This window comes from Vanessa atalanta, chromosome 1 (genome assembly GCF_905147765.1).
Source record: "Vanessa atalanta chromosome 1, ilVanAtal1.2, whole genome shotgun sequence".
Lineage (NCBI taxonomy): Eukaryota > Metazoa > Arthropoda > Insecta > Lepidoptera > Nymphalidae > Vanessa > Vanessa atalanta.
This window is the reverse complement of record NC_061871.1, coordinates 13038186-13110274: the sequence shown is the minus strand read 5'-3', so window position 1 is coordinate 13110274 and position 72089 is coordinate 13038186. Positions and strand designations below refer to the sequence as shown.

The 72089-nt window shown below is 33.5% G+C and overlaps 4 protein-coding genes and 1 non-coding gene across 5 annotated transcripts; 2 read left to right on the top strand and 3 right to left on the bottom strand.

Annotated features, from left to right (window-relative positions):
- Positions 1-12291: 12291 nt before the first annotated feature.
- Positions 12292-44128, bottom strand: LOC125067902 (RING-box protein 2). The gene is made up of 2 exons (XM_047676800.1): positions 43921-44128; positions 12292-12594 (listed from the first exon to the last, which is right to left on the bottom strand). Exons 1-2 carry the CDS (start codon positions 44072-44074, stop codon positions 12413-12415), a joined length of 336 nt encoding a protein of 111 aa, XP_047532756.1. The 5' UTR covers positions 44075-44128; the 3' UTR covers positions 12292-12412.
- LOC125067883 (facilitated trehalose transporter Tret1-like) lies at positions 28098-34436 on the top strand. Its single transcript, XM_047676781.1, has 4 exons — positions 28098-28556; positions 31355-31813; positions 32338-32451; positions 32559-34436. Exons 1-4 carry the CDS (start codon positions 28482-28484, stop codon positions 33816-33818), a joined length of 1908 nt encoding a protein of 635 aa, XP_047532737.1. The 5' UTR covers positions 28098-28481; the 3' UTR covers positions 33819-34436.
- On the top strand, positions 37427-43589 carry LOC125067891 (facilitated trehalose transporter Tret1-like). The gene is made up of 3 exons (XM_047676790.1): positions 37427-37594; positions 40307-40426; positions 40800-43589. The coding sequence occupies exons 1-3, from the start codon at positions 37508-37510 to the stop codon at positions 42060-42062; spliced, it is 1470 nt and encodes a 489-aa protein (XP_047532746.1). The 5' UTR covers positions 37427-37507; the 3' UTR covers positions 42063-43589.
- Positions 44129-45691: 1563 nt separating the features above from the next.
- LOC125066622 lies at positions 45692-57384 on the bottom strand. The gene is made up of 13 exons (XM_047674770.1): positions 57212-57384; positions 53421-53665; positions 52938-53112; positions 52433-52593; positions 52051-52349; positions 51710-51966; positions 51056-51254; positions 50525-50794; positions 47956-48147; positions 47535-47690; positions 46940-47168; positions 46541-46734; positions 45692-46177 (listed from the first exon to the last, which is right to left on the bottom strand). Exons 2-13 carry the CDS (start codon positions 53654-53656, stop codon positions 46044-46046), a joined length of 2502 nt encoding a protein of 833 aa, XP_047530726.1. The 5' UTR covers positions 53657-53665; positions 57212-57384; the 3' UTR covers positions 45692-46043.
- A 985-nt stretch (positions 57385-58369) lies between these two features.
- Trnas-gcu lies at positions 58370-58451 on the bottom strand. Its single transcript has one exon. It is a non-coding gene; the product is annotated as a tRNA-Ser (tRNA).
- Positions 58452-72089: the final 13638 nt, after the last annotated feature.

Genomic DNA, 72089 nt, shown 5'->3' with positions numbered 1-72089 from the left:
CAACGCAAATAGCGAATTATTAAACATAGTGCCTATGTAATTCATTGCAGTATTCTAAAACATAGACTGATTTGATTGTATTCGAATCGTTAAAAACAATGATTAACTAACCATGAAGGTTGAATACAAAGCCTTTCAAAACAGAAATATCTTCTAACAAAAATTTACTAGACACACCTACAGTCTAGTTCAAACTCGAAACGTAAGTATGAAATAATTTAAAATTGATTTAAATATTGTGTCGATTATGAATTATCATACATAAAACATAAATAATAATAATATTATGAAGGAATGTAAGCATAATATTTAATGTCTATATGCTGACGTAACACAATTTCATTCCAAGGCTGACCGAAGTCTAATGCATTGAAAGTACAGACTGATTACAGGTTGTTGTGTAGGCCTCTGATTGGTCGATCGAGGAGGCCTGGCCGGGTGTGGCGAAACGAGTCAACGTTCATATTGCTCGAAATACCACTTGTGTTTCAAGGTATAAGGATACAAAAACTAAATACTAGGAAAACGAGCTCCGTTCAAATGCCAAACGTTTTAGGAGTCACGTTTGTGTGTATTTAGGAATTTACCCTTCAGGGGTTATTCATAAATTAATATACCTGAGTGTTTTTAAATTAACCGCTTTATTTAATGAAAATAATTAAAAGATAATATCGAATGAATCGCCAAGGCTGTTTGTTGAATTGCAGTTAATTAGCGACTTGTCCTTTTCTAAGTTAACTTGAAGAATAATTATACAATTAAATTAATTATAAAGATATTTACATAGTACAACTAATAAGATGAATACAATATTAGTAATTTATTTCATTTTTGTTGAAGAAAGTGTGTGTTTTTATACAATAGCAATTTTAATCGTAATTTCATCAAGATATTCGCATCAAAAATCATTCGGTATCCCTCGGTGATGAAGATACTAAAGTAACGATTTATTATAGATAAGAAAATATACGATGGATTTTTTGGGAGTCGTATAACGTGTACAACTTTATACTGTATACAAATAAGACGCGATTTGTATTGTAAATTAATAAGTTCAGTACCATCATAGTTTACATCAACATTAAATAGGGAAATGCTGTTAGAATTCCTGCAGCTTGAAGCCTTGAACAGCAATACACTTTTCATTCCGTCTTATCTTTCGTAAATTATTTATATCAGTATAGAATAAATATAATATACGTTGAAACAAAAATCAATATTACTAATATAGAAAACTAATGTAATGTTACTAACACTTATGACTGGAAAATTATAATTTCGGCGAATAAATGATTAAATCATTAATTTATCTGAAACAAATAAGGATAACTGTATCTATAACGAGCAACTAATAATCTCAAACTTTTATTTTCGTAAAAATGATTCACACAGATAAGATTGTAACTGTGTTATTGACTTACCTCCTTATTAGTAAATGATGTATGACACAATGATTTGTCTTCTTCTTTCGAATATAAAGTTACTGGTGACAGAAAGAGAGAAATGATGTATCTATACCTTCGCCGTTTAGCCTATAATTAATTAGGCTCGTAGTTTATTTGAGTCATATATTTATTTATTGCAAAATGATATCTGCGAAACAGAATGTTATCGCTTGGAGGTGTGGACTTTCGTTACACAATATTGCGTCAGTTAAACAATGCGTTATTGCGTTGAAATTATTTGAAATAATCACAGTATTAAAACTGAAAATAATGTCTTAATATTACATATTGCTATTTGAACATAAAACTATCTTTCAAATTGTCTAAGTCTATATGCAATTTAAGGTAAGGTGTATGATTCTAATAAGATAGGAGTAGAGAAGCTTTCGTCACAAAGACTGGCACATCTATACGAGTTACATATTTTATGGCCTGATCTGAAACGATAAATAGTCACGATAGATACAAATATCAAAAGACTAAAATTGGGAAATATTTTATATTTACAGTAAGTATAGTCTAGTAATGGTTATTTTTTAGTAATTAAAATAACCAATTGTCTCCGTTTAGCATGACATAATCGAACTCAATAAAAAAAATTTAATAAGAAACAAACAAATAGTAAATCGTTACACAATTCAGTTATGACGTTGGCATAATTAGATCTATAACTGCTCTTATTTTATGCGCAGTATATTTACACTACCGTGTGCACTATTTAGGTAGTAACACATTGTATCATGCTACTTTGTCGTTCTTGTAAATTAATGAAGTGAAAAATATGCAGGTCAATCTTGTGTGTCGTATAAAACAATATTTGTTATCATTTTAAAAATTATGTTGCTATTAATCAGAATTTATTTTATTTCAGGTATAACCTCTCACTCTATGGCTTTTATTGAATGTATAATAATAATAATATCTAATTTATAAAATGTCTATTTAATTATACTTAGTGATGGAATATGCGTAATAAACATTGAAATTGAATCTATAGTTTTCAAACTGTCTATAACAAATGGGTAGAAATATTTGATGTATAGAAAGATTGATGAAAAATAAATACATAAAATTTCTTACAGCGTCTTCTCAAAATATTAATCATTTCTTACATCTTCAATTTTCCATCGTTCCTGGGAAATTAAATTTTGTCTTCCTTGTGCGGTGTGCCTGTAGTAACTTGTAATACTGGCTCAATCATCCTTCACATCGGACCACATCAAAACTAAGTACTGCTGATCGGCAGTACCCAGACGGTTTGCACAAAGCCCTGCAATGTTAAATTCTTCATTGATAGCCACCGTGATCGAAATTGATATCCTCGTCATTATGTATAAAACGCATTGTTTTGAATATTTAAATGCACGATTAAAAGAACTTTCTTTACCGATATTTATCGTCGCCACGAAATCAGCGCTGTGTTTTATTAGCCATGTCTCCTCACATCCTACGTGACTTGCTAATTACGTCAATGTTTTAATTAGAATTATAATTCCTATGTTAAACTTGCCTACACAATTCACCATATCTGTTAATGTGTGTAAATTAATATCTAATACAGTAGTGACGATTTTGTATTTGTTATTTTATTGTGATGATGAGAATCACGTTGAAATGTTAGTTAAATGTGCATATTATACTAAGTTCTCTTTTAATATGTTAATATTGTAAACCTACGCACTTGTTGGACAGCAATTTGTTTTTAGTTTAACGTTCGTGTCAATTAATAAATTCCGAGAATATTTTTTTCTTTTATTTCAACTGCAATTTTTTTTTCTTTTATTCTCGCCGAATGTCGACGATTCTTCGAAACTCTGCAGCTGTTTTATTTTGGTTAATCGCATTGCGTTGTTATAACTCTATTTTAGGTATTCGAACACGAGGTTCGCTTACCTAGTTACATACATTTGAATATTTAGAGAGATAAATTTTAGGCATGTGTTACATACAGATGTCAGAACAGATGCCCGATATTCTAATATAATGTAAAAGTTTGAAGCTAGCTTGCTAGCCGTGGTGTTCTCTCAGTGGTCGAAATTCAATCATCGGATATCAATTATTGAAATAGATTAATGATATGTGTATAAATTATTCTTATTTAAATATACATATATATAAAAGTCCCAACAAATTATCGGAAATGTCTTGTAGCAGAGAAAATGCCACTGAACTGTTTTGACTCCTCCTGTTTATTTTATTATTACATTTTCTATTTGAATATTATATGAACTTTAAAGCGAAGCCGTCAAAATCGATACGTGTCAGTGTTTACATTTCAGTTTGTATGTTGTCGTTTTCATCGCTCTGTATAAATTGCATTCATTCCAGTCGATTTCAGTCGATTAACTGATGAATTGACAACGTTCTGAAAGTCAAAAGCTAACTTGAAAAAATTGACTCATTTCCAATTTTTGTTCACTTTCAATATTTTATGGATCAAATATTGCTGATTTGTGTTCGTTTGACTGATGAATGTGTTTATCAAATTTCGTACAATCGTAATAGAAAATAATCTTTTGTTCGCTTCGAAATGAATTCATTTTTGACCTGATCTCATTTCATACTTTTACATAAGGATGCAACTAGAGATGACATCAGTATGTAACTTATAGAAGTTACTTGACACACTTTAAATTAGAATGATTTGACTTTGAAACTTATTTCAGCGTTACCTTTTTAGTGATAATTAATTAAATATTAGTCGTTATTAATCCTAATTAAATACATATGTATTCACGTGCCGTGTATGACGATGGCGCATGTTAGCTAGGATGTGCGTAGTTTGTCTAGAAAAGTAGAGCCATGATTGATGGCTATGTATACAAATACGATCATGATAGATTCATGCACATTTCAAGTTTATAATTAATACATTGTGTGCTTTGTTGGGAACGCCAATAAATAAATTATGCGTTATTTACAATATATAGGACTGTTACGGTCTTGTTATATCTTCAAACAATTTTGATGTTTTGTTACAACGTTCAACAAATAGTGCGTGAATGACGCTATTGATTGATATTTTATGTATTCAATTTCATTTTAATGATAAATACATTAATTTAAGTGTTTTTAATAATGGTGTTTTTACATGTGATGTTTTCAAGACATAAGGTAATAAAATGTACGTACTCTTATGATTTCTTTACGAATACAATGGGACTTCAAATCCGAAACTGAACCGACTTGAGAACCGAATGAAAATAAGCTAGCCACTAGACCACCAATCCCGTGTTTTGGACTGGCATAAAAAAAAAACGAAATACCAATAATAAAGTAAGGTAATAAGAAGTATCAAAGTGTAACATGATTCAGTCGCGTTATTTCTGTCGATCAATATCTATATCACAACTGTCAATCTCAAAACAACATTCGATACATGTATAGAAAAACATATTACACTTGCGAAACCACGCGAATTCGCTCCTACGTAACACATATTTTTTAAATTTGACTTCTGATATAAGAACTTTCAATCAAACGATAAAACTTTTAACCTTAACACAACTGTATAGATTAATATTATGTCATAATTATATTATCAGAGAATCAATCTTTGATTATTATCTGCTCTCCAGTTCATCTTATCAAATCGAATCAAAATATACTTCATTCAAGTGGGTTTTCCGTTTGCGTTGCATTAAATTAAATTTAAAGCTACCACCATATCGGAATTTTAGACCGAAAGGACTCAAACTTCAGGACTGAGCCTAGTACTCGCCCGATTGCCCGGTGACGCTGTAAAGGCCAGTACAGAACACCACTACTTTACTTAGGAAAAAAAGAAACCGTGTCGGAATAGATCCCATCGAGAAGAACCGGTAAGAAATCGCATGGAAATCAACGAATACTAACTTCACACATTTTTTTAATATCTACTTAATCCTTTATCGATAAATACGTCTTATTATTCAAAGTGTTTTCGACATCTGATTGAAATGTATTTATTGACAAAGCTAAATGTATTTGAGGATTTTTATTATAGAAGCGAGTACCTTGCCCAAGGAAAGATGAATCGACTTCGCGGAGACGGAAACCAGGTGTTACAAGTTTTTCTTGCGTTTATATAATTTTTGTCACCGCTTCGAACAAAACAATCAATATTATTGTGATTAAATTGTTTGTGCCCTACTTAAACCGCCTCGAACTTAGTTATTTATTTAGTATTCCCCCTATTCTTGCCACCTCACACATACCTATTAGTGTGTACAATATATTATATCAATAATGTTAAAACCCAAGGATTATTATTAATGTATTGTTTGCCAACACGGCCCAATCTTGGTTTGAGGAAAACAAATTAAATATTTCAACCATTTTGACCGAATATTGTAACGTCTTCTTATAACGTCTTCATTAGCTCGACCTGTGTTTATCTAACGGAATATTTCAACGTGATATTCACCATCTTCAAGAACTTGAAATTTGACACGGGTAATAACCGATAGAGATACCGTAAATTAATAATTTTATCCTAGCGTCTTGACCAGGATCGCCAGGAGAATAAAATAAAAATGACTTTTATTATAGATTGACTTTTGCGTGTTTTTTAAACTACCTACTATATAATAAATATTTACATTTTGATAGAATCAACTAAATAAAAGTATGCCATGAATATTTTATGTATAAAATGGTGTGCGTGTTTTTGTAATTATTTTCTTATTGTATATAGTCACCGGCCGGGCCCGGTACGTGGCGTTGTATGCGTCATCCAGATTTTTATTTGATCCAAAATTTTCAACCTTCAATATTTATATTGATTTTTTAATCACTTATGTAAATTTTATTTTACATTTAAATTAATTTTACTCGAACGAAATTTTACATTAAATTTTACTTGAAAGAAGTCGGTGTTGTTTATATATATATAACATGTTAAATGAAAAAAAAAACCAAAACATTTGCTACTCCGGGAATATGTTATAGATTAATTTATGTCTACTACGGCATAGCCTATTCCGATAACAGAAGTAGAAGTAACTAAACAACCTTGAATTATGGGTCAGCATCTAGAAATAAATGTAGTAATCAATATGAATTTGTGAAGAAATGGTTTTTTTGAACTTTGGAAGTAAAATGTAATCAAATCACATGGAATATGTTAAAAAAAATACGTTTATTCAAAATTAAAGACCTGGGCTAGTACATCATATTAATTAAAAAAGATCATCAATTCAAGCGACAGACACCTAAGTCTAGTAAATCCGGTGAGAAGCAGTACTCAGAGTCGCCGAGGCTGTACTCTCTCTGATCGAGCAGAGAGCAGGGCCCGCTGGATTGCAGTAATTAGTTACTCTGTGTACACACAACAATTTCTACATTACACAGATAACACAACTTATACTAATTGTCATGGCTGTAAAATTTGTGTGTTGCATCTATCTATATTTTTTAAGTGGTAGTGCCACACTGCATACCTTCGGGTTGCAGCCGAATGGGCCGGCACGCCCGGGGAAGTACCACTCTCTCACTTAAAATCGGCGTGAAGTGGTAGCTATGTTACCGCGTTTCGTCTGGTATGTGAGAGTCCCGGAGGCCCGATACCCCCCCCCCTTAAACATGATGGTTGTGCAGAATTTGGTTACATTACCCCAGGAGGGTACCATCAGCGACTGCGGTGGAGAATCCCTCTCTGGGCATCCATGCTCAGGACATACACCACCTGAGCAGGGATGCCCAGGCTGCCCTCCGAATTCTGGGGGGGGCAATTTTGCGCTCGCCACTGTTCGGGGCAAGCGGAGCAGGCATCATAAGGCAACCCCTACCACCCTCACTGTGGACTTCTGCAACATAAGGGGACTCAACTCGAACTTGAACGCCGTCCACTTTCACCTTGAGACGGCGAAGCCGGCCTTGCTCTTTCTTACCGAGACTCAGATATCTTCTCCTGCCGATACGACTTTTCTTTCCTACCCCGGGTATAAATTGGAACATTCCTTTGTACCACGAGCTGGGGTGTGCGTTTACGTCAGAGATGATATCTGCTCTCGACGCCTCGGCAGCCTTGAAGGACAGGACCTATCAATTATCTGGCTGCGTGTAGATTGTGACGACCATCCGCGAATCTACGCTTGCCTTTATAGGTCCCATAGCGGTAATGCCGAAACCGACCGACTGGTTGAGCACGTCCAAATGGCTACAGATTCCGTACTGCAGCAGATCCCATCCGCAGAGATCGTTATTCTTGGCGATTTTAATGCCCACCATGCCGAATGGCTTGGATCGCGCACTACCGATCATGCGGGTAGATCTGTTCTCGACTTCGCTTTAGCATATGATTTGACACAACTAGTCCCCTCGCCAACGCGAATACCAGACGTGGAGGATCATACACCTTCCCTGTTGGACCTTCTGCTGACTTCCCATCCGGATGGCTACCAGGTTATCGTCGAACCCCCTCTGGGCTCGTCGGACCACTGTCTCGTCCGAAGTACAGTGCCGGTTGCGCGTTACTCACGACCTCGTTTCGTGGGCTGCCGCCGAGTGTGGCACTACAGGTCAGCAGATTGGGATGGGATGCGGTCCTTCTTTGCATCCTACCCATGGGGGCAGGTTTGTTTCTCGCCGGATGATCCGAGTGTTGTTGCTGACTCTGTTGCCGATGTGGTACTGCAGGGTATGGAACTATTCATTCCGTATTCTGCGGTCCCCATCGGTGGCAAGTCCCAGCCCTGGTTTGGTCGTTTCTGCAAAACGGCTTCACGCAGAAAATGGGAACGCTACCAAGACTGGGCTAACGCATCAGCGTCTCGTGATGTAAATACCAGCGCAATCAGAAAGGAATATAACTCTGCCTCTAGGTCCTTCAAAAACGTGATTGCTAAGGCGAAGACGGAGTACATTGGCAGAATTGGCGAGAGACTGGTGCGCCTCCCTTCAGGAACACGTGCGTTCTGGTCTCTCGCCAAGGCTGTCTTAGGGAATTTCTGTCAGCCTTCCTTACCATCTCTGCACAAGGACGGTGAGTCATTGGCCCATACAGCGAAGGAGAAGGCTGATCTTTTAGGCTCTCTCTTCGCAGCGAACTCGACTCTGGATGACCGAGGAAAGTCACCACCAACAATCCCGCGGTGTGATACCACGATGCCGGAGGTTAAATTCCGGCAAAGTGCAGTTCGTAAAGCACTTCTTTCCTTGGATATTCATAAGTCGAGTGGACCCGATGGCATCCCTCCAATCGTGCTACGGACTTGTGCTCCCGAGTTGGCGCCGGTCTTAACGCGTCTTTTCCGGCAATCCTATGCATTCGGCGTCGTCCCGAACTCCTGGAAGACTGCTTTGGTGCATCCGATCCCTAAAAAGGGCAACCGCTCAGACCCGTCCAATTATAGGCCTATAGCCATCACCTCCTTGTTCTCCAAGGTAATGGAGTCCATTATAAACTGCCAGCTCCTGCGGTACCTAGAGGAGTACCAGCTGATTAGCGACCGCCAGTACGGTTTCCGTCGGGGTCGCTCAGCCGGTGATCTTCTAGTTTACCTTACTCATAGATGGGCGGAAGCAGTTGAGAGCAAAGGGGAGGCATTAGCAGCCAGTCTGGACATAGCGAAGGCCTTCGATCGCGTGTGGCACAAAGCGCTTCTTTCGAAGCTTCCTTCCTATGGGCTTCCCGGGAAATTATGCAATTGGATTACCAGTTTTTTGGCAGATCGGAGCATCAAGGTCGTTGTCGACGGTGCATGCTCTGACTTAAAATTCGTCAATGCTGGTGTTCCACAAGGCTGCGTTCTATCACCCACTCTGTTTCTTCTGCATATCAATGACTTGTTGCAAATCAGTAACATTCATTGCTATGCAGACGACAGCACCGTAGACACCTCATACACCGGCCGTGCTAATATTTCTCGGGAAAACGTCGAAGAAAACCGGAACAAACTTGTATCTGAAATCGAGTCTTCGTTAAACAAAGTCTCGAACTGGGGTCGGCTAAACCTAGTTCACTTCAACCCCAAAAAGACGCAAGTTTGCGCGTTAACTGCTAAAAAAACACCATTTGTCGTATCTCCACGATTCGAGAACATTCCGTTAGCCGCTACAGCTAGTATCGGAATACTTGGCGTTGATGTTTCGAGTCTCGTTCAGTTCCGCGGTCAATTGGAAGGCAAAGCCAAATTGGCATCAAAAAAGCTTGGTGTGCTCAGCAAGGCAAGACAGTATTTCACGTCGGCCCATCGTCTAAGACTATACAAGGCGCAAATTCGGCCTCACATGGAATACTGCTCTCACCTCTGGGCGGGTGCTCCCCAGTACCAGCTCCTTCCATTTGACCGTATCCAACGTAGAGCGGCTCGAATTATCGACGATCAAGCCCTTTCCGATCTGCTTGATCCTTTGGCTTTGCGTAGAGATGTTGGATCGCTCTGCATCTTCTACAGAATTTATCACGGGGAATGTTCCGAGGAATTGTTCGAATTAATCCCGGCTGCTGAATTTCACCTTCGGACATCTCGTCAAAATTCCAAATATCACCCGCACCACCTAGATGTCCGAAAATCCACAACAGCGCGATTTTTAAGACATTTTCTGCCTCGCATAACCACTCTGTGGAACCAGCTTTCGCCGGCGGTTTTTCCGAACCGATACGACTTGGGAACCTTCAAGAAAAGAGCGTACTCTTTCCTGAAAGGCCGGCAACGCACCTGCAAGCCCCCCGGTGTTGCAGATGTCCATGGGCGGTGGTAGTCACTTTCCATCAGGTGAGCCTCCTGCTCGTTTGCCACCTTATGACATAAAAAAAAAAAAAAATCTATCGGCAAAACAATTTAAGTGCGCCACGCTTCCAAGTAAATTGCCACACTAATTTAGGAGACAGAGGTTCCTTATCGGACTGAATATCATAATCGGTCAATGAGTGTCGAAGTGTATTAAACTCAAAATTAATCACGCAAAATTCACAAGCAAAAATCTGAAATGAAATTCTGCTTGTCGACAAATTTTTTTCATCAATATTTTTAACCTATAGGTATCGTTTAATACTCAAACTTCAATTACTCTTTATTATGCAAAATCAAGAGGAACTCCGATCTCGCTGATTTTACGCTCCTTTGTCGACACGTTTGCCATGTATTCAATTATGTGAATATAAACATTGTAGACGAGCAATATTTATCCCACAGCAATCATGATGTATTGCTGTTTGTGAACTTCCGTTATCAATAAGTCATAACTTATAAGCATTCTGCGACTTAATGCAGTGAAACCTGCAGTACTGGTTAGTCCAGTGGCAAGCTTATTAGGACACAGATCTCAAGGTCCGAGGTTTTACCCATAAAGTTATAAGATTTTTACATCAGAAATTTATCAGTAACTGTTGGAAGTCTACAAGCTGACAGTGTTTACAATCCCGTAGTCTCCATAGAGAAATGCCGCCATCACTAAAATCTACTGGATCTCATCGTTGATTTGCTAAAAAATGACTGACTTGACTTCAATTTTAAAACAGCTTACCACTTCCTATTCAGTTTCTGAACACACAGACTTATAAAAGCAGTTGCCCCATTTAACAAATGATTTGACTAAGGTAATGTTCCGTTGCTGGCCTAAAACCTCCTCTCCTTTTAAGAATGTTTGGAAAACTCCAAACTACAGCGTGGAGACAGAAACATTCCACAACGCTGCTCCAATACGGACTGGAAGGTTTATTCACCAGAGTGGCCGAAATTCTTCATATTCATTTATGTAATTTTATTCTGATTATAAATTTAAAATTACACAACAACTTACCGTATAAAATCTGTTAATCTATTTCGTATTTTAATGTTACTAGCCATAAGGTTACTTTTTAAATATTGTAAATCTTATCAAATGTTCTTGAATGGCCAATATTTGACATTTCCAAATAGTCTTTCACCGCGTCACAATCTGTCGCTATTTTTAAAGAAATGGATGGCATGCAAAACAATGTTATCTTCAGATCAGAACACTTTAAAAAATGACAAATTATTATTAATTGTCTTAAATATTTTTAAAATAAACGACCGGTACAACCAGATTAAAAATCTCAAAGTAGCAGTCTTAGTTCTTAGATAAGGAGTATAATAAACTTATTCCAAAGAGAAGAGGTATTGGTGGTAGGGCTTTGTACAAGCTCGCTTGGGTAGGTAAGCTAATCTATCGCCAAACAGCAGTACTTAGTTTTGTTGTGTTTCGGTTTAAACGGTGAGCTCGTGAAACTACAGGCACAAGGAACATTACATCTTACTTTTCAAGGGTGGTGGCGCATTAATTATTGTTGGTGATTTACCATTAGATGGTACGTTTGTCCGCTCGCTTACCTTTATCATAAAAAAGATCCAAAAAATGAATCTGTTTGAAATTCAACACCAAAAATGTAGGTCATAAAACAATTTTTTTACCCAAAATGTAGATGACCCGTAGCTCGACATAGAAAGTTATTCAAAGACTACTTTAACTGGTGTATATTTTTTTAAAATATTTCCATCCAATATGATTTTGAACTTATATATACACCTTACTCGTGTTTTTAGTAAATTATCCTATAATCATAAATAGCTTTACATGTTTGCCAGTATGTTACATGTATAATAAGCTGGGTACATAAAGTCAATCATAATTTGTTTAATTTATCGTGATCTAATAGGAATGTATGTCTTGTAGTCATTATATTGTTATCGAGTAACATAGTTTAACAAACCGTCGTCAGCAGATTGATGATGTACGTACCACGTGTAATGCAGAACCCTGCTATTTTTAGTTCCACATAAGTGAGTAACCTCGGTCCTCATCTACAAGCAAGGTTTTTCTAGACTTCGCGAGTGTAAATACTTGTCTATTTTAAACATTAAGTCATTCTACTGCCTTAATAAAAAAACATTACTTTTAAATATAGTGGTTTATTGATCAGTTAATTTGTAATACAAAAAAAATATTTACAATGTACGAGACAAATTAATATGGAGCATGCTTATAATTGGAGATTATTTGTTTTTCACAATGGACAATTTTTATTTGCCCATCCGTTGAATGGACCACTCCTGCTGACACAATGGACAACGGTTATTTTGTTTTACCCAGAGCGACATGCAGCAAAAGTGGAAGCTGTGGTTACACTCGCCCCAGACAACCACGCAATCTTGCTTGCCGTACGAGTCCTTTTTGCTCTCGCCTTGGCATCTTAGACAGGCGTCTGTGAACAAAATAATATAAATAGTAAAATTTATATTAAACATAGGAATGCACTTTTTTTTAGAATTTATACATATTATATGGGTATAATAAATATGAGACATTTTTAAATTTTGAGCAAATTGTTATAAATAGTGGATCAAACCAATACTTATAAAATACTTGTAATAATATGTAATATAATGATTGTGATCTGACTATTACGTAATTTCACGAGAACTTCAGGTGAAATTTCAGATGAACAAATTTATTCAGGTATTGAAAAATTATCAAAAGGAAATTTAGAAGCAAGCCGAGACAAAGAAAATGTTCATTGGTCTTTCATATTGCTTGTAATCCAACGAAATGTCTGCCATGCGTCTTTATGTATTTTCTAAATCATAAACTAATTAAACGACCTCAAAAAGACAAGGAAAAAATCTTCAAAAAGAAAATATTTGAAATTGATTATTTTTTATTTAAATTTTATATTATAATTTTTACTACAAAGTCAGAGGATTCGATGTCTTTTTTTTCTTAGTTTTAATACGGATTCATAAGGACGCGCTACACTCAAGATCTACCAGTCTAAATTGAGAAGAATATCATGCATTCTATAAACCAATCCTGTGATCATATATTTAATATGAATATTATTTAATTATTAAACAGAAACATAGATAATGGAGCAAATATTCATACAGGCTTTATTTGTTTGCATTTAGAATACAATAATTGAAGCCACTATATATTTGTTATATATGAATACATAAAATGCAAATATGACATTTGCGTCGAATTATTCTGAAATATACAATGCGATATCAGTCACGAAAGACAAGACAGCGTTGCGTTATAAAAATTCCACTTTAATAGTTAACTACGCGAGAACTAACACTCATATTATATTCTACTGCGTATTATTTAAACAATAATTTAATTCCTAATTAAAAACTTTACTTAAGATTGCTGTAAACATCGTTAAGTTGTTTAAATGTGCATTATGCATTTCGTAAACAATATTGTTGATGCAGAAATGCAATACGAACATGTCGATATGACAATTATGTGTATTCTACAATTATATGTGTATATTATAAAGTGTTTAAATATATACATAATTATATATCACGCGAAACTAATTTGAAATTATTATCATATTAAAAACATAAATTATCATTATTGTAAGACAAATAATATAAGTAATTTTATTATTTTATATATTTTTTCGTCGATAAGTAACTTTCACATAAACAAGCTGTAAGAAACGAAAGGAAGCTTGCGATATATTTATAGGCGTGCCGTTTATTTTGCGACTAAAACTGTAATATGGGGAAGAAAGATTTGTACAAGAGATTTCTATAATCTGTCTACCCCATGTTACAGTTACATCTATGATCTATGATCTTAAAAATGTATGGTACAGTGAAATTGGTGCCGGTATACATTAAGCAACTTCTTCATTACACGGCTAATTCTTATCAAACTAAATTTAGTAATGCTATACATTTACTGTTATTAAACATTTCGTTTATATATTATATTTGGGGCAGTCGTGTGCCTCGATAATGGTAGTACCTACTAATGAAATTATAATTATCCATAAGTAAATCCTCTAACTTTTATATATGTGAAAACGGGCAAGCTTTTATAATATCACGGTATTTTTTTAATTGTAATAATAATTATTAAGTGATCTATACTGAATATCTATCTATATTTTTATATATCTTATTATTATTTGGTTATAAGGGAACGAATAAGTAACGTTTCTTTAAGTTTATCTTAAGTCTGAAAGTAAAAACTAAAACCGGTAATAAGCGGTTTAAATTAACGCCCGTGACCCAGAGACAGTACTTATGTACAACAACTAAGGGCGACGACCTTCAAAAGCCGCGGTAATTACTATCGCCTGCATCAATTCTACAATTATTTTTGCAATAGGGGTATGAATTAAAAATATCTTCGAGTCGAGGAAAAACAGGTGATTTAAATAACACATTAATTTTATTTATAGATTCACAGCGATATTGAATTACTTACGAGATGTTCTATGCAAGTTTTCGAATGGCTAACGCTGGATTAACCTTAGGAGTCTTAAAAAATATTCAAACCTATATGTTATTTGCAAAACATTTTCTTCAATTAATAATTAATCCTTATTTAGGCAATTATGTTAGTTCTCTTAAACTGTATCAATAAAATGTTAACGTTGGCAGTTACAATTTTATCTATGTATCACAATAAAATTTGTATTCATGTTTCTCATTTATAACATATCTATTTAAAATAATAAATAAAACTTATAAAATAAATAAATACTTTTTGCCAGTGACAGACCAGACCAATGATCGTGTGGAGCTGCCATTAAATATTTCCTTGCTAAGAGCACTTCTCATTTTCTTTATTAATAAATTACACTCGTGCGAAGCCGGGGCGGATCGCTTGTTTTGTATATTTTTCATCATAATATAATTATTCTCTGTTCAACTGGTATTATGTCTTTGCATAAATTGTGCAAGTAAATAATAATACATATAGCCTATTCCAATGGAAGGAAAAAAGATAAATAATAAATAAAGATAAAGATAAATAAAGATAAAGATAAATAATATTTATGTATTTCATGCGATTCGCTAATAACTCAGCTATATTGTGCTATGAGTTTATGATTAAAATATCTTTATTTTTAATACAACACTATTACACTTAACTGCTTATTTTCACTTTAATTTTACTTCCAAAATTCTGATAACAGTTTCGTCGAAGTTCAAAACGTCATTTTTTCGCAAATCCATAGTGAATATCATAGATTAATCAAGCTCTCGACCAATGGTATCGCGTCAATTTGCTGTCAAATGTTTATTTGGATTTTATATATATATATAATGTATCTGAATAAGCCAAATATAGAGTTATAATTGAAAAAAAAAAATGAATTAAAACTAATACTGATTCTGAAAAAACTAAATTTAATTTTTACAATTATTGTTCACTAATAATATTATTTGAAACGGTCTGAAAATACGTTCCATTTTATGATGATGATTTTATTATCTATAAATGTTCTTTAAGATTTTTTTGCCCATTTTAAACATTTTCAACGCTTATTTGAGTTCAGGTGCAGGAGTTGTATTATATAGCGTACAGTTAGTAAACATAAATAACAATTTTATGTTTTTTCCTGCAATAAATGCGTACGACACTTTACTCGAATAATTTTAAATTGATACACAGATATAGCTATATAATGTTAAGAAGCGACAATTCTTAATTATATTTCCTTAAATCGACACCTTAATAAAAGGTTAGGTCGAAGGTTATAAGCTCTTTTATGCAAAACAAAGATCGTATCGATATCTGTTGCATTATACTCAACTGTACAATACCAAACGACATTGTACTGAGGAAGTAAATAAAATATACCAAGTGAGCCCGGTCCAAGTCGGTTAATATTATTATTTTCTTAACCGCAAATGCTACAGTCTTATGACAAATACATACTAAGGAAAATTAAATAGTAGACTATACCATTTTAATTACCTAAAATATAAGCCAAGTCATTTATAAAAATGAGGAACAGAAATGGCCCAAGATTTAACCCTGAGCGACTCCTAATTTACAGGAGACTTGGAATATCTTACTTCATACATTAACATTCTGAATTGAACTACTGATTCCTAATAACAAACACAAAATATTTCAGGAACTTTACTTCCATGCCTACTGTCGTATCCTGACATAATAAAACGAAATATCATTTCGACAGTAAGATTTTTTTCTGTTTATTGTACGTTCGTTTGGTTTGTTAATCAACATCTTTTAGAAAAAATATACAATAATTGTAAAAAATGTCAATAAATTTTTTATAAAAATATATAGCAACAAAGAATAGCATACGTGTCACAATGTCACATACATACGTACGTCACCCACAAGGGAGTGGTGGCATAAGAGAATCTTACGGCATATGCTGTGACGGCATAAATGTTTTACATCAATAATATTGAAAGTAGAAGATAAAAAGACAGTTATTTAAGCATATTACTAACATTGTACACATCGCTAAATGAACCAATACATCGTCATACCGCATACGTTTATTTTGAGGTATCCGAAAACACCGTCCGGTGTTTTATGATTGGCGCAAAACATTCGTCAAACATTTTTTGTTTGTTTTTGAACGCAGGAAATAGTCTAGAAATATCATACATTAATTTTTTTATGTATCAAATGTGTATTTATTTTAAATAAACTATTGCAAGAGAAAATGCGAAAAATAACAGAGAATCAAACACTATATTCAAGTAGGCATTTACAAGCACTTTTGAATCGTCATTTAACAAACTATATTAAGTGAAGCTACCACCGGTTCGGAATGTAGATTCTACCGAGAAAAACCGGCATGAAACTTAGTAGTTACTTTTTTGAACATCTAAAAATACAATTATGTAAGTTAAATAAAATTATATATGTATGTAATATATCCTACTTAGAAGTCAATAAGCATTAACTCTACACTTTTTAAAAAGCACCTTCATAATAGAAAAATATATGAAATAAATATCGTATCAACTGCATTTGATATTTGTAAATCTAAATCGAAAAATCTAAATAAACTTATAGAAAACCTTATAGACATATAATATGTCAATAGATATTTTTACATATGTCAACAAAGTGCTTTTTACGCCTAGAAAGCGAAAGTAAACCACAAGGTATGTTTTTATAAATCTTGAAGATTACGTATTGTAAAAAATGTCATACATAGGTAGTTTTCTATTTCTAATGATTGTACATAATATGAACACCAGTAGTTTCAATATTTAATATTCTACAATTCATGTACAGATTAAATAATTAAACAAACACTAATATATATTTCATTGAAGTTACGTATTCTTCTTTCGGCGTGTTATGAAAATGACATAAAAACTACACGATGAAGTTGAACTACCAATTAATTTGTCTACATACACAACTTCACAACTTATATTATTTCACAATGTATATTATATACAAATTGAAATTATAAATGTATGTAATATCCATTATAATTTTAATTCAATTTATTATTTGCATTAAAACCTATTTTTATTACGCCGAAGATGTACACACCTCTTTTTTGTTTATACAGAACACTTTAAAAAATACAATGTATTTATCAAAGCCAAGGAAAATTAAAAAAAAGAAAGGCAGTAACAACAAATGCCTGCTTTAAAGCTATTACTAATATTATCTTCCGTTGAAGTTTGTGTAGGAGTAGAGACGACAATCGCCCAAGGGGTCAGGAATCAGGACCGACATTACTTTCACATCGCTAGTGTCTTTGAATTTCTGATTCTGAATATATATAGAGCCAACGAGGATGCACGTTTTAACAAATATGTTGACACGAAAAATTAGCCGTATCAGAGTTTTTTTCGTTTCGTTTTTACGAAATGTATGGAACCTTCTAAGTGTATTTCCAAATATTTACGCACAATACCAATACCTATAGCAATAACGAGTATATTTTAAGTAATTGACGTCATTCTAAAACTACAATTTGCTCTTTAAACAACATTAGATTGTTTTATTATATTGATACCGATATGAAATGTAAGTGTGTATGTACGATGTTGTGTGTATGTGTGAAGGTGAGTTTATGGGTGTGTGATTTTAACTATGTACTTAAATAATTTCCGGACTGTTAATACCATCAAAAAAATGATGTAGCCGTGACTAGACGCCCGTCTGTTGTGTAATATCGAAATTTATGATTATTGTAAGAATTACTTTATTCAATCTAATAAATAAATACGGATTAATAATAAATAACAAAACAGATTTTTCGTAAATAGAATAAATATATATTACATGGAAATGAGTGGCGAAGGCAATGAAGGGAGGGAGGGGGGTCATAACAGCATAAGAGTGTCATGCCGTTTACCGTCAAGGCATACGAGTCATGCCCCCAATACCCAATAATAAAGGAAATATCACATGAATAAACAAACACATTGTATTTTTATGGTTTAAAAGGGAATATAACAAACTATGTATATCACAGTCAAACAATGCAGGCGATGATGAAAATAATTTCGTAAATGTGAAATATTTGAATTAGTTAAGCCTTACAGTTTTGCTGAAGCATCCGTCGGCCGCACGTCGGCAAATATTTAACTAAATACGGACGGTAAAGTGCGAGGAAGACAGAACGATCCTGCGGTCAGTGATTGTCTATTTCTAGACTTATGATTTTATCCACGTGACAGGCTTTCGTCTTGGGTCACTATAGAACGGTAGCTTTGTCTCTTTCTAGAAAATGTTTGATTTTGTAAGGCCACGGCTGAGTCCAATCTTTATGTCTATGGCCCGTCTTGAATGCAAGCACAAGGTGATTGATCTAGAACGTTTATTAATAGAATAAAATATTATACCGCGCCGTCACCATGTATTTATTTTTATAGCGAGTGAATGCACCAGAACATTGTGTAGAATATGTCAAAAATGTTACTTGTATTTTATAGCTCATTTTTTTTTAATTTTCCATTTATAAATGCAATTTTATCATCTTGAGATAGGACATTTTAGGCATGTATCAAAAAAATGTTCTACAAAAATGAATAAGCTGGTTGAATTGCTCTAGATTTAAACGACGTCATTATGCAAATGGATGTCATAGTAAGCTTGTTTGGATTAAATTATTAATGTCACAAATGAAATTGTTTTTGCCTTGTACACGCATTGAGACAATTTGGTTCGAGTAAATTAAATATCGAAGGAACCACAATTTATACTTTCACACAAGAACATGCACCTAAATACATATACACGCAACATGTGTGTGTGTGCACTGTACACACTGTAAAATGTTGTAATTGTGTGAGGAATACATGTTTGTGTTTGAGAATTATTCAGGCTCGTCAGTTGTATCAAACCTTACTGAAAACATAAACAATGATAGTCAATTATTTTTACAGATACCTATGATTACATCAACTCCTAAATTTGTATTAACCACACACTATTGTTAACAAACGTTGAAATCATTTGAATAAATTTCAGCTAATAAGGAGTAGGAACAATATTTTCCAATAATATGTTTTGTTTGGGTTATTAATTCTCATGGAAACAATATTGATTTTAAAACTTAGAGAGAGTAAATTGGAAAAAAATGTTTTCAATCGGTTATACATTTAATAATACCAGAAAATGTTGGTGACACCTGCAGCTTTGCCACACCGTTGGCTTGTGCACATTTCAACCAGTACTTTTCCATTTAAACCTTGGCGCATCCATAATTCTAAGCTTATGAATCGAATTAAAGGGGCAAGCATGTACGTCTCTTGCGTGTACACCAAAATGTTTTATGGACGAATAAGATTCTTTTTTTAAATTGCTCTTAAATAAAAAAAATGCCTTTGTTTGTGTGCGTGTCTTCTCTGCATTGTGGTGTTTACAAATAAAGATCTATTCTAAATAATTTAAAGAAACGAACTCCTTAATCTATTTCCATGTTAAAAGTTTATAAGAAGGATAAAGCGTTGTAGTATTAAATTAAAAAAATAATTTATTCTTGTAATTGCACGTCCTATATTGTGCACGATTGTGGGGCATGTTGTATGTGTGTGTGTGCGACAGAATTTTCAATAAGGTATTTCATGTCGCCCGTATATAGCATTTGTAATTTGAAGAATGCCATTAAGCTGATGTATTGAAAATTGATCATGTAATGTTTAATTTATATTAAGAAATATAATGGGATGAATGTAAAAACAAAACAAATAAAACTAACGACCTTACTTATAAATTATTATTTGGCTCTTTCTGACATCACTGATTTGTCATTCGAAAGAAAAAAAACAGCGTTGCTTGTGACTTAAACCGAATTTATAGGCGAACCGTATAGATATCAGATCACGAAAGCATCACTTTTAATCATCGGTGTTCTTAGACAAATATAATATTCATCTCACGAACATATATCTAATATATAAGAATTGCTGAAATTAAAAATATGACGAATATATGTATATTTAGGGTAATTAGGAAAGCATTACAATACAGTAGACGTAGGTTTGAATATAAATTATTTAAAAACGAGCTACTTTACTTATAATACGTGATTAGTAAAGTAATGCTGTGTCCCACTTTCCAATGTAATATCAAATAATGTCAGAAAGAGATAAAACAGTTTTTAACTAAACACCAGATATGCATCGATTATAAGTCAGGCCGAAAGTTCTTAAGCAAAACGTAAAAAAAAAAAGATGAAATAATTACCCATACATCCTGTTAAAATAGTTGAATGATTTTAGTATTATATTTTACTAATATTATAAATTCGAATGTAACTCTGTCTGTTACCACTTCACGCTTAAATCGCTGAATCGATTTAGATGAAATTTGGTATGAAGCAGAGTCCCGGGGAAAGACATTTTTTATTTTTTTATTTTATAGGTGCCAAATGAGCCAAATGAGGAGGTTCGCCTGATGTAAAGTGACTATCGCCGCCCATAGATATCTGCAACACCGGGGAGCTTGCGGGTGGTACATAGTTTACTTTTTCAATTCACCCCACGAGGGCGCACAATGGGGGTGATGGCTTGTGTTCTATAGGTAAAGATTTATAAATTACGCGCGGAAAAAGCCGCAGATCAGCTAATTTAATATAAGTCTCAGATATAAAAACAGCGTCATAGTAGAATTACTAAATATAAAATGTTTCAGAAATAACTTAACCGCTTCCATGTCATATTACCGGTTACAGCAAAGCGCATCGCGTCAATATCATTTGAAGGCCTTAAATTTTTTAATTAACATCAAATTCGTGTTTAATTTTATTAACTGATAATGATAACAGTTTGCATTTCATTACGTCAAGCAATAACAAAATCGGTCAATAAATATTTACGATCGTAAAAAACGCTATCACAAGAATAATTCGACAATATTGATTCAACTTATCGTGTTTATCGATAATTTTAAAAAGAGCATTCAGACCTAATTTCATACAAGCGAATATGTAAAAAGTTGAGAAATAATGGAATGATAAACAAATAAATTTAACTATACTTTCATTTCTTACTAGTTCCCCGGCGCGAATTTACCCGCGTGTAAAGGGAGGGGGCGGCTTGTGACAGATGTTAAGTACCCTATGTCTTTCTCTGCACCTAAGACATGCTCTGTGTAAATAATTTCATGCTGATCCGTTGAGGAGTTAAGACATGAAGCAAACAAACTAACGTTCGCAATTATAATATCAGTTAGGATTTATGAACGGATAATATAAAAATGTACCGTTAAGCAGTTAGCAAATAAACATTCGAAAGCTGGAGGCCTCGTTTTAAGATCGTTTGAAGCTTATAGATGTGACATGTGTCAGAATTTAATTTGAAACATGCAGGTTTCCTAACGACATTAACTTCGATCACGATATTAATTGTAAGCAAATTCACCGCTAATTTGTTATTGCGCGTTATTAAATCCGCGATATTCGTTTAGGATTCACGAATTGAAGTCACAGGCCACATCGGTTCTAGAGAATTAACATTTAAAAAACGCGTTATAATTTCATGGTCAAACTGACTGTGCAATACCAATTACGAGTTTTGTTAAATGATGCTGTTTGACCTTCCAGCTTATGTAAGCGTACCTAAGAATATGTAAGGACGGACATTGACACCTGAGAATCTACAGCCAACTCTACCTGACGTCATATACCTACACTATGGACGTTACCGAACTATTTAAATGATAGAAAATTATTCTGCTACTCAGTGATTGCTGTAAAAAATCGATATTAATATTCATGTCTGTCTTGTGGTGCTTTAGAAGGGCTCTTAGAAATCTCTTTTGTGGCGAGGGAAGATCGAAAACTGGCGCTTGAAATACTTAAGACGGCCGATATTGCAGTTACCTATAAATGTTGTTTATAATGGTTTAAAAAAATCTGTTTTCTAATTCCGACGCCCAAAACAGTGCTTAGAGATAAATCAGTGTACAAATAAACACCGCTTGAACACTTTTATAAGAAAGACCATATGTGACTTGCCTTCCAGAAATGTTATGGTCAGGAATAAAATTTGGGATGTATATAAGTACTAGTACTAGTTTCCACCCGCGGCTTCGATCGCTAATTTCATTCAGATCAGCCTTTCATCCGTTCTGGCGTGATTGAGTAACAAACATCCGGTTCATCCAAACTATCGGATATTTAATTTTGTTAGTAAGATGACGTTTAAAATACAACATTCTGCGGTGAAGTTTGAAATGCAAATCAATATATACCTACTCTCACACATCAATCGTCATTTTAATAATTGCGGCACCTTCAGCGCCGGCGAGCTCCACATACCCCTCCTAACCTTTATAACATTTCATATACCTCACACTTAATTTTATTTGTTTAATTTCTTTGTTTTCCCTGCCCGTGTCCCAATCTATCTGGTGTCGGTGCAGCATGCCTTTACCTTCCAGTCTCCTCTAATATTCGTCATCTTATCGTTCACATCAATCCATCTCATATCCCTCCACACACACTCAGGTGTAAATATATATAATAAAATTACTAATGATATACTTTCCGGTTTTAAACAGATGATTTCAAATACAAAGTACTAGTTATTTTTCAATGACTGTTTACATTTGTAACTATGTATAACTAAACATTTACCTAGGTGTTATTTATATACGAAATCAATTTAATACAAAAATGCCTTGACCGACTCTCGGGCCATACATCGTCTTGGCTAGTTTGAGACGTACAAATTAACGTTCTATGTGTCATAAATATGAGGACCATCGAGACTTTTTGATCCACTGGTTAGAACCTTAACAGAATCTTGCAGGTTCAAATCAAACTTATATATTTTTACAGGGTCAAAATGTACGCATAATTTTCATGACAGACACTTAGAAATCTGCTAAGTGGTGTTCAGTGGAGTATCATTTTAATTCGTCAGAAATTGAGGTTCAATCATAAAATTGGGTAGTTCACCATGAGACTATCGCTGTAAACAGTTTTTAGAAAATTCAATACCCAATGGAGGTCACCTTCATTGGGCTTTGAATTTGAGTTTTGGATGGATTGAGGATAGTAAAATTATTCTCTATTAATCTTACAGAAACGATTCTACAGATGCAGGTGTAAGCTTGCTGACACAAAAGATAATAAATTCTAAAACTGGCGGACGCGATCTAAAAAAATAAAAATAAACCCTATAACCAACCATAAAAATTTAATACAATATTTGGATTTTGGTTTTGATATTGAGTGTTCTTTTTAACTTAATTTTGAACGTTACATTGCAAAAACATTTGGATTTTTGAAATATTATATAATATAGGAAAAATAAAACTATTATACTAATATTATTAATGTTTTAACCTAGAAAAAAAATATGTTCTTTTAAAAATCAAAAACCCAAATAATTTGAAACAAATAATAACTTTTTACTTTACATTTCTTTTCACAATCAGGTGTTTATTTATTGTACGATTTCTTAAATTCAATAGCACTGTTTTTGATATTTTTTTTCACCAGCTTTATATTTCATTTATACTTACGTATATATTTTTGGTCTTTTTTTTAAAGCTGTTATTGCATTCTCTAGCCACAAAGTGAATAACCAAGCAAAAACCGTACTTATACATTGTTCATAGAGTACGTAACGGTAGTGTGGTGTGTTGTAATTTTTATTTCCTCTCAAGTGGAAATTTTTAATCAGTATTTTATCTGTATTCATTGATAAGATAAGACACTCCTGTTTAAGTGAGACGCGTGACACATAAGCATCTGCACATTAATATGATAATAAATTATCTTTTATCGCAGCGTCTCGGAAATAAACCAAAACTGTGACGTTATTATTTACGAAATTATAAATTATATGCAAAAATATTCCCCTATAAAAGCGTAATAAAAGATTTTAAAATTAGCTATCCGCCCGCGTGTAGGAAGGGGTGGGGAGCTCGTGTAGGATTATTTACATTTTTCCGGGTTAAAGTTGTTCTGTTCTGTTCCAAACTATAATCTATTCCTATGCCAAACTTCAATTAGATCCGTTTAGCTGTTTCAAACTTTCGTATTAATAATATTAAGTAAGATATAAATGAATATGTCGTAAAAATAGCTAGTAACCAACGTTGTACAGCTGGTGTTTAATTAAACAATGATTTATCTCTTTCTATCTCATTGATTTAACGTTATGATAGAAGAAGAAACAACATTGTTTGACCAATCACCCCCTTAACAATAATTAGAAAAGGCGTATTTGTCTCAAATAAACTAAAGTAATACCCTTCTAATCATTTTGCCGAAAACATATATGAAAAATTCTGTAAAAAGAAATTAACGTTTGTCAAAAACGATAATGAATCGTTAAAACAAATCTCAAGACAGATCAGTTTATGGATAGCATCGAAGATAATACAATAATAATGATTTATGTTACAGATATGATCATTTAACAATGCAGCGGCTTATTACGGCGGCGACACACGAGGAACTGCACATTTCGTCAAAGAACTTTCGAGAACTCCGTCGGGACTCGCCTACTGGCGATAGTAATATTCCACTGGTTTTTTACTTTTGGAGTTTAAGCATGTGTGAGTCAGTGAATGTATGTTTGTAAGATTCAGTTTAAGTATGTTGTGTCGACGTCTTTACCAGCACCGAGCATTAATGACGTATCATAACTTTTGAAACAAAACCATTGTCTTGGGAGAAAAAATAAAATAACTGAATATGAAAATAGTCTACCTTCCATTTTTTCGTGTAGCTAAGCTAAATGTAGAGCTGGCCGTTTCTTATCAGAATTTAAACCGTTATTATTCTTTTAATTGTGAAATAGGTCCAAAAATTTGTTAAACGACGCTTACATAAGGATAGATAATTATAATAAATAGAAGTGATGTAATTGTAACAGCTAAAGCATCCTCTTCTATAATTTAATGTTATATACAAATGCAGGAACAGGACAATAGTACAGGAAAAACAGAAATTATATTTCAAAGTTTTGAGTCGATTTGAGTCGTCTATGACGCACTAACGTTTGACGTGACCAACGCAATGTTCCTTGTTTCAATGTGTGCATTACGAGTTCGGAGGCGGGGCAGGCGAACGGAGCTTTTGGCATGGCACGTCTCTATTTCCAACGTGTCGTGCGCGCGTGACGATGAACACGCAGTACACGCGCATCAGCCTTGCACTCGACACGCAGAATTCTCGGTACATACAAAACAAAACCACATTTACTTAATCAAGATCAACAACGTGGTCAACAATTTTCAATAAGTTCTAAACCCACGACATGAAACGACATTGACACAAAGAATTTCATGATTTCCGTATTATATTATATGCGTCGTGAGAAGTAATCAAGATTTCATTTAGAGTAGGAAGATATCTGTACGCGTTTCGTCTTAAAGAATTGCATTTAATTATTACTATTACGTTTTCTTCCTGATCGTGACGTCAGAATTCCATTAAAACTACCTAGTGACTGTTTATCAGTCGTTATCATGAAACAACGCTTATTCCTTATGTCGAGATGTGTCCTAATCAAACAGCGTCGACTGATTCGTTGAATGTAGTTTCGAAAATATAGGGTTGTAAATGAAATGTTGCTAGGTGCAAAAAAAAACATAAATACAGTTTCACTTGGTCATATTAACATAAATGTTTTTCAAAGATAATTGATATAAGATCGAATATTTCTTTTTTCGTTCGTTTAATCAGACAACTATTAAATGCTTATTTTATGTTATTAATTAGACTTTTTTTAATTATTGTTTTGTAATATTTATATTTATGTCAGTATTCCCAACTATCAGCAGCAGCCCTAGGCAAGGACACACTTAAGGAGTGAACGCAGATTGTTTAACAGGTCTGGCGAGCGTCGCGGTCGTTGTGACGTAGACGACCCGCCCACATTTTTATACTATCTTTATATCATAAAACCGCAGATAGAAATCACACAGATAGATAATGCCAGTAATTCAAATACTTAAAAGCTGTTTAAAGTATTTAAAAAACTGCTAAATTAATTGAATTTACATTTTAAGTGCAAGTTAATCTTTACAAATCGAAATAACTATGATGACACTGTAAAATATGGGTGTGTCTTGTCTGAAAAATACAATATAAATAGTAAGAACATATAAACTTTCAATTAAGACTAATTAGAATATCATTAACTCTATTAGAGTGTTATTAAAGTTCAGAATAACTTAGCCAGAAATAGAGCAAAACAACTTTGTAGTATTGTACTTAAAATTAAAAATGTTGACAGTTTTATAATTGCTTTCAATGTAACAAAATAAAGCAAAGCAAACAAAAACCCAAGTTAATATCACTTTGAAATCTTTATATAGAGAAGAATCAAATAACACTAAGAGTATTTAAAGAGACAGATTAAACAAAAAATCGGACGAAATTAATAATCTAACGACGTAAACGTATTTAAAGTCCCTGGACCAATCGCACATATTCAAATCGAATGCAAATATTTTAAAAACGAATATAAAAACTACGCTTTGACGAATCAGATTTTTTTACCGCCATTACATCAATTCCATCCATGAAATTAGAGCTATACAAATAAAATACATACATAACGCTTTTCATATTTGCAGATTGGTTAACGTTTTCGATCCCTGCTTCGTTCTTAGATTCGAAACCTTAATAATATAATTTTACTGGTAAAATAACTAACGCAAAGTTTTACTCAATTCGTTTAAGTTCATCGTTCAAGAAAACTGTTCAACTTTATATGTTATATAAAACATAGTATGATCAAATGTAAACGTACTAAAAAATCTAGCTGAAACATATTCTTATCTAACAAAAAGGAACGATTTGCCGTATGCTATACTGAAGGCCAGGCAAGGTTATCGACTCAGGACAACACATTTTTATTAAAATAATAAATGATAGTAAATAGTAGTAATAAAAATGTTCTATCCATTTATGTAATATCGAATAGAAATTAACTGAGCTGTACTTTAAATAATTCTTAATTTAATATATAGCGCTAACATGAATATGTTGTTATTAAGACTACTTCAGTTAAGCACGAGCTGCTTTTCCTTATGTAATGCACTTAAATATTATAACTAGTGTCCTGTTATTATTTATAATTCCCATTTATTACCTATGTATATAATTTGGATTTAATTGTATGATAAAATAACAAATTGCGTGATAGTTTTCAACGATAGAGTCAATTTATATTAATAAATTATTTATAAAAAATAAATGCACAATCACGCGCTATATGAAAGATCCCCAAAACCGAACTATTAGTTGAACTGTTAACAGAACTGAATATATAAAACATTCAATTCAGGTGCAGTCTTGATAGTTTTCGTGTGTGTGCACTCACACTGAAAAAGGTTCACCCACATGGAAAAGCAATGTAACGATAAGGGGGGCGAAGGGGGCGCGAGCGGGACGGGGGAGGCGGCAGTCGCACCGAGCGTTGCCAACCTTCTATAAAACTCTGCGCTGCCATCTGCAAGTTTCAATAGATAACTTGAGTTCTAAAGAATACGGTACGCGCTGCCAACATTTACGTTTGTAGTTGTTCAACTTTGAAAAAAAAACTGAATGTTGTTCAACCTTGCAATATTGTGGCGCGAAATACATTTATTTTAAATGATTGCGATTACTTTATCGAATAAAGTGTACAAGCACAACAAACTCGCGTTATTTTCTGGTGGTTCGTTAACTGTGTCAAATCGAACCTAATAGACGTTCTCGTATGCTCGCAAGAAGCCAGTAACGAAACGACTTGAATCAAATTAATGAACTTAGTGATATGTGTATGTGACTTTAATAAGTGAAGTTGCGGACTTGTGACATAAAAAACGTTAATTTCACAAATTGACTTTAAAGTGTTTTGATATAAGCACTTGATCAAGATGAGCTTCAATAAGAATAACCCCAACCCAATGGGGAAGATAATGGGATATCTCAAGCAGCTCTCCACCGAAATGGTAAGTGAATATTTCTATAAGGCGTCCGATCGCAAATCATTCGCAGTATATTTTTATATGAATAATTAAAAAAATATATATTATGAAATAGATTTTCTTTTATCAATAACATCTGGTCTTATATGGAAAAATATTTTCAGAAGTAAAATTATATGAAAATTTTGTAGTACTTTCCAGAAAGCTCTGGAAATTAATGTGCGGTATTTACGGTGGTGTGCCGGTCAGAACTGCGGCGAACGTTTAAAGCCGTTGCCCGGCAACCATTATCATCAACAATATACTTTAAATCGATACTGAATAAGGATGTTAAATTCGCTGTTAATGTTGCAATTGTATATCTATGCATTAATAACAGAATATCGAAAATAGATATTATTTTTTTTAGTTTTTGTTATGAATGGCGGGAAATATAAAGAAAAATGTTTGTCGAATTTCGTCAATTCGTTTTTGACATTTATAATATTGAATTTTATATACTATTAAGAAGTATAATTAGGAATTAACTTTGCCGATTTATACGGAATAGAATGTCATAGCTGTAACGACCTTGTAAGGTCGGCATTCATTAAAACTTAAGTCCAGTCACACAGCGGACTCTTGTTTTTGAGACCTGTTGCTGAATTTAATTTTCAAAAAAAGCGCTAATATACTTGAAGTTATTATAATTAAATTTGATATAAGCACATTGTAATGAGGATCATCAAATAAAAAAAAAACATAATTTTAGGTTGATTGTATTAAATTACAAAGTACGCTTAATACTGAAATCTAAGTTATTTTAACTTAACATATAAAATGAAATAGTGGCGCTATCTTGCGGAAAACGTACATTTAACAAAGACTCGATATATCGTAGTAAACCAACCAGAATAATTTGTTTCACAAGGATTTCGCTAGATGGCATTAGTTGTTGCTCTTCCAGTCAATCCTAAGTTTAATAAAGAATATATTATGTATCTATCCTATTAGTTAATAAGTAATGTGATAAATAAATCAAAATGAAAAATATTATTATTTATTTAACTTTGTATCCAATTCTCAAATGCCTAGCATGCATTGCAAAATTTTATTCCATATGACTGGCGCGCCAACAGTTCTACCTTGTTGGTATATGAGAGAATTTTTCGTTCCCGAAATGCATACGGCACAGAGAAATAGCGATTTATGTATATTGGATTATACAGACGCTATTTTTAAACTAAGTTAATTCCTTTTATAGTATTAAAAACTGTCTCTATAAGAGTAAAATTTACACCAAAAAATAAATAATCATTGACGTTGTTTATAATAAAATTATAATATATATAAATAAATATACGCCACTGAATAAATAATAGCGATATAAAAGAGATAATGAATATGTCGGACTTTCCTTATAAGTGTGCTAAAAATAAACTTACTCCGTCTAATGGAACAAAACTAGACCATAAAACGGTCCCGCTGCACGGTTATGGTCAAGGCATGGCGTCCTCGGTCCTACCCTACGATACTGATATATTACAAGATCAAGGGCAGCCATTGATATTATTAGAAAAGCTATTTGAGAAAAAAAAACAAAAACATAACATGTGTATTGTATATAACAAATGATGCATTGTGTAGTATTTATATATAAAAAAGATTAATAAAATTAAATGCACAGTAAAAACTCCTTGAATCTCTTGAATGTAGGTATTTATTGTGTGATGCGGACTAGGCAGTACGCACGTGTTACTTTTCTTGACCCTAACGAGTGAAGGTTTAATATTGATAAGGAGACAATTATTCTTATTTCTCATAAACTATAATTACGTAAAAGATCTAGAAAAAATGTAAAATAAATAAACAAATGAACCAGAGCGTTTAATGTATTAAGTAAATAATGCACTAATTAAACAATCACTAATATTGTATGCATATTAAGCAATTGTTTCCCAAATAAATAAATACATGATAGATATGTGACCTTTTTATTGAAATGACATTAGGTAAATACACATTTGGCATCCTTTATTTTTTATCTGCGGCATATTATATATTGAAATTTATGGTTGATTTTTTTAAGGTGAACTTATTAAACGAATGCGGAACAGTGGCCAATAACAATTATAACACTTTTGATTATGATTTACAGGTAATAAAACATGTGAGTAGAGAAATCAACAACCTAAAAATAATACTGCGATTAAAAAATTTAAACAAATGTCTTGTCTCATGTATACGGTATGGACATTTCATAAATTAAAAGACACTTTCTTGAACGTTGTTTATACGGACGTTAAGAGGCGAACCTCATTATAATGGTACGACAACTATCCGATAACATCAACAATCGAACGAATAAAATATAACAATACGAAGCACATCGAGAGAGTTTTATTTGAATTGACCATTGTCAGTTGAGCTAATATTATGAATGAAGTTATAGTTTTCGATGTCGTCGTGTCTATAACAAGGCGATGGAGTTTAATTTTTCACGAAATGTATCATTAGGTTATCGAGAACATGCTTTAGTCATATGGACACTTTAAGTGGTCAATAAGCAATGTTTTCTCTATCTGACCCCAGACTCCTTAGGGTTACAATTCTTATCGTTATGACTGTCTTACGCACATAAGATAGTGGGATATAATAAATGGGACTTGTTTGCGGATGTTTTATTCAGTATCGAATGTTTAGTGAACTTATTTGACCATTTGTTATTGACCGAGTTGTATAAGTGAGTTCTAATAAATTTGCAGGCGATTTAATTAATATTTATATTATTAGACGAGTATCGTATTCTTAATTTTAAAATTGGATTAATTGTTTTGTTACAGGGAGCCAGCGAACAAAGCCGTCGTGGGCAACAGGACGAGGAACGATTATATCGTTCCCGTGGCCCGAAATACGCAAGAGTTCCATCAAAGCCCACGCTTTCTGCATCTACGACTTGCACGTCTCTCGCAACGTCCTGCGGCTCTCAAGGGACACTTGTTCCTAACTACGCCACTATTCCAGAGATTGTATCAACGGAAAGCAGTAGTGAGGACGAACAAGATTCTTTCGAAAAAACACGTCGTCATTTCCAACAGCTTCGCCAAATCAGTCTAGGGAACGAATTCAAATATAAAATGGAGATGGAAATTAAAAGCGCTAAGGAAGAAAATTTACGCAATTCTATACCTTTTGTGAAACAACTAAGCACAGAGAGTAATAGAGTTAAAACTGATTACACAATCAATGGAGACACCCAACCCTATGGACCAACAACGCAGCGACTCTACCTATGGACCCAGGTTAGTTTCTTTATTGAGACATTAATTTTCGTATAGTTTAACAAAACACAAATATCCACATTTCTAAAATAATTATAATTTCTATTTTGAAAAGACAAGTAATATAAAAAATGCCCAGTGCATAAATTTACTACGTCAATAACCCTCATTTAGTTATTCAAGCTTTAAATTTTCTAGTTCAAATATTTCCTAAAAGAATGTAGGCGAAGAAACTCTTGTAACTCGATGTAGGTACAATAATGTTTGTATAACTAGGGATAGGTTAAGCTACGGACATAAAAATACTTATGTACACGCCGTGTAAGCCTTTATAAAAGTTCGAATCGCCCACTGAACTTCAGAACTTTCCGGTTTAAGTTAACGTTGCTACGTTTTGTTCCGGAAAGAGAATTAAATATATAATAGTATCAAGTATATATAAATAATGTCGAAAAATGAAATATTCGAGGTGATGCGTTTGTTTAAAATAGTATTTATATATTTTTTGAAGATAAATTATTAATTTTTTTATGTCTTTGTTACAGATTTTCGCAGCATTTGCCGTATCAATGGGCTCTCTTATTGTGGGCTTTTCATCGGGCTACACTTCACCAGCACTTCCTAGTATGAACAGGACACTCACTATTACAAATGAAGAGGTAAATTAAGAATTAAATATTAACGTTGATATAATAATTTTTTCAATCAAAATACCTGTGAACACTTTTAGATTAATGAAAATAATAATATTTAATTTTGTTTACAGAATAGTTGGATTGGAGGACTAATGCCGCTAGCTGCACTGGTGGGCGGCATTGCTGGCGGTCCCCTGATTGAATACATAGGAAGACGTTTGACGATTATGTGTACGGCATTGCCATTCTTCTTGGGTTGGATGCTTATTGCGAATGCCATGAATGTTTATATGGTATTAGCTGGAAGAGCTCTCTGTGGTGTATGCGTTGGCATAGGAAGTCTTGCATTCCCTGTCTATCTCGGCGAAACAATTCAACCGGAAGTCCGCGGAGCTTTAGGACTTTTACCTACCGCTTTTGGTAATACAGGTATACTTCTAGCATTCTTTGCTGGAACATACTTAAATTGGTCACATCTAGCATTCCTTGGCGCTGCTTTACCAGTTCCATTCTTTTTATTGATGATTTTAACTCCTGAGACCCCGAGATGGTATGTCACAAAAGGGCGAGCGGAAGATGCAAGAAAAGCCCTGCAATGGTTGAGAGGAAAGAATATAAATATCGATAAGGAAATGAGAGATTTGACGCGTTCTCAAGCTGAAACTGATCTTACGTCCACTGGCAACGCTTTCGGACAGCTATTTTCAAGAAAATACCTTCCGGCCGTCTTAATTTCTCTTGGTCTGATGCTGTTTCAACAATTAAGTGGAATCAATGCAGTCATTTTCTACGCATCGACAATATTTCAAATGGCCGGTAGCAGTCTCGATGAAAACTTATGCAGTATCATTATAGGTATTGTAAACTTCATATCAACGTTCATCGCGACGGCCATTATCGATCGTCTCGGCAGAAAAATGCTACTCTACATTTCATCTGTATCAATGATCGTCACCTTAGTAGCTCTGGGATCATACTTTTATGTAAGAGAAGTTGGAACAGATGTCAGTAGCTACGGGTGGTTACCTCTGGCTTGTCTTGTAATCTACGTCTTGGGATTCTCCATCGGTTTCGGTCCCATTCCATGGTTGATGTTGGGAGAAATCTTACCATCAAGAATACGCGGTACTGCTGCTTCAATGGCAACTGGCTTCAACTGGACATGCACATTTATCGTGACTAAATCATTCCACAACATTATAGCCGCAATCAACATGTACGGCACAGTCTGGTTGTTTGCCGTATTGTGTGTGATTGGATTATTATTCGTCATTTTCTTCGTACCCGAGACTCGGGGTAAGAGTTTGGAAGAGATCGAGAAGAAACTTACTGGTGGTTCAAGAAGAGTACGTAATTTGAACAGCAACAAGTCAAATCAAAATGGTTGTTAATTTATAAATTAATCATAATTAAAAAACAGCGTCTATAAACGCGTCATACATTCCTGAGTGCAGAGAGAGTCTGTGTTGTCCGCTATATAGATAATATTAGTAGATGCAAAATGGGGGGTTGATTTGTGTGGCTGAATGAACTGGTAACGTGATATTTCGTTGACTGATTGAAATTGTTGTTCGAATCAATGTTGAAAGACTGATTTGGATTGTATTCAATACGTGTAGTTTGTAAATATGAGCATTGTGTAAGTAAGAGATAGTTCCTTTTATATTTACAAGTAAACTAGCGTTTAGAAGATAATAATTATAAAAGAATATAATTATTTATATTCAGTCGGCCCAGTACTTTTTAAGGTACATAATTATGTTTACTCATTAACGCAATAGGTTAGTTTAATTATATAAATTATTTTTGTAGCAAATGATCTGTAACTAATACATTAATGTTGATCATGACAAGATATATTTAAAACCAAATTATAAATAATACTTATTTTTGTGATGTAGAATGTAAACTACGATATTAGTATGTAGTAAATTCTTAGCTTAAGAATTCACTTTAGTGCGTTTTCGTATATTACGGAGGCCATATTTATTTTAAAATAAAATACAAAACTAACAAATGTTTTTTAAAAACTCTTTTTATTAAAATATCCCTAACCTTTCTTATCCTTTACAACCAAAATCTCTTGAGTAGTATTTTTGGAAACAGATTCTAATATTAACCAGTAATACCTTAAAAGTCTTAAGATTATTTATAAATCATTTAATTACAAGTATTAAACTAATATTAAAATAACGAGTAACGACACTATTTGTAGGCGATTTCATAAATCTATATTAATAAATGAGAAACCACTTTGTGTTCCCTAACTGAAAAATCGTCTAAACCTATCCAGAATACACAACGAGTTTCCGAGACGGTTTTAGTATAAAATACATGAAACACAATGTCTGTCGACAGTATTTTTGTTAATTTATATTTTGAATCAATTTTTATTTGAACATAATGAAGATTAATACTAAACTAGACCTTAATTAAAGTCAATGTCAAAAAACTCTATTCAATATAGAGAAGCATAAACATTGGTTCACGTGAATACTTCAGAAGAACACTTCAGACTGTATACTTAAGGAGAACCGGCACAAGAAATATAATATGACAAAATGTTATATTAGAATAATTAATCACGTGGTTTTACTTCTTTATATATACTAGAACAATTCAATGGAGCAAAAATTTTAATGTTGTCTATTTGAACGATCCTACTATGTTTAAAATAAAAAAAGTCGATGATGTCAATGGACGGACCTAAAAATGTGGGCTAACATTTTTAATTTTTTATAATATGTATATTTTAGATCAACTTTATTTTGACATGACGTACTTCCTTGAAGTATGTCTGTCAATATTTAATGATTATATAAGTAAAAAAAATGTTTATCACTAAAACAATTAGCGAATAACATGTGATGTGTGGCTGATAAGTGTCGGATAGGTCGTTTTCATGGCTAAAGGCAATAACACAAAAACTAACTACAAAAAAACTTACAAAAGTCTGCTACTAATTTGTCTCTTAGAAAAGCGCAGAATCTATAGATTTAAAATTTAGCAAAATATTTGTTAGTAATAGAAGATTAATTCGTAAAAAAAAAATGAACTAGCATTTAAAATCTTTCGCAGATACAAATTACCTTATTAACCATTTTTTTGCCTATTAGGAGAAAGAAAGTTTTAAAAAAATGCATCAATCAGTCAGCAGCTGCAGTACGGCATACTAACGATGGCAGGATCAATGCAATAGCCAATGCCGTATCGTATATTAAAGTATTCTGTTAAAATGGAGTTGAGCGCCATCTATCAAAAAATTATATAACTAAGTCACGGCGCGCACTATAGCGCTCCTAGCGCCATCTTTGTCAGGAACTCAAAGCTTTTCTAAGTTTTCAGGAGTTTAGTTGACAACTTTTTTCATGACGAGACATTTACAATAATAAATAAGTATATAATATCTTATATTTGTTTGTTGTATATATATTATTAATAACAGTATATTAATCAAATCAAATAAGGTTTTTATGTGCGCTGTAAAAATAACTTGACGGTGCCGCCGTGTGAAGAAACTATTATAATCAGATGTGTCAATTGTTTATGTTAAAAGCATTCATTGCGTCCATAAATTGTGTTTACCGGCAGTCCGTTACTCTATACAAACAACATATGCGTTAATTTCTGTAATGACCGTTACGATTACAACGCCATTCCGAGGAGCAATTTTCCAAATACATATTTACTAAATCTTGTTCTCTATTATAAGTAAGAGTAGCCTGTTTTCTGTAGTGTTTAATTAAAAAAGGGCATAATAATACAAGAAATATAATATATAAGTAATAGACTTGTACACAGTCCCGTTTTCACAGCAAGCGCTCGGGTGCACAAAATCGGATGGTCTAAGACTTGATCACATCTGTCCCCAAAGCTTTCACCCGGGATTTTTGCACCCCTGCACTCTTGATTAAGACTGTTTGTACAGATAACCCATATTAATAAGTTAGCCAAAAAAATTTAAACAATCTTGTCGGTTGTATTTCGAATATATGTTATAGATAATGTCCCAATGCTGGGCTGGTAAGTTTGGAGTTTATTCCACCACGCTGCTTAAGTGCGGGTTGGTGAAAAATTTTCCAAGCCAAACCAATAAATAAGTAATATTAAAATAATTCAAATTTCTTTTAACAATAACAACCCTATATTATTTTATAATTGTTATCCAAAGTTCAGCGAAACACTAGGAATGTTATTACGTGTCTTGTTTGATTGTTTTAAAATTAAGGATGCAATGATCATTTACTACCTACACTTTAATATAATAGGGTCCATGATCAGGAATGGCTAGAAATATAAAATAAAAATCCTTTTTTTTACATAGCTAGTTTGTGAATTCTTTTTGGTTTTGGTTACATTTTATGTTTCTGGTTTATGTATGTCCCGGTCACAAAATTTAGCAAAAATAGAAAATAATATTACCAACGTGTCATAAGTTCTTAGTTGTAGGATTGTAAGCTGTTGCCATGATTATCGCATTAAATATACCAAAAAAACATACACGAATTTGCATATTGTTCATTATTATAACCCGCCCGCTTCGCTAGGCATTTAAAAAAAAGGGGGCGAAAGATCAACGGAAATCAAAAGAAAAGTTTACAATCTACAAACGACTCTGAGTTTATCAGTCATAGTCTTATACCGATTCGACGAGACGGTCAGTAATTTTCATGTCAAAAACATTATTTTATACATAGAGATAGGATAAGACATTCAAGAATATCAATTATCAAATCAATATGTGAGTTTATGTCTCAAGTGAATATTGTATGTAATGAATTTTAGGAAACAAAAAATGCAGTAATTTTTTTTACGTATTATAAGTATATATATATATATGTGTGATAAAATAATATAGCTAAATAATATGCGATGTTAAGGTGGAAACCTTTTGAGTAACGCAACCTCGAAAGCCAATCAGTTTTGTCAATCAATTTGTTCTCATATAAATCCCTAAGATCGCGCGAGCAGTGCTCATTTCTTCGATGCTCCATGCACGTTTAACATTGATTGGTGTATACAAAAAGTATTTAGTCTAAATTTTTTTTTCTACGAGATATAATAAAAAAAAAAAACAAAAATGAAAATGTTAATGAGAGCGGACACGCACTATAGTATCGTTGTGAGTGGTAGTGATTATGAAAAACCAAAATATACCTTTTCACAGGTACGTACAGTTCACATTTTATAATTTCAACAATATATCTTAAAATTATAAGACCAATAAAACATCGAAAAATCCTTTCGCAATTCGTAAACAAAAAAATGTGTATCAAATTTTATCAATATTTCTTTTCAAATTGCATGTACTTGACGAATTTTTAAATATCATTTAATGAAATAAATTGCATGTATATTGTATATGTAACGACCATGAGGCGATTGCCATAATGCACAAATAAACGTTTAGAATAAATGCATATGTTACTGTAAAAGCTCGAACTAAGGTAAATCTTAAGATTTTCCCGTAAAACCTAAGGTTTATCGACATGAGTTGGTAAATGTAAGTATTTATTATAAAGTGACGATTTTTTCGATCTTTTACCATTCCAACCTAACGTAACCAAACATGTAAATTCTAAGATTTACCAAGTGAATGATGGTAAAAGTTCGAATCCCAAAGTTTTATGGACATTTACCATTCATAATTGGTAAATCTTAGGTTTTACTGGAAAATCTTAAGATTTACCGTAGTTCGAGCTTTTACAGTAATACATACACAAAATAATAATAATATCGATCACAAGATGTGATTAAATAATGGCTCTCGTGTAAGTGGAGACAATGATTGTTGATGATTGCTTAAATTGATCGTAGGCGGTTCGTACACACCTCCCAGCAATCACGTCATCCTGAATACACTTAGTGTAAACAAAAATCATTACATTCCCATTTTTTCAGAATATACAATAAACCGGCTGAACCTGTGGCTTTACCCGTGCCAAATTTATAAAATTTTATCCCCTCGATGGGTGAATGAAATTGATGGAGTAAATACTATTATTTTGTAAAATATACGATAAAATTAACTATAATACTATATAAAACAACATTTATCCGCTAATAATCAAACGTCATAAAATGACAACTTACGTTCTTACAGTTTTTAGAGTGTTTTTGTGATTTTTTGTGCGGATATGTGATTTTTTCGACGTTGTTGTGCTCTGTTAGTTAAAAATTTGAGTATTATCTAAATAACTGTATTCCAATTCACATTATATGTATCCGCGTCTACGTTCTAAGTATAATAATTTGATCTGATATAGATTGTTTTTTTTATTATATTATATATGATTCTGCGATAAAGTCACGGTTTCCGTGCTGAAGTTACACTACTGTTCACTCATAAATCATTACTATGATATTTTAATGACAATTGGATAAGTAATTGTTAACAAGAAAAGAAAACCGAAATTAAACAGAAAAATAAATTAAAAAATCAAAAAAACCTATTTGTTTAGGGACAAATAATAAAGTAAAAATAATTATCAGCCTTCTTTATTAGACGTTGAAAAATAACAACTGTTCATATGTTGTTTTTAGAAGTCCATATTAAATTAATCGTCTTGTTATACATACATACTTACACACCTACACACCTATGTATATGTATATGTGTATTACATTAACAGCCTGTAAATTTCCCAGTGCTGGGCTAAGACCTCCTCTCCATTTTGAGGAGAAGGTTTGGAACATATTCCACCACGCTGCTTCAATGCGGGTTGATGGAATACACATGTGGCAGAATTTATATATACATATGTCTATACAATTATTGATTATTTTATCTACATGTATGACAATAAAAATAAACGATATATTAACATGTGTAATTATAGAAACTTCAAACTAAATGAACTTTGTAACAAATATTACGATTTTATGTTAGCTAAATCGAGGAAGCGAATTTGTATTTTACGGTGGCTATGGAACCATAAGAAATTATTCGATTAAACGACTGCCTGGCGGTTAATAATTTTTGGCCTGTTTGAAAATAAGCACGTGACTAACGACTTGAAGATTATCGCTTGTATAAACTCGCGTACAACGAATAGTTATTCGCCATATATATAATACTTTGCGAATATGATGCAATATTTGACAAAATAAATTAATTTATTTATATTTGATTGGACAAATATTTTTTTCTTTATTTAAAAATAAAATATCTATAGCCTTTTCTTTACAGTAACCAAGTAATTACGACTTCTATCAGTCGTTCATTAATATTGCGGAATATTATTATTATTTATTAAAGTTTTGACGTCACTAAGTTAAAGGCGTAATTGCTAATAAAATATCGCCATTCTACGAATTCACTAACTGGGTTCTAAACTATAAATGGTCGTTGCGCCTGCAAAAGTCGCTGTGTTTTTTTTCGTATTTTTAGTTTTTTATGCCGATTTAATCGTTATTTCAATTTATGTAGCTTTCGATGTATGAACGTCACATAGCTAAATTATCACAAAACAGTTTACACATTACGAGCGTATTGAAATAACGATTATAACGGCATAACAATCTAAAAATAAAAAAAATAACATAGCCACTTTCGCAGGCGCAACGACGAAATGTTAAATATAAGTAAGTACTTATATTTAATATATAAATATCAAGCCGGTTTTAATCCGGGGTGCCGGCAAATATCCCGAGCGCGTTGCTTTTTGGTTTAGCCAATGATGGTCATGACTTAAACCATCAGTGAGGAGTCATAGATTATATATATAGTTTTTTTTGAAAGGGGAGTAAATCGAAAGTACTCTGCATACAACTGGGCGCTTGTGATACTTAAGACTGATAAAAAAATATCATAATGATTAATTAAGACTTCATACATAATATAGAAGAAACAGACATTAAATAATTTATAAGTTTCCAGATACTGGCTGCCGTTGCTGTTTCGATGGGATCAATGATTATTGGGTTTTCATCAGCTTACACGTCACCAGCTTTAGTGAAAATGGAAAATAGTACAAGAATATCTATTTCTGAAGAAGAAGTATGTACTAAGAATTGTTTTTTTTTCTTCTAGAACCACAAATCACATTGAAATTTTAGTAAAAACAGTTACTAAAATTTCAAAACTATTACCAGTTGTTAAAACCTTCGGCTTCAGCATCAGCCAACTTCAGGCTAACGTTCGACTCCTGAGTCGGTTAGGCACATAAACATATGTGCCTAACCTCTTCCTGATCGATCAACCGATTTTGAAGTCTATAAATCTCAAAATGATATATCAATATCAATTTTGATATATTCTATACATCAGAACTTCCATTGCACGTTCAAGATCATTATTTTGCAACTTGCAACAATGTATCTAACATTAACATTCCGTATATAGAGTATAACTTCACGTTGTTCTGTTTCAGGCAAGTTGGGTTGGAGGCCTCATGCCTTTAGCTGCATTAGCGGGAGGAATATTAGGAGGACCTTTGGTAGATTACATCGGTCGACGCAAAACAATACTCATGACAGCAATTCCTTTCTTCATTGGATGGATGTTAATAGCCACAGCTAAAATTGTTCACTTAGTATTAGCTGGTCGAGCTATATGCGGAGTGTGTGTCGGTATCGGATCATTAGCTTTCCCAGTCTATCTCGGCGAAACAATCCAACCTGAGGTCCGTGGGACCTTAGGGCTGTTTCCGACTGCTATTGGAAATATTGGTATACTTATTTGTTACGTAGCTGGAAAATATCTTGATTGGTTTGAACTTGCTTACTTAGGATCAGCTCTTCCCATTCCTTTCTTGTTACTTATGTTTATGATCCCTGAAACGCCTCGTTGGTACATATCTCGCGGTCGGACTGAAGAAGCGCGTAAAGCATTACAATGGCTTCGAGGTGCTAATACTAAAATTGATAACGAAATGCGTGATATAGCTTTATGCGATGCAGAAGTAAAAAATGACTCTTCATTTAAGGATATTTTGAGCATGAAGTATATGAAAGCAATATTTATATGCTTAGGACTTATGCTTTTTCAACAATTATCGGGTATAAATGCTGTAATATTTTATACGGCAAAAATATTTCAAATGTCTGGGAGTTCTGTTGATAAACATTTGTCTACAATTATTGTTGGATTGGTAAATTTCATTTCGACATTTCTCGCTACAGCTCTTATTGACAGAACTGGTCGTAAAATATTACTGTATATATCATCTGTAACCATGACTGTGACATTAATAGTTTTAGGAACATTTCTTTACATCCGTGACAATTTACACGTAGACGTATCTAAATTAGGTTGGCTTCCTTTAACTAGCATCATGGTCTATTTACTCGGTTTTTCTTTGGCTTTTGGACCAATACCATGGCTAATGATGGGTGAAATTTTACCCGCAAAAATAAGAGGAGGAGCTGCGTCAATATGCACCGCTTTTAATTGGCTATGCACATTTATAGTAACAAAGACATTCTATAATATTTTAGTTGCCATTGGCCCAGCAGGGACATTTTGGTTGTTTGGTTGTATTTGCTTTGTTGGTTTATTTTTTGTCGTGGTATGTGTTCCAGAAACTCGAGGAAAAAGTCTTGAGCAAATTGAAAATAAAATGACTGGAAGAAAAGCGAGATCTCGTAGGATGAGTTCTATTGTAAATATAAAGCCACTTCCAAGTGGCTGCTAAATATTATCTATATTTTATGTATGTGTACTAGTAAAAATTACATAATTCATTATTAAGAGAGTAATGTAACATGAGAATAGTTTTCATTTTGAAAAGGTACCATGTAATTACCTACTTCTCTACAATTTAATAAGTAACAGTTAAAAAGTGGGCCCTATTAAATTAGCTTTAATCATAGCAGTTTTATTATATAGTTCTGTTAATATTTTAATCAATGAACATTGCATGGCCAGGATTTTATTCTTGGGTAAACCATGAAAGCCTCCAGAAGGATATTAACTAAACAGGGATTTTTTCTTAAAATGTTATTTTAAATAAAGAAGACAAATAAATGGTCTACTACACATACAGAGTATCCATGTTGAGTTGTTGCTAGGAAGAGTAATTTTTTTTACAATATTCACTTATTTTCGGTAAATGTCATTATTTTTCTATCTATTTATGTATATTAGAAAAATTTGTTTCTTTATTAAAGTGTTAGTTTATTAAGTACTTAAAAGTAGTCAATCTGTGTTCATAATTTGGCACCGGCAATTCTAGGGGGACAGATTCTATCCACCTTACCTGGCTATAAATATTTTATCAATAAATATAATTTTCATGAATAAGAGTTTTCTATAATCACAGATATTTTTTGAGTGAAACATATTATATTTTTTTTATATATCTGATCTCTCAACACTTTAGTTTAGTGACTGTATAAATGACTAAAGAGTGGCACCTATCCAAATACATAAATCTTGAATCTTACTAAAAGTAATATGAGTAGTATAGTCTTCTAGATTTAAAAGTAGCTCCCTCTTTGTATAAAATCTGCATAATCAAACAAATATTGTTAATTGGAAAAATATCTATCTGCTTAATACTTTATCAGAAAACATAGAACTAATCGTAACAAAAATCGACATAAAGGTATCCAGACAGAAATTGTGGAATCTGTGGATTATAGATGTCGCAGAAAATTCTTACACTATTAATAATACTAAAGCTTGTCATAGAATATCGTAAACTTCTTAATAGTAAAAATATGGTGAATTTCTTTTAATTTAAGAAAATAGACAACTATATAGATAATACAACAACTATTTTTGTCTCATTTTGAAGAAACTCTGTCTTGAAATAGTTTTGCATTAAGATATAATCATATTTTTTTTTTTATATGTACTTATGGGTTAAATTATTGAGAACTTGTTTATGTATATGATTCTCTTTTCACATGAAACTTAAGGAATAATAAACAAGGATCAGTTAGAATCTCTAGAATTACGAGGCCATAGGAGATTGAATATAATATTTGTTTTTTAAAAATTTTACGTGAGCAATAATTTCAAGATTTTTTAATGAACATGATTTGTTTTTGAGACATAAAAAGTCCGCTTTATGCAAATAGTAGCAACCCACAAAAACACTAATACCAAGTTAACATTTATTAGAGAAAACCAGTGTTATGAAATGAAAAATAATATGCATAACATTATTGTTATTTATTTAACCAACACTATTCTGCATAATAAAGTCTAAAAATAATATTGTTAATTTTATTTTAACTACATATAATAGTAAATTGTATATTATAGGAAATTGTAATTTAACATTATTGGATTTAAATTTATTTTATAACGTTTAATGTATTTAAGTAGTGTTTATAGAATATAAATTTATAAATTTTATACATTACCATTGTATTATTTAAATAAATATGTAATGTTGAAAATGTGTTTTCTTCAGTGGATTTGTGTTATATTACTTGTTACTAAACGAGAATTTTATTGTAAGGAGTAAGATATACTAATAAAAACAATAAAATTCAATAGTTTCGGTTAGTATTAATAGATCTTTGTATTGTAAACAAACTCACCCATGACTTGAACGCGGCAAATTGCACAAGTATCGCATTCGACATCCCAGCTCCACATTGCCACTGCGTTCCACTTTTTTAATGTAAACATTTTATCGGGCTTCTGCCCATCAGCATCCCCTCGATCGAAGGACTCGCAATCTTCTCCAGACATTTATTTTAATAATTATTTCCTCCTAAATCATGAAACTCTGAATGACTTGATAAATGTCAATTATACTTTGACTTTGACAGTGACATTTGACTAGATAGTAGTCATCTGTTTTAGGGAAAGCTATTAAAATAACTCAAAACGTTAGTATAGGTAAGTTAAATTGCATTTGATTCGTACTCTAAGCACAAACGATTAAAATAAAATTATAATTGAATTTAAAACGAAGCACGTAGTTTGGATTTAGTTTTGGATATGGTATTTTACATCTAAAAATATACATTGTAAAATCATTGATGCTGGGTAACTTATTATCAGTGTCGCTTATAATATATTAATCAAAGCATTTGTTACTTGAAAGAAAAATTTGAAATATGTTTTAAATTATTCTAGGAAATGTTAATACATGCATTTCAGTTTCTTTATCTTAAGTCACTTTCAAAGTTTTTGTGTGTAAACTAACAACAAGCACCCAAGAAGGCATTCATTTAATGTTAAATAAATAAATTTAATAAATTTGATATGATAAATTATATTTTAAGTTTAGTTATAGATTCTATCAACATTTTAGTAATTCAGATTCAACATATTTTGTTCCCCACCTTGATAGTACCTTATTGAGTTTGGTCATATCGTCGTTAGAAAAGCCTAATGAGTTATAGACCCATAGATTAGTTATGACCCTCTTTAATTTTATTAGGTCTGAGCTAATATTGTTTGCCTTGTTCAGTAATTAAGCCTGCGTCCTACATTTCCTAGTTTCTATAACAAATCTTAAAAATAGTCATTAGAGTGAGTACATTGATATATTAGATATAATCAATCGTATTCGAGTTAAAGGTAACAAATATGTAAAGACATTTCTGAAAGCTCGTCTGAAACGTCACAATATATTAAATGACTTCGAAACTAACAAAACAATTTTACTATCTGTAAGGAAAACAAATCGTTTGATAATATTCACTGGGCATTAATAAAATATTTATTGTACGAATTATATTTTATTGTAAAAATTGTAAAATCATCTCCAACCTGTAAATTATACAAAATAGTAAAATAAAACAAATGAAAATAGACATTTAGGGTATATTGATACTAAGACATGTTATGTATATTTGAAGCTTGATTTAAATTGTAACATTATTATAATTAAATACCAAAGATTTAAACAATGAACAAACGATTATGGTAAATGTTACCAGCTTAAAATAATTATTAATAAAACTAGATAAGTATTATTTTTGATTTGGTAACAGACTAGAAAACTATTAGTGTCAATTATTATTATTTCTCAATATTGTGTGTGTTGGTTATAAAAACGGTGGGATGTTGGTAATATTGTTGCAGTGGCTATACGATATATATATAACTCATGGGTATCTTATGGTTATCATAATGTAATGTTTATATATCAAATAATGATGATATCCAATATGCGTTTTTTATGGCTGTGGCTGTCAAACTCCTAACATATATGTTTTTTTTATTATATTTGTTTTGAAAATATGATTAATCTCAAACAGACAACATTTTATTTTTTATAAATTATGTGTAAACTTTTACAATAATATAAAACTCAACAGATACTTATTTTACAAAAATATGCAATTTTTAATAATTAGGTACCTAACTAAATTATTATGCCTACATTAAAAATACGTAAATTTCAATAGAAATTGTGCAAAGTACAATGTGTAAAAAAAAAATAATTACCCCTCGAACCAGTAAATAAGGTAATCTTGTCAAATAAATAAACTTGCTTTAAAATAAGGTATTCTTAATTACATAACATCGTACCTAACTGTGATATTTTTATCACGCAAAATTTAAGAGCTCAGTGTTTTTCATTAATCATTATATAAGACTTTTATCATTATCATTTTATAACATAATATAATTACAAATTAAAACAAAATTAAATTCGGTAGGAATGTTACGTAGAATAAATTTTATAGGTATACACTATACATCTTTAAAAATAATTTAGAAGATAAGTGAAAATTAAAAGGACAATACTAAAACCAACTCTGCCACAACCGCTGTAACATCCGAAGTCATTAATTTGAACTTGATACCTTATATTGTATGGGAATCTGCAAGCATTATCTGAAAGAAACAATTAATATATTTATAAACCTTTACATTATTATTATCGATACAAAAAATTAAACTATAACGTGTGTCTGTACATTAAGAAAAAAAAAATACTTGGTGTCGTGTGACACCCGATGTTAGCGAAGATATTTAACTCAAAATTTTAAATTAAATCGCACTTTTAAGCATGAAAAGTATAAGAAATTAATAAGAAAAGAAAAAAGTGAGTGAATAAATAGTGCATAAGTATCTGTCCACTATATCCTAGATGACTTATAGCTCATGAGGCAAGCCGTTGCCGAAATCGGTCAGAAGGACAATATCCTTACTTTGAGTAGAACCAATTAAAAAAAAAGATAATAAGTATTTAAATACCTGTACAAATTGAAGTAAAAGTTGTTGTTGTTGCAGGCACAAGTGACGATACAGATATGTAAAAGAATGGACAAGAACCGATTGTCCAACGTCCGTCACAAGGATTCTGCAGATCGATCTCGACGTTTCCAGTACTCGCCAAAGTTTGACATATCACATCACTTTCACCTTGACCAGTACTAGTTGAGTTTTGACTAGAAAATAAATTAGTTTCATTGACATCGTGTTATCATAAATCATATCGATACGTTTCAATATTATTATAATTTGATCGCGTAATGGTTAACACAACTGAACTTTCAATTCGGTAAATATTATTGTCATGGAAAATGAAACTGATTGTTCAAACCAGAGAATTTCATCGGCAGTAGATATAAAATCCTAAAATCAAGAACTCACCTCGGTTGCCTTACGAAACGTGAGTAGCAAACTACGAGACTGCCCATTCCTGCATTAATCCTTACAATCCGAACTCTCCTGTTACCGTTCCCTCCATAAAAATAATTGGGACTGATGGAATAATAATTTACGGAGCCCGGTTCTAGATAATCATCGAACTGCCTCGTGCCCGATGTTGATTCAGAATTATAAGTTGATCCACACAGGGGGTTCACTATTCTTCGTCCAACTACAAGATATCATTGTATTTTATATTATTTATTGATTGGATTCTTATGTTATTAGGATTATACAGCAGGTAATAGTTTAAGCAAATTGCATTTCTCATGTGAATGTGAATTTCCATAGTTTATTATCATGTATTATATTGTGTTCATTATTAATAATACATTGCTGCTCAGCCGTATACAATGATTGAAGGAGATAATGTTTTATAAATAAATGGTGTGTTAACTCATATTTTATCAAAGACAAAGGAGAAAGTTATGAGAAATAAAAAATTAAAATTACGTTCCAAATTATTTGGCCACGACTGGCATACTAATGTGAAAATCGTCGAGTAAAAGCAAAGCCTATCTTTTCAAACTGTTTTTACCTTGTTCGATACTTGCAAGTACAGTATTCATCGCAGCCGCTGCATTATTGCCATCAGAATTTAAAGATATGGTCCGAATATCATTGTGTACATCTCGTACTAAAGTCCAGAGATTATCGTACTGGTTCGTTGCTGTAGCGAACAACATCCTTAAATCTGAAATAAAAGTAGTTATTTTCTTTAAATAAAATTTCAAAGTGTGAAGTTAATTAATTATAAGCGGTTAATCAACATCTCAACAACAACTTACATTAGTTATTAATCGAATTTCAAAAACTGTAGAATTATTATTGATTCGACTTATACATAATAAATACAGTAAGTATTTAGATATATTTTATGATAGGTACTTTTCTATACAGATCACAGATAATACTTATTTTTTTCTCTAAGTTTTCGAAACAGATTATTATGATATTACCTGGTACAGTTTCATTTAAAATTCTTGCTTGTTCCCAAGTCAATTGAGTATTTTGAACACTGGAGCTGAGTAAAAAGAGAATGACTGTAGAGTTCCCGCCAACGTAGTTTGCTGTTCGTTCATTTTCTAGTTCACTTTGCATCATAATTCGAATATTTGTTAATGCTGTTTCAAGATTCACACCGCTGAGTACTAAAAAAAACATACTATATTTAATACTAATAAGGTCATGGTGATCGGTCAAAACGTTTTGAAACAGTTTTGAAGTAATGAAATGAATCTGAAAAAGTTATAATACTGTAGGGGTACTGGTCCCTAGCTTACTTGTTGTTACTATTTCTTGAGTAAAAGAACACTTTCTTGCTGGTCGGATCGGAATGATTTTATTTCAAAAATGTGTCGATATATATACAAAATCTAAGAATAATTTAAGAATAAAGTTACAAAATTTACAATGATAAAAATTATGATTCAGCCAATTAAAAGTTATACATTACAATTGAAAATATTTTGGAAATTAAACTACGAATTAAATGTTCGATTTTTCGACCAATGACGACGCCGCAATTTCGTATGTTCATTTCGTGTGTTGACACGAAAGTCCGATAGAGCGCGCTGGGTAAGCGCCGTGTGCGCTTGCCGATTTTCGCGTAGTATAAATAGCTCCCGAATTTGGTTTTTAATTTAGTCGGAGCGCGTCTCTGGACGTCGACGCATGTATGAATTATAATGTAGAATGCAATTCCTACAATACCAATATCCAATTTAATATTGAATTTAATTTTAGAACCGGCTTAATGTTAAAAAATAAAACACAGTAATTGTTGAATCTGCGAATATGTTACTTGGTGGTAGGGCTTTGTGCAAGCCCGTCAGGGTAGGTACCATCAACTCATCAGATATTCTACCTTCAAACAGCAACAGTTAGTATTGCTGTGTTCCGGTTTGAAAGGTGGAAAAATGATTTCTTGTTGAGTTTAAAAAAATATATTGACACCAGCTATTCACAATAAGATAAGTTAAACCATGCACTTCTAATGACTTCGTATAGAAAGAGGGAGAGAAAAAGAGAGAGAGAGACTAGTCGAACTTCAAAGCTACACATCATTGGACACCTAGGACAAATCATAATAAATAAGACAAATTAATAAAAGTATATAAGAATGAATATATTATAAAAATACGTCTACTTCGTTGATGCAGGATTAATAAATGGATATATTTGATGTATATAAATATTACATTCTATAAATCATGTAATATAACGATTAATAAGTTTTTTAACATCCTAGGCACTTTCATGAAGTATATTTTCATTTAAAATTCAATTTCGGATTTATGGGTAATTTATTGATCTTTAGTCTAATAGTTATTTATATGTTTAATGATGCGATAAATTGCATAGTATCGTGTTATCTTAAGTGTTTCCAAATACCTTGCAAGTATTCCACTCAGAATGCCTTCTCAAGTGGGTATTTGTGTTTTTCTTTGTAAACGCATATTATTAAACATGATTTAAAAATTTTAACTTATGAGAAAAGTTCATTTTACGTATGTTCGTAGATTAAATTTTTAATAATGTAATCCAATTATTGGATTTAATGAGCTTGACTCCTACAGCAAGGGTCATCACATTCATCCACGAAGACCATTCCCAGTACTGTGACTTCAAAGTGAATGATCACAGCAAAAGGTCTGAAATTTCTTTCAATCGACTAGACGATTAATCAAGAGGGAAAGACTAGTAGCCTTTACAAACGCTTTACTATACACAGCGGGTACATCGACAAGCGTCGTCCATACAAACTCTATTGACAGGTCCTATTTAATAGGTCAGGAATTATAAATAAAACAGTTGCATGATGATTGCATGATTAGATGAAAACTGCTGATATGTGATATTATCGTGTAAAAAGATGAATATTCTCAAGAAGTATTTTGAATACCAAGAAAAAGTGTCATGTGTAAAAAAATAAGCGCCAGTGAATCCAATCAGCCTAATAAGATCCAAGTAGTTTCAAAAACATGTCCAGCCAAATAGTGTATCACTCCAGATAATACAAAAAAAAAAATTAAAATTAAATACAATTATATTATCTATATATTATCCTCTGTTAATGTACACAAAAAAAGAGGAAAAACAGAAGTACTTGTAATATATCATAATAGTATAATGAACGTTACAATAACATAGTCTTCTCATTTAAGAGTGATCTGTGTCTTTATAAGATTCGAATATTTAAGAAGAAAAGAAGATTTCTTTCTACTTTACTTTGTTTTTCTGCACTTACTGATTTTTGTGTAGTAGTATTTTAATGCAGAAAATAAAACGAAATTCAGTACTAGGATGTTGCTGTACTCTACTCTTAACTTTTTATGTAAATAACTTTACTTATAAGAATAAAACTCATAGTACGCTATTTACAAAATGCATTTATCATGTACCTACGTTATTAAATATAAATAGAAAGTGCACTTTTGTTTGATCACACACGTGAAATATAATATCTCATGGGGTGTTTTGACTATTTTTTGGGGTAAAAACATATTAAAAAGAAAGTCAACTTACGTGATTGATGTCTCGCCATTGTATATTCTGTGTGAAAATCAGCCAGAGAAAAGGTTTTATTTATTATAACATTTCCGTCGAAAGCACTCAGTAAAGTAACACTTGATCCAAACTTTCCAACTTCTATGTTATCGAGAATGAAGGAGATAGCTGGATATATGGTCTGATACTGCCAGGATGAATCGACCACCAAGTAAAGATTTGTCTTGAGTCTGTAGTTATTTGAACTTATATCAGTAGAGAAACAGCTTAAATCGTTTAGATTGTTGCCTGAAAATATTGAAAATTGTTTAATATTTTATTTAATATTTTTACGTTCATTCATATGTGTTGCAATTTCATTTGCGTTGTATATCGTATAATGTTCGATATGAAAGCCTAAGAACCAATCATCGTCAGTATTTAATATCAGACATTGACGACTCTTTTCGTCGCGTTGGATCCCGTCGAGAACTCTTTTCATCGATAAATAACCCAAATGAATCATTTAATGTATTAAAATATTAGTTTTTGTCAAAACCCGATACTTACTTACGTAACTTTGAAAATTAGTAACAGCACTGTTAACTGGTTGTTCTAAGCCTCCGATAATTGTTCCACGTAGGGGTATATTTGTGTCTAGAGCAGCAGCAAACGCGTAGGTTTCAGCAACTAAATTAGTATTTGTTACGAGTTCTTGAAGTAGATTTCTTCGATTACAAGCTCTGCGAGTTGAATCGAACACTCCATTCTGAAAACAGTTTACCCTTTGACAAAGATCTATAAGCTAATAGATGTTTTGAGTAATTATAGTAAATTGGGTAACACAGAGAGTCACTATATCGTATACACTTACAATATTAAATATGTATAAATTATTCATACATAGTCCATACGAGAGATTTAGTATGATAGTAATACATATTTTTATTTATTATTAACCTTATAATATGCTATAATTATAGTCTGTGCTTTTTCTAAAAAAAAAAACACTTGATTCTCAAACCTATTGATGCAGAGTATGTATTATTTTTATAAGTAAAATTGTTCACATAAGAAGTGACCAAAATTGCATTGATATCTTGGACTATCTTTGTCAGGACCGACTATTCTATTACTGTTTAATGATCAGTAAAAAACCTAAGAATATTTTACGAAAACACTTTGAAAGATATCTGGTGGCAAAAAAATCTTAATAAAACTAACCCTTGCAGAGTAATACATATCAAGAAGCTGTGACAGTTTTAATGATGATCCCTGTAATGCAGAATTCACAAGGTTGCCTAATATGAATCCATCCATGCCACCACGTATTTCAGGATCAGACATTTCAATATTAGTTCGACTGCTAAGCATATAATATCTCTGAGCTTGTGTTGAGTTCCAATTACCAGCTGCACCGATCGATATAGAGGTACTGCCTCTTTCTATATTTTGAATAAGAACAGCTTCAGCTAAATCTCCTGAAATACGAGAAATGTTACGTCATTTTTATTTAATAATCAATAGTAATACGTGTAATAATAATGAAATAATAATAATTTTACCTGTTAACGTGGTTGGAAACGTAGAAGTAACAAATTGTTGGATATTCGGATCGTTTATTATAGAACCCTTAGCTAGTTCCAAAATTGGTATCGTTTGGAATTGTGCTCCACCAGCTATACCCGCCAGGACATTACCAGCAGACACAGCACCCCATGGTGTGTTAACGACCCCACCAAGAATTGGACATTGACTCTCTCCTAGTAACTGACGTTCAGATTTTACCCCATTTAGATCGGTATATTCGATATCGTCTTTCGGATTAAATTGTCTCATTTGGCCGTTTTTATCTGCGGAATTTCTAAAACAATAAATATGTTAGTCAACTTATTTGATTTCTTACAATTTATATTACTAATTTCTACATAACTAGTAGGTACTTACAATTTAGAGAGATCCAAAATTTCAACATCATCTTTCATAGCATGACGTGAAACATCACGAATGGTCCTCAAGTCGCGATACTGCGCTAATGTATTACAAGTATTTTCATTTCCACGAATGCGAGCATCGATTGTTGTTGATATCATATTATGTAGAGCACACTACAAAACAATATTCAATAATTATAATGTTTTAAATATCGCAAACAACCTTTTCCTATCGCTAAATTATACTGAAATTAAATAGATCAGTTTCATTTGTGAAATGAAATATATTGACAAGTTAGCCAAAAAACAGTTATGTATCTGGTAAATTCAGGGATTTGTATAGGACTCTAAAATAATCCGGAAAAAACCGACCGGAAGGAATCAGGCAGGCATAATATAAGATATAAATAAAACGACGCCAAATTACACACACACAGACACACATGACCACACATGCATGTGTAGTAATTTCGGGAAAACAAATGTTTTTAAAATAATATAATTATATTATGTTTTACCTTTAAAGCAGAATTTATAGTGTTATTGGACAAAACTTGCAAATTGCCTGGAATAATTTTCGTAAGAAGCAACTTGTTACGATAAAATGAATGGGAAGTAGGTGCGAATGGCAACACGGACGATGACACTATGTTGGCTCCTGGTTGATGGTATTCAATACCATCTTGTCTGTATCTGTAAAATATAAATCTAAGTTGAGAACCCATTCCTTTTTTAAAACATGGATACGTTATTTAATACATTAATGACTTCGAGCTTATTAAAGCTAGTTGAGGGACTTAGGTAGCAAAATTTTAAGGTCTAGGCGTCTAAACTGCAGGTAAAGAAAATAGATAAACATAGAGAAAATGGAAGATAAGTACAAACGTCGCTTGTGTTACAACAGTCGGCTTTATCGCAATAGCAGCGGTCATTTAGGCACAATATAAATTATAAAAATTGTAGGAAATTCACAAAATCTTGAAATAATTTGTTTAACTTACGTTTGAAGTAATATAACAACCAATTGCCTCAAATCCATGTTAACATTGGGATTGTCCTCAATTTTAGTGATTATATCTATTAAAACAGACATTGATGTTGGTGGTAGGTTGTTTCTGTTTATTAACATGATATCTGTGTAACATTCTCTGAGGTCGGGAGCTACACTCGTTTGAGCCGTCAACTGTGCATGCACACAGCTCGTGGCAGCTGACATTAACATCACCAACCAAAACATGGTGACGGTCTGCAACAAAAGGACGAAAATTAAATAAACAAGTTCTTCGCCGGCTCGAATGAGTCTTGTTTTAGAAATCCTATAAAATATGTAGAATTCATAATTATGGATTATCGCTTGTATCGAATTCGTTTCACTTGAATGTCGGCATATTATGCGTCGGATCGTTTAGTCCAACAAACCGAGATGGCAAAGTAGATATCCTCGTAATACGTCAAGACGTCTAGAATACGTCGTTCTATTAAGCCAAATACACACTCAGCAATACTCAGTGGGGCAGTGTTGTGAGAAAAATATAAAGCAGTGGGAGTTTTACATACTGTTTCTATATAAGAAATAAACTAAAATATAAATAAATAATAATAGTCATTATCTGACAGTTACATTACAATTTGTATTACAATCTATTTAAAGCAAATCTTACATACATATATCGGGTTCTCTACCAAGAAACAAGGACCCATAATAATAAAATTCAAAGTATCGTTATGGGATCTATTATAAGTAAGCGAGACAAAATAACTAAAAGAAAGTAATATTTCGCGCCATTTCACGCAAACGATCACAGACTTTTTCAATTATTATTTTTTGGAACGGCAAGTGGAGTCTGATTGTCATTTGTCACTAGTGGAATCTAAGAAATGATATCACTTACATGAATTGTTTTACACTTTCTATAAACAAGAACTGTATAATTTATTAAGGTTCGGTGGAAGAACACCTTATGCGTGTGCCTCTGCCAGGCCTTAAAACCAACCTTTACTTTTTAAATAAAAAAATTAAATTCAGTTGAAAATGCATTTTAAAAAACAATCAAAAACTTGAATGTCTTTATTCTAAAATGGAATTCACTTAAGGTTATGTACATATTTAAAATACATTTATTACAAATAACCAAATCTCCACCTAGAACCAAAAGGAAATAACTCAATATACATTTTCAATAAACTTTAGACCGTCTCCGAACTGTTTCAGGTATTTTATCTGATTGATAAATATGGCTGGTGTTTTTCGACACACTATCTTGTCGATAGTGTTGATGCATCGTTATATTGTATTGTATTTTCACCAAGAATACGCATGCTATGATATAAATAATAATGACGAATGAGTTCAGACATTCAGATTCTTTGTATATGTAACTTATCTACTTGAAGGTATTATGATTATCAAAAGAAAAATTAAGGAGCGACTAAAAATTAACGAATGATTGATTTAACTGTAAGCAATAGTAAACCTAGTTATTAATTGGTATTAAGTTTTTTTATGACTTCGGTAGGTGAACAATTTTACTACCTGATAGTGGACAGCGCTGTTCATAGTCATTGGCGCCGTATACAATTTTAACCATTTCTTACATAACCTTTGGAATTGAGATATATATGTGTCCCTTGTGATACTAGTTATGTTGACTCACTCACTCTTAAAACCGTAACACGAAAATACAAAGTATTACTACTTGGCGGTACAATATATGATGAGTGAGTAGCAGACTTACTGACAAAGACAGGACAAGAGAAAGACCTTCATCAAGCTTAATACAATTATTTGCTATTATATTTGAAGATTAGTAGCAAATTTTCTTTAAGTAGCTTTAATAATTTAAAATAAAAATACGCCTTATTTATTCTAATATAAACACTTTTAAACAAAAATATGAAAAGAAGTATTTTTCTCATGAGTATCGTAAAGGTACATACATTTTACATACATTAACAGCCTGGAAATTTCCCACTGCTGGGCTAAAGCCTCCTCTCCATTCCACTCTCTATTTTTTAGGAGAAGATTTGGACCATATTCCATTACGCTGCTCCAATGCGGTTGATGGATACACATGAATGACATGACACAATTTCAACGAAATTCTGCCAGAATTTCGTTGAAATTAGACACATGCAGGTTTCCTCACGACGTTTACCTTCACCGCCGAGCACGAGTTGAATTATAAACACAAATTAAGCAGATGAAAATTCAGTGGTGCATGGCTGGGTTTAAATAATTTAAAATAATATTGCCTAATGACAATTTTAATGTAGATACCAACTTGTTAGCATTATACGAATATATTAATTGCGTATTATGATTAAGACCCTATGAGGCTTATAATTATAACAGCATTCCGAATTGGTTATAAATAAAAATAAATGAGGTTTTAACACGTGCACTTGAATGCATTGTTAAATACAAACGTTACATCTATTTCTCCTAAAACGTTTTGTGTACAGATTTACAATAATACACAATGTAACAGGTTATATTCGTCCAGCAATTTCACCCACGTGGAAATCTATAGCCTTTTTCTAACTAACCTCTTTATTATCATAGATAGTGTAAATTATTCATAGTGAACAAATAAATTAAAATGATTTACGTATTTCCAGTGCAGGAAGAGGTTATCTACAAATAGCCATTTTTTCTTTACAATGTTGATTCCTGCCAAGATGATTCATAAAGGTGTGCATATCTAGCCACTTAAACTTCTGCCACTAGCTACGTAATTAATTTCACTGGGTGAATCATCGTTAGTATCTAACTGTATCTACAGAGATTTCCTGTCGTCAAATGTAACTGTTTTTTTAAACCAAATCAAAATTAGGTCTTATTAAATTGATAAACATTAAACATTTGTTGGTAGGGCTTTGTGCAAACTCGTCTTGGTAGGTTCTGCCCTCTCATTAGATATTCTACCGCGACATAATACTTAGTAGTGTTGTGTTTCGGTTTGAAGGGTGTGTGAGTCAGTGTTACCACAAACACAACGGGCATATTATCTCCCAAGGTTGGAGGCGCATGTGAGGATTTTTTTTATATTTCTTTCATCGTTTATGTCTATGGGCGGTGTTGATCGCTTACCACCAGGAGGTATCATCTATCATTTGCCAGTCCGCCTAACTAATTAATAACCTTACTATTAAAAAGTTATGTTTGACTCATTACCAGTTTAACTATTCATATAAATACTTTAGGTAAAATTATATGTGTATTATGTGATGAACACCTTTGTTTTTTGTATGGCTGGTTTTTCAATACATAAATAACACAATCTATGATGACCTTCAGTTTCATAGCAATTGTAAATATCGTGAGCCATTATCATAAAACACATAACCTAATTTAAGTACTAAGTATCTTAAGGTCGTACTTATTTACAATATTATACTCCTAATATTCGTATTGCAACATGCATGACTACTGAAACGACAAATAAAAGCAATCACATTTGCATAATTATTATTGATAACATTGAAATTTAGCGCGTGATGTTGAAACAAGTAAAAATCTCATATAAAAAGCGCCTAATGAGAAAGTAGTCCTACTCTTTAAAGCAAATAATCATAGGTAATTGATTATGAAAATAAACTTCTATATATTCTAAGTAATGTTCGTCTTTGCTCAGCTATAATTAAAAATTAAATATTCCTTTGTTTTCATTGATTACTTTAAAGAGTAAAGTATTAACTAGAAACACAATCAACGTTATAAGAAGGACTAAATTATGAATACTACCTTGAGTAAATATAGTCACAATTAAACAAATAAAAGTAATATACTTACAATGCACTTATTACAATGTAAACTTTATACAGTGATTATAGTTCGCCTTTCTTTGCACAACACTATGTCATAACACTTAATATAACATATTCCTCACATATAGCTCAGGTATATTAATTGTTCTTCTGGCACACCCAACGCATGCCTAACGTATGCTTATAAAATAAAGGGCAGTATTACTCGATAAGATAATGAAAGCAGGTCTAGATAAATTCGTGATAGCCACATTGTGCGTTCTTATCGAGGTATATCTGTTTTTTGCTAGCGATTACGGCGATAACATTGATTATGGTGAAACCTGTTACTTCGTTACAATAAATATTTTTCAAAGCGCACGCCGGATTCGTTTTTAAGTGTTTGATATCATTAATTAAATAAAATGTTACAAATACCTTTGACCGATATTTGACAACGGCGACCAATCATTACCGTTTTTACATTAAGGGCACACGGGGCACGTGCCCAGTTCTCCCATCCTGAGAGGGTCCCGAAGAACCAACAATTTCTCTCACACGATTACTGCTATGTATATTTTTAAAATTGCCTTATTGTAGAAAATTACTAACATATTTATCAAAAAGCTAGGGACTAAGCTAGATAGTCGATAATAAAAGTTGAAAACTAATAAATGTGCTCTCCATGAAAGAAATAGAAATGCTATGCCTAATGCCATAAGATTGACCCACCAATCAAATCCCTAAGAATTTACGTATACTTGAAAAATAAAATGTTTCATTGTTATTTTATTAAATATTTTGGTACTAGATATTTAATTTTAATAAATATCAAGCAAAAGAGCCCCAAATTGCTTGAGACGGCTCTGCGACCAAGCATGAGAAATAGCTTATTGCTTAAGAATAATACTCGTTCTGTATACCTCACAATTTAGAATACCACGAGCTATCTAGGCCTGATTGAGATCTGACGCAGGACCGAACAGGCTATGCGTTCTTTCGAAATCACGGTAGTTTTTTTTATAATGCTCGGCTTGGCCTAAACTTTTATATGAAACTGTTTTTCTTAAAGAATAATAATTATTACAATAAATAATAATAAACTTTCTTCAAACCTATTAATAATTATTGTCTCGAAATAAATTATATTATAATTATAAACAAGTAAATATATTTACTTTGAATATAATTAACAAAAACTTATCGACGAGGATGGGATTCGAACCCACGCGTGCAGAGCACATTGGATTAGCAGTCCAACGCCTTAACCACTCGGCCACCTCGTCGCTTGTGAGCAGACGCAAATATTATAATTACATATAAAGATATGTTCAATATTCAATGTATTTCCAATAATAATATAAATCTTTAAATCTTTTTAATTTATTATAAGACGTCTTCCCGTATTCATAACAATACACCAGACAATAACACTAGAATTGAGCAGTATATATATATTTATATTTGGAATATATATATTAAATGATACTATAATTAGTTTTATTAATAATATATTTTTACTTACAGTTTTATTATTTAATCATAAAAATTAAAATACATGTATATGAAAGAAAAGCACATGATTTATCGAACTACGAAAATAACAGTATTATTGTTTATTAAGGAACACTTGTCGTGCCATCTATTGGAAGTTCTTAAGACTACGTGCAGTAGTAAATTAGGTCTTGTTTTGTCTTTTTTTTAAATTATTTGTTTAGATTTATTTAAAACTATTAGTATAATATGTATAAGCGTCATTCAATATAAATGCTTAGTTTAAAATCTTCTTCACTATTATTCGTACAGTGACATTTCTAAATGTAATATAAGAACAGCGACATCTATGTTAAATATTGAAAAGCTGCTTGTTCCAATAATTAGTTCCTAAATTTCTCACCAGTTGTTGAATTAAAAGTTACTTTTTATTTTGTTTTAGATCTTTTCCACCATTTCAGCATAGAAAATGTTCTATGCTAAAATATATGAAAAAAACTGTGCTTTTTCGCATTTACCTATCGTTGTCAGTGTCTGATTATCTCAAAATATGAACCTGATTTTTTTTTCAACTTGCTACATACAATATTCATTTTTAAATAATACTAGTTAAAAAATTAGCAAAGGCGCCAAAGCAATAAAATATTTTTAATTAGAATTTTATTTTATTTTAAATTTTGAGTATGAGCTAAGTAAAAAAAATAAGATAGAAATGCATATAATATATAAAATAGGATAATATTTTTATTATACTTATTTATAATAAGGTTATTTCCTATTGGCGACTGAGGTTTCTGTTTTTATAATGCTGTGTATAATAGCAGTCTTGCCTAAGATAAATATATGTAGTAGCTATTGGGTGTTGGTCTAACTACTTAAACGTTACTGTGTAATTAAAAGAAATACTGTTTGCAGTATAAGAAATAGCAAATAGACAACTATTAATCTTAACATAAAAATAAAGCTAATGACAAGCTTCATTTTGTGGTTGCTACAGAACACTATTCAGAATTACACCAAGACATTGCCGCGGAACAAAAACAAATAGAAAAACGAACAAAGGAACTGGTTTACTTGAAAAAAAAAGGCGCGTTAATTAAAACATCAAGAAGTCTGTTAAAGTTATAAAGCTACATAAGTTAATTGCAATCCATTTGATAATATTAATTAAACTGCTATCAGAAGCAGGCTGACTCGTCGGAGTCTAGACGAGGCTTCTCATTGGAATTGCTTTGGTACACATTACATTGATTTGTGCGACCGACCGTCTCGAGCTCTGCGCTGAGAACGTGGGTATGTGGAAACAAAGGATTTATAACCACGTTTATTTTCTTTGTAAAACCCACAAACGACTATATACGCTTGCAATGAAACAATGTAAGAGCGTACACTTTTACTACCTTTAAAAAAAGCTTTGAATGATTAAGGTCCGTTAGCCAAGGGGCAATGTACCTAATCAGAATAATATTGTAAGAATTATGTTTTGTAATCCGTTAGATGTGGAACTTTCCTAATGCCTTACTGAATTGTACTGTTATTATAGTGCATATTTTCAGAGGTCTAGCTTAAATCTTAATATATGAATTCGGAGTTTCGTTTTCAAAGCAACGCTGCAAAAAGGATTATTTCATTGGATATATCTACAAATTTTCTTTAGAAAACTCATTGAAATCATCCTATCTGTTGTACGTACGACGTTGGGTCGGGTAGCTACTGTCCCATAAGTCGGTACACGTTCAATAGGCATTAGTATCTAATTGTTTTAAAGAAAAGTAGAATCATATCTGTGTTACAGCGAAGCCTCAGAAGTGCACAGACTTAGCTTGCAAACAGTATTGGCGGGTAAAACATCGTCGGAAGGTCTTCGCACTCGGTAAATTTTACAGGATTAAGAAAACATCTCACATTACATTCGATTTACGGTTTCTTTGACTGACTGAATGGCATTCGCTTATCTTGTTCTTTTTTTTTTCAAGAATTATTTATTTTACGTAATTTTATTCGTGTCACATGCGTTTACATTTTAAAGAAAATTACTAAATAATATTATTCTTCCCTAAATATTAAAGGCTTAGAAGGATGTGTTGCATAATTTTGGTTTAAATTTTAATCCAAAATTTACATGAAGTATTGAAATTCATAATCAAAATAAATATAGTATTTTGGAATATAGTTACGAAGAGATCATCGTTTTCGAATTTTATAAAAGGGAAATTTTATTAACACTTACCACGCAATTTTCTTAACTTCGAGAAAAATCCTGACAAAGGAGCAACTACATCTTATAATATCCTGTGGAATATCGATGAGGAAGTCTGCCTAAGAGATTATCCTCTCACGAGATTGAGTCCCCACTTCCGAGCTTCCAGACGTGAAATATAATAGTCTACAGCTTGTAGATTACCAGACCGACTAAAAATCTTTCATTTTTAAAGTCTACGTTCAAAATAATGTTTTGCATTATCAGATTCGTATTGAAATAATTTATCTACAATATTGACAACGTAATAATTATACTAAATTCGCGTTGACACTTTATTAACTCCATATATTTCATACGATTAGAAATTTGACAAATGCGTTTATCTTGTTTTTGATAGTCAAATGTTTCATTTTGTTTCGGAATTTCGACTAGGTTAATATCAACTAAAGTTGACATCCAAAAGGTCATATATACCTCTTTATTCGTCGGCTATTGTAACATTTAACATTGAAACTATTTAATTATCATTTATTTCTCGTTAATGTTGGAGTTTTAACATAATATGTCAGGGCAATATAAAATTATTATGCATATTGTTCATCTGTTTTAACGTTTCCATTCGTATTTGAAATATTTAAAATTCTACACGCGAACATAGAGAAGCTATTGAGCCTTCAATAAATTCACATTGGCATTAGTGGTTCAATATGGATGCAGGAAAATCGTCTGCAGGACGGAAATGTGCGGCCAACCGCGGTATGGTAAGTGAAAACGGATTACTGCGACAACTACCTACGTATTATATTATGAACTATTTTAATGTGTCATGCTGTACATATGAAATCAAATATATACAATTTTTCTAAGAATAAATATAATTTCATAATCACTTTTTAAACAATCAATCATTTTTAAAACCAAAATGAATTTGGAAAGTCTACCTACTCGATTAAAGTATATTTTGATTTGGCTTTGACTTAAAGTATATCTTACAAACGGTTCGGGGCTTAAAACTGCTAAGAAAAGCGGACAAAGCTTCGAAATTTACTACTTTTTCTTTTTTTTTTTTTTTTTTTTTTTTTTGTCATAAGGTGGCAAACGAGCAGGAGGCTCACCTGATGGAAAGTGACTACCACCGCCCATGGACATCTGCAACACCGGGGGGCTTGCAGGTGCGTTGCCGGCCTTTCAGGAAAGAGTACGCTCTTTTCTTGAAGGTTCCCAAGTCGTATCGGTTCGGAAAAATCGCCGGCGAAAGCTGGTTCCACAGAGTGGTTGTGCGAGGCAGAAAATGTCTTAAAAATCGCGCTGTTGTGGATTTTCGGACATCTAGGTGGTGCGGGTGATATTTGGAATTTTGACGAGATGTCCGAAGGTGAAATTCAGCAGCCGGGATTAATCCGAACAATTCCTCGGAACATTCCCCGTGATAAATTCTGTAGAAGATGCAGAGCGATCCAACATCTCTACGCAAAGCCAAAGGATCAAGCAGATCGGAAAGGGCTTGATCGTCGATAATTCGAGCCGCTCTACGTTGGATACGGTCAAATGGAAGGAGCTGGTACTGGGGAGCACCCGCCCAGAGGTGAGAGCAGTATTCCATGTGAGGCCGAATTTGCGCCTTGTATAGTCTTAGACGATGGGCCGACGTGAAATACTGTCTTGCCTTGCTGAGCACACCAAGCTTTTTTGATGCCAATTTGGCTTTGCCTTCCAATTGACCGCGGAACTGAACGAGACTCGAAACATCAACGCCAAGTATTCCGATACTAGCTGTAGCGGCTAACGGAATGTTCTCGAATCGTGGAGATACGACAAATGGTGTTTTTTTAGCAGTTAACGCGCAAACTTGCGTCTTTTTGGGGTTGAAGTGAACTAGGTTTAGCCGACCCCAATTCGAGACTTTGTTTAACGAAGACTCGATTTCAGATACAAGTTTGTTCCGGTTTTCTTCGACGTTTTCCCGAGAAATATTAGCACGGCCGGTGTATGAGGTGTCTACGGTGCTGTCGTCTGCATAGCAATGAATGTTACTGATTTGCAACAAGTCATTGATATGCAGAAGAAACAGAGTGGGTGATAGAACGCAGCCTTGTGGAACACCAGCATTGACGAATTTTAAGTCAGAGCATGCACCGTCGACAACGACCTTGATGCTCCGATCTGCCAAAAAACTGGTAATCCAATTGCATAATTTCCCGGGAAGCCCATAGGAAGGAAGCTTCGAAAGAAGCGCTTTGTGCCATACGCGATCGAAGGCCTTCGCTATGTCCAGACTGGCTGCTAATGCCTCCCCTTTGCTCTCAACTGCTTCCGCCCATCTATGAGTAAGGTAAACTAGAAGATCACCGGCTGAGCGACCCCGACGGAAACCGTACTGGCGGTCGCTAATCAGCTGGTACTCCTCTAGGTACCGCAGGAGCTGGCAGTTTATAATGGACTCCATTACCTTGGAGAACAAGGAGGTGATGGCTATAGGCCTATAATTGGACGGGTCTGAGCGGTTGCCCTTTTTAGGGATCGGATGCACCAAAGCAGTCTTCCAGGAGTTCGGGACGACGCCGAATGCATAGGATTGCCGGAAAAGACGCGTTAAGACCGGCGCCAACTCGGGAGCACAAGTCCGTAGCACGATTGGAGGGATGCCATCGGGTCCACTCGACTTATGAATATCCAAGGAAAGAAGTGCTTTACGAACTGCACTTTGCCGGAATTTAACCTCCGGCATCGTGGTATCACACCGCGGGATTGTTGGTGGTGACTTTCCTCGGTCATCCAGAGTCGAGTTCGCTGCGAAGAGAGAGCCTAAAAGATCAGCCTTCTCCTTCGCTGTATGGGCCAATGACTCACCGTCCTTGTGCAGAGATGGTAAGGAAGGCTGACAGAAATTCCCTAAGACAGCCTTGGCGAGAGACCAGAACGCACGTGTTCCTGAAGGGAGGCGCACCAGCCTCTCGCCAATTCTGCCAATGTACTCCGTCTTCGCCTTAGCAATCACGTTTTTGAAGGACCTAGAGGCAGAGTTATATTCCTTTCTGATTGCGCTGGTATTTACATCACGAGACGCTGATGCGTTAGCCCAGTCTTGGTAGCGTTCCCATTTTCTGCGTGAAGCCGTTTTGCAGAAACGACCAAACCAGGGCTGGGACTTGCCACCAATGGGGACCGCAGAATACGGAATGAATAGTTCCATACCCTGAAGTACCACATCGGCAACAGAGTCAGCAACAACACTCGGATCATCCGGCGAGAAACAAACCTGCCCCCATGGGTAGGATGCAAAGAAGGACCGCATCCCATCCCAATCTGCTGACCTGTAGTGCCACACGCGGCGGCAGCCCACGAAACGAGGTCGTGAGTAACGCGCAACCGGCACTGTACTTCGGACGAGACAGTGGTCCGACGAGCCCAGAGGGGGTTCGACGATAACCTGGTAGCCATCCGGATGGGAAGTCAGCAGAAGGTCCAACAGGGAAGGTGTATGATCCTCCACGTCTGGTATTCGCGTTGGCGAGGGGACTAGTTGTGTCAAATCATATGCTAAAGCGAAGTCGAGAACAGATCTACCCGCATGATCGGTAGTGCGCGATCCAAGCCATTCGGCATGGTGGGCATTAAAATCGCCAAGAATAACGATCTCTGCGGATGGGATCTGCTGCAGTACGGAATCTGTAGCCATTTGGACGTGCTCAACCAGTCGGTCGGTTTCGGCATTACCGCTATGGGACCTATAAAGGCAAGCGTAGATTCGCGGATGGTCGTCACAATCTACACGCAGCCAGATAATTGATAGGTCCTGTCCTTCAAGGCTGCCGAGGCGTCGAGAGCAGATATCATCTCTGACGTAAACGCACACCCCAGCTCGTGGTACAAAGGAATGTTCCAATTTATACCCGGGGTAGGAAAGAAAAGTCGTATCGGCAGGAGAAGATATCTGAGTCTCGGTAAGAAAGAGCAAGGCCGGCTTCGCCGTCTCAAGGTGAAAGTGGACGGCGTTCAAGTTCGAGTTGAGTCCCCTTATGTTGCAGAAGTCCACAGTGAGGGTGGTAGGGGTTGCCTTATGATGCCTGCTCCGCTTGCCCCGAACAGTGGCGAGCGCAAAATTGCCCCCCCCAGAATTCGGAGGGCAGCCTGGGCATCCCTGCTCAGGTGGTGTATGTCCTGAGCATGGATGCCCAGAGAGGGATTCTCCACCGCAGTCGCTGATGGTACCCTCCTGGGGTAATGTAACCAAATTCTGCACAACCATCATGTTTAAGGGGGGGGGGGGGGGTATCGGGCCTCCGGTACTCTCACATACCAGACGAAACGCGGTAACATAGCTACCACTTCACGCCGATTTTAAGTGAGAGAGTGGTACTTCCCCGGGCGTGCCGGCCCATTCGGCTGCAACCCGAAGGTATGCAGTGTGGCACTACCACTTACAAATTCTTATATCGATAATCGTTATAGCCCAAAGTTAAAGTTAAAAGTATTATCGAATATTGACTGAACGAATAGATTGATTGAATGAAACAGGAAAAGGAAATACGTACCAATAAGCTGTAATATCAATCATCAACTAAGTAAGTACTTCATTATCTTTGATTGCTGTATATCATATACCCAAGTTATAAACATCTAGCTAGCGCGATTCAGAAACGTAAATAATTCAATTAGCGCCATCTATTGGTACCGGATTGCACAATTATATAGATACTCTTTAAACTCAGAATCATCGGTTTAAATTCGTGCCTTGTACCAATTGAGCCATTGCGGCTTTTGACCCTGGCCTTTCAGGTCAAAAGGACTGGGGCGTTAGTCGCGGCTACCGGTGAGGAAATACCCGGTTACGAGGTATTCCCCAAGGACCCAGAGTGACTTTTAGGTCAGTCAGGAAGAACTGTACTAGTAATTTGTTTTTCTTTAGTATATTTTTAGTATAATGAATACTTTTACTTGCAAGTTTTATCAACTGAGACTAGTCTAGTATGTATTACAGTTCAGTGGCTCGGCGCTGAGATTGGAAGCAGTGACATGAAATATTATATTTTGTCGTGAATTTAATAAAAATGTGAATCAACTGGTGCATTACCAGCCAGCTTCACTAGGCCTCTATAAAATTATAACAATTTGTCTTTTATTTTAGCAAATAATAATCGTTGTAATGATGTCCAATTCTATTGTACATCGTTACAACGATTGTCGTCGAAGAAAACCGGAACAAACTTGTGTCTGAAATCGAGTCTTCTTTGAACAAAGTCTCGAACTGGGGTCGGCTAAACCTAGTCTATTTCAACCCCAAAAAGACGCAAGTTTGCGCGTTAACTGCTAAAAAAACACCATTTGTCGTATCTCCACGATTCGAGAACATTCCGTTAGCCGCCACAGCTAGTATCGGAATATTTGGCGTCGATGTTTCGAGTCTCATTCAGTTCCGCGGTCAATTGGAAGGCAAAGCCAAATTGGTATCAAAAAGCTCGGTGTGCTCAGCAAGGCAAGACAGTATTTCACGTCGGCCCATCGTATAAGACTATCCCATCAAAAACATAATGTAAAAATGAGAGCCAAGTTAAATATTATGATATATACCTTGGTTGTTGACTTCAACGACAAAAGAAGTGAGATCTAAATTTTTGCCAAGTTAAATAGCCCTTTTGAAATTTATTTATAACTACATAAAATAGCATTTCTTCTTATAACTTGGGATAATATATTGTTGCCTAAGGTCTGACTTGGCTAGTTCTTATATGTTTATAAACACAACTTGTAGTTTGTGTTTAGAATAACAAATTATAACTCAGAACATCTAAGAAGAATGGAGGACAGCTCAGTATTGCTTAGTTAGTATATACGTACATTAAGAGCTGTGATGGTCCAGTCACTAGAAAACATTAATCTTAACCAGATATTGCGAGTTCATATCTAGACAAGTACCATTGAATATTTGCGTGCTTAATTTGTGTTTATAATTCATTTGTAAAGGCTTAGAACTTACGAAGGCTATAATATAATTCTTATATGAGAACTAGCCAAGTCAGACCTTAGGCAACAATATATTATCCCAAGTTATAAGAAGAAATGCTATTTTATGTAGTTATAAATAAATTTCAAAAGGGCTATTTAACTTGGCAAAAATTTAGATCTCACTTCTTTTGTCGTTGAAGTCAACAACCAAGGTATATATCATAATATTTAACTTGGCTCTCATTTTTACATTTATGTTTTTGATGGGATATCACTACTTTTTGTATATAAATTATTAATAGGTACTTATTAATAACAAAATTAATACCAAATGGTTTTTGTTAAGCTATTCTATTTTCCTACGTTTACGGGGTATAATTGTCTTTTTTTTGATACGTTCTTATTTTTCTTGTAGGTACCTCTGAAATGTTCGAGTGAATTGCCCATTCAGTGTCCGGATTTTTTTTTACGCGTTTTCTGTTTATACTTAATTTGGCCAAGTAGGGGTGGTATAACGTGCGCAGACGGTTGTACTCTACAATAGAGCTCTCTTGTGTCTTGATTTGAATTGGACCTAAATTGATAAGATGTACTCCATCTGAGGTTTTAACTCTAGAGAGGCCAACGTAAGCCTGCTCTTTACTTAATATAGAGGAGCCTATGTCGAAAAGAGCACCGTCAAGGCGAAGGCCTTGTAATTTGTGTATAATAGTAGAATATGCTAAGCAAATAGAGAATTATTTCCTTTGAACATATATGTACATTACTTAATATCTGTAACTTGGTTTTGACTTCTAGTTCGCAAATTAAATTATGTTTAAATTGAATTGTTATTTTACGTGCGCTATTGCTGTTATCGACGTCCCCAATGTACCTTCTCTATTTTTCCATTGGACCCATTCATCAGTCCTTTGCTGACATCAGCATGCTTGCTCGATACTGTTCTTCCAAGCAATAAGGATCCCCGTTTGTAGCGCTAGAGTACAAACTTAAATCATTCCAGTTACGATATACATACTCTACTACAATCTCACGAAACCTTTTTTATTGTTGTGTACTAGTATACTCAAACAAAAAATATGCAGTCGAATAGACTAGGCAGTTTCCATCGGAAGGTATTGAAATAATTCTTATGAGCGCGGTTGCCACTCGCTCAGACACGTCCGCGTTAAGGTTTAATCGCAACGCTCCTAACCCGCTGCTCCGGCGTCGCGTCGCGCGCCGTGTACCGAAATGCCTATTATTATTATTTTTTTAAGTATAATTATTTGGCACCATTGATGTGCGCTAAATGCTAGTTAATAACGTAATAAATACGAAAGTCGGCTATACTCATAAGTACTAAAACGGAAATATTTGGATTTAAAAAACTTAAGGGTGGTATTCAACTTGTTATATATTCACGTGAAGACCTTAAAATCCACTTGAAGACCGGCTGTCATAAGTTTTGATTGCTGGTTCTTACATCATTTTTTTATTATTACAGTTATTACAGGAACTAAGTATATAAGTGTTCCTATAGACCCAATAAAATGAAAAATTATAATAAAATGATAAAAAATTACCAGTTTCAGATTTTTTCCTTTATATTGGCCTAATTATCTACCTGCATGCCAAATTTGAACTTTCTAGGTCACCTGGAAGTAGGATATAGTTTTGATCTATAGGTCAGTCAGTGATAAAAATGACGATTTTTAGACGTTAATATCTAAATAACCATTTGAGATGCGTTTATGAAATTTGGAACACATATGTATCTCGCGAGTCTTAATATATGAGCCAAATTTGACACATCTATGTCAAATAGTTTTTGAGTTATGAGGAGGTCAAAAGTGGCTCCAAATGGTTCGTGTAATATTACACACGGTGCTACTAGCCAGTTCTGTTACTAGAACTTGGCTGACACGCTACCGCGTGTCTAGATACAAGGCGCAAATTCGGCCTCACATGGAATACTGCTCTCACCTCTGGGCGGGTGCTCCCCAGTACCAGCTTCTTCCATTTGACCGTATCCAACGTAGAGCGGCTCGAATTATCGACGATCAAGCCCTTTCCGATCTGCTTGATCCTTTGGCTTTGCGTAGAGATGTTGGATCGCTCTGCATCTTCTACAGAATTTATCACGGGGAATGTTCCGAGGAATTGTTCGGATTAATCCCGGCTGCTGAATTTCACCTTCGAACATCTCGTCAAAATTCCAAATATCACCCGCACCACCTAGATGTCCGAAAATCCACAACAGCGCGATTTTTAAGACATTTTCTGCCTCGCACAACCACTCTGTGGAACCAGCTTTCGCCGGCGGTTTTTCCGAACCGATACGACTTTGGAACCTTCAAGAAAAGAGCGTACTCTTTCCTGAAAGGCCGGCAACGCACCTGCAAGCCCCCCGGTGTTGCAGATGTCCATGGGCGGTGGTAGTCACTTTCCATCAGGTGAGCCTCCTGCTTGTTTGCCACCTTTTGACATAAAAAAAAAAAAACATTCGACTTATATTGCATTTTTTTAATTAAGTTCAGACGTTCGAGTAGTATTAAGTAACAAACATCCAAACACTAATGAATAAGGAGGATAAACGAGAATTTTATTAAATAAAAATCTATTTGTTCCGGAACAGTGTTGCCACTGTCTAAAATACAAAAATCTGACTCCGCATTAAATTACGCTGGACGCTATTTTGCCTACGGCTTTCAATTAGCTAGTACGCCTAAAAGTCCAGATTATTTAAAGCCAGACTTTTTAAAAGCTACATGCTCATTTTTTAAACTGAACATACGTTTTTTGTATATGGAATTGACTATTGCCAGGCTCATCTGTCGACTACGTCATACTCAGTGTAATATACTGACAAAAAGCGTAACAAAACAAAGGTACACAGATCGGACACGGAAATATTTGTCTAGACACGATTGACAGACGTTTACACAAATCTCAAAGTTAAAAAAAAGCCTTAGAATATAATTTCAGAATTTTAATTAATTAATTTCATTAACTGAACTGATGTTCCTTGTGCAAGTAAATCAAATGTGTTTCTTCTTTTTTTAAAAAGTTGAGTATTGTTTAGTAATTAATTCAGCCAATAATGAATCACATTGTTTCAAGTTTATGGTCCTAAAAATGAATAATATTCCAGTCCTTACTACTTCAATTTCTTATTCATAATCACAAAGTAACGAGGATCATATAGTTATGAGCTACGACGAAGGGGGCGGTGGCTCCGGCTAGGGCTGTAAGCCAGCATCACGCGGTCGATGTCCGCGCTCATCCCATACTCCCCATTACCACGAGCCGCATTTCAACACGTACAATTAAATGACAATTTTCAATTAAGCAGTCGGTCGACGCGGTAGTTTCAAAATGTTTCATTAATTACATAAAATTAATATTTTAAAAATAATAATATTAACAATATTTTCCTTACAATAGCATCCGTAACCTTGTGTTATTTGATCCGTCATTTTTATTATAATCACGAAGATTCGTACGTTTTAGTGAAGATAATTGTCTTCCATTAAACCGAATTCAGAGCAAAAAATCTTCCAAATTTAAAAACAAATGTAATTAAATTAAACTATTTAGGAAATTGTACATGATTATCGTTTAAAAAAGAGACGAAAATCAAGAGTATATTCACTTATGTATTATATAAAATCTAACAAGAAATACGTACAGTGCGATTTAGTTCATCAGACTAATTATTTCAGTTGAACAGGACGAGTGTATATCGATATTGTGCAGTCGGGATATCGATTGCACTTCAATCCCCAGCGGTCGGTCATTCTTTCACCCGTGTATTGCAGCGGTGACGATGAAATCAACAACGCGGGTTTTCCGGATATGTTTACCGAATACACAACGTAAATTAATTGGAGTATAGATCGCACACAATTACGGCTAGCAGATGGGTAACTGAGAATTTATTCCTGCGTGAACTAAACGGACGGGTTCCCTGATGTTTTACAAAAACTTATCACACAAGTAAATTTTTACATGATAATTTGTGATAAGGTTTAATTGTATTATAAATAATAAACTAAGCAATGTAAGCTTGATATCAATTGCTTGTCAAATAGATTATTTATAGAACTAGTAGTTTATAAGCAAACGTAGTGTAGGACGTCCTGTGGCGAGGTGGACCGACGATTTAAAAGGATGGATCCTGCCCAGGATAGGGACCCAGGGATATATATAGGGATGGCTTTCGTCCAGCAGTGGACGGCAAAATGTTAAAAAAATATATTTTTGAAAATAAAAAAATTAGAACTATTTCTTTTAAAAACTGTTTGTAAAATTCTGGTTTATTATTTGTTTATTATTACGTGACAGGAGCTCGGATTCAAGGTTCCTATGTTTTCCTCTTCCTGTTACTTGAAGTTTACTCGAGATCGAGTTAAGAAATCTCTTTGCAAAGTCTGTCTAAGTTGAAGTGGTTGTGACTTAAAGGCTAAGTTGTATTCTCAGTTCTTTTGCCCGAGACTCAAAGATCTATCGATTTAATGCAGGAAACTGAAATTCACGGAACGGAGCCATTTATTTGCAATTTTCTTTCGTTGATATGCTCGTTGGAAAGTTTGAATTGAAAAGCATATTACTGCATACAACTTTTACCGTCTACCGTATGTAAAATTGCCATGAATACGAGCGTCTGTCGCACAAAATAACAAACGAGTTTATAGCGTTCGCTCTGAGGGTTTCGTAGCAAACAAAGAACGCTTTAGGCTTATTCTTTTGACTCGCGTTAAAACTATTCTTTAAAGCCATAACGTACATAAACATTTGAAATGCGTAATATATAAAGATTCAATAAATTTTCTTCCTTTATCTTACTCATTCAAGAATGTTTTTTTTATATACTTGTATTTTGTGTGTTGTGTATTGTGCCGTCAGTAAATAAATAAATGTTATATATGATTCATTTCTAATAGGAATAAAATATCATAAATGTGCTTAAAAATATTATTCGCTCAGGTTAAACTACAAACTTCTTTCATTTGTGGATTTTTTTTCCCTTAATGTGGAAATGTAGTGGCGCTGCTTATAATTCAGATTTCAGATCCTAGCGTTGCTGAACGGCAGGCATTAATTTAATCCACAGATTCGAATGTCACCCTTATCATCAATACATTAAGGTCTAAAAACTTTTAAAAGAAATGTGTCGTTTTTCTTGTAAGAGCATAATCTTGTGAAATAATTACCACTGTTTTGAGAGGTTCGTCTATAACTAAAGTATATGCAACGAAATGAACGAGCTGAATTTTCCTACCTTTTTCCGTTACTATAA

Excerpts from the sequence above, each read along its gene's own strand:
- LOC125067883 (XM_047676781.1), top strand. The coding sequence starts at position 28,482 with ATGAGCTTCAATAAGAATAACCCCAACCCAATGGGGAAGATAATGGGA. Across the intron at positions 31,814-32,337 it reads GACTCTACCTATGGACCCAG|ATTTTCGCAGCATTTGCCGT; the intron begins GTTAGTTTCTTT and ends TCTTTGTTACAG. Across the intron at positions 32,452-32,558 it reads TCACTATTACAAATGAAGAG|AATAGTTGGATTGGAGGACT; the intron begins GTAAATTAAGAA and ends TTTTGTTTACAG.
- LOC125067891 (XM_047676790.1), top strand. The coding sequence starts at position 37,508 with ATGAAAATGTTAATGAGAGCGGACACGCACTATAGTATCGTTGTGAGT. Across the intron at positions 37,595-40,306 it reads CAAAATATACCTTTTCACAG|ATACTGGCTGCCGTTGCTGT; the intron begins GTACGTACAGTT and ends ATAAGTTTCCAG. Across the intron at positions 40,427-40,799 it reads TATCTATTTCTGAAGAAGAA|GCAAGTTGGGTTGGAGGCCT; the intron begins GTATGTACTAAG and ends GTTCTGTTTCAG.
- LOC125067902 (XM_047676800.1), bottom strand. The coding sequence starts at position 44,074 with ATGTCTGGAGAAGATTGCGAGTCCTTCGATCGAGGGGATGCTGATGGG. Across the intron at positions 12,595-43,920 it reads TTGCCGCGTTCAAGTCATGG|ACGCCTGTCTAAGATGCCAA; the intron begins GTGAGTTTGTTT and ends TTTTGTTCACAG.
- LOC125066622 (XM_047674770.1), bottom strand. The coding sequence starts at position 53,656 with ATGTTTTGGTTGGTGATGTTAATGTCAGCTGCCACGAGCTGTGTGCAT. Across the intron at positions 52,350-52,432 it reads ATTTTGGATCTCTCTAAATT|AAATTCCGCAGATAAAAACG; the intron begins GTAAGTACCTAC and ends TTATTGTTTTAG. Across the intron at positions 51,967-52,050 it reads GTTTCCAACCACGTTAACAG|GAGATTTAGCTGAAGCTGTT; the intron begins GTAAAATTATTA and ends CTCGTATTTCAG.